General features: G+C 39.0%; 3 protein-coding genes across 3 annotated transcripts; 1 reads left to right on the forward strand and 2 right to left on the reverse strand.

Moving 5' to 3' along the window:
- Positions 1-4,868: 4,868 nt before the first annotated feature.
- On the reverse strand, positions 4,869-25,277 carry LOC139324526 (vomeronasal type-2 receptor 26-like). Its single transcript, XM_070954239.1, has 6 exons — positions 25,189-25,277; positions 24,121-24,412; positions 13,967-14,827; positions 13,027-13,254; positions 11,420-11,546; positions 4,869-5,764 (listed from the first exon to the last, which is right to left on the reverse strand). Exons 1-6 carry the CDS (start codon positions 25,275-25,277, stop codon positions 4,869-4,871), a joined length of 2,493 nt encoding a protein of 830 aa, XP_070810340.1.
- A 6,687-nt stretch (positions 25,278-31,964) lies between these two features.
- LOC139324528 (vomeronasal type-2 receptor 26-like) lies at positions 31,965-44,687 on the forward strand. Its single transcript, XM_070954240.1, has 6 exons — positions 31,965-32,158; positions 33,196-33,487; positions 40,397-41,257; positions 41,772-41,999; positions 42,716-42,842; positions 43,792-44,687. The coding sequence occupies exons 1-6, from the start codon at positions 31,965-31,967 to the stop codon at positions 44,685-44,687; spliced, it is 2,598 nt and encodes an 865-aa protein (XP_070810341.1).
- Positions 44,688-48,618: 3,931 nt separating this feature from the next.
- On the reverse strand, positions 48,619-64,839 carry LOC139324529 (vomeronasal type-2 receptor 26-like). Its single transcript, XM_070954241.1, has 7 exons — positions 64,774-64,839; positions 60,841-61,115; positions 59,711-60,017; positions 56,734-57,591; positions 53,592-53,819; positions 51,962-52,088; positions 48,619-49,514 (listed from the first exon to the last, which is right to left on the reverse strand). Exons 1-7 carry the CDS (start codon positions 64,837-64,839, stop codon positions 48,619-48,621), a joined length of 2,757 nt encoding a protein of 918 aa, XP_070810342.1.
- Between the last annotated feature and the right edge of the window lie 7,250 nt (positions 64,840-72,089).

The raw sequence follows: 72,089 nt of genomic DNA on the forward strand, positions 1-72,089 counted from the left end.
TCCAGGTGTCTTTTCCGGTGCTTCATCTCCCTCAGCTCCTCGGAGAACCAAGGAGCTAATTGAGATCGGCACCGGGTCAGAGGCCACAAAGGCACGACACAGTCCAGCTGCCGCCTTATCACAGGCAGCGACCAGTTCTTCAGTTGAGTCGTGAGCCAGAGCCTCAGGGAATGGCCCAAGCTCCATCAGGAACCTATCTGGATCCATTAGGCACCTGGGATGGAACCACCTGGTCGGTTCCATCTCCCTGCGGCAGAGGGTAGTGGCTCAAAAGTCTAGTCGGAGGAGTGAATGATCTGACCATGACAAGGGCTTGGTGACTATATCCCCTGTTTCTAGATCATTTAACCACTGACCAGAGACAAAAATCAAGTCCAGAGTGTGTCCCCCCCCATGTGAGTAGGGCCTTGAACTAACTGGGTCAGGTCCATGGCCATCATGGAGACTATGAACTCCCGGGCTGTCTCTGACGTTTCACCGATGGATGGAAGGTTGAAATCCCCCATGTCCATAAGTCTGGGGTTATCCACTGCCACCCCAGCTATTATGTTGAGCAGCTCGGGCAGGGCCGCTGCTACGTGGCAGGGAGCCAGGTATGCAATCAGCAGGCCCATCTGCATCCCACAACCCCACTTCACAAGGAGGAACCCACAACTGGCTGTCCCTCAGACAAAGACCTTCTTTAATAATAGCTGCCACCCCTCCGCTCCTACCCTGGGCCCTCGGCTGATGGAATGCACGGAAACCTGGTGGGCACATTTCAACAAGGGGCACCCCCCCTCCAGACCCAACCAGGTCTTCATAATAACCACCAGGTCCACTCCCCCTCCTGGATAATGTTGTAAATGAGGGGGGCTTTATTTACCATGGACCTGGCATTGCACAACATCAGCCGAAGGCCCAGCCCTGAGGATCTGTGCAACCCGGGGAACAAGAAGAGTATTGGGGACCGGAGTGCATAATCACTTGAAGACAGTGAGTGCGCACTCCCGAAACATGATATGGCCCCCTGCTACCACCATATCTGCCCCTCCCACCCAAGTACTGATTAAATTGCCCTCATTAAGTTGGACTCTAGCCCCCTCCCTGATATCCAGCCCCACACCCCCGATGCCGTAGCCCCCCGCTGGACCCGGCCTTGACCCTGGTGGGTTGCCCCCCAGACCCACTCTGGTCGCCCCAGGACCCCTTAAAATTTTGGCTAAAAACATACTTAAAAAATCCCTCAACCCTCTCTTCGCGCCATGCCACCTCTCGGGATTCCACAACCCATCATCAAGTATGGAGGGCCAAATTTGTGAGAGGGGGGAGTCTCGCAATACAAGAAGGTCAGCAGTCGTATACATCAAAATAATATAATTTTTAAAAAGTTTTCTTTTATCAATTACCACCATTCTATCACATTTAAATAGAATGAGATTCAATCTTCATTGGTTCATTAATCCATTTGTCCAAATTCTTATTTTTATAAGGTTCCCCAATGTCACTGTGTTTTTGTATTTGCCAGCTGTGCTCCCATTCTAAGACTTACGGTAGATCCTTATCTCTGATTCTACTGTGCATGTCCACATTCCTTCTTCCATATTCTTTCACTTTCTTCTAACTTTTTTTGTTCGCCTGCCAAGAGGTACGGCAGGAACGCTGCCAAGATGTAATCATTAGCTAGTAAGACTGTTTTTACTTCTTTATAATAAAATGTGTTTATTAGAATATATCTCGGTTTTATTTTCTTAAAGTATACTTCAAAGAAAGGTCACAATCCATTCTCTAATCAAGGTGCAATTACCTAAAAGCAGAATGGGATTAATTGCCACCCTGACACCCAACTTCTCTTTTCTCAGTCAGAATTTTTTTTTTAAAAAAAAGCTTTTTCTTTCGCTTCCCTCACCGCCAAATTACCAAATTATGAATACACAGCCGCTTTCACTCCTCGCTGTCAGCTGATTTTTTCCCCACCCTCTTTGTTTTACAGGAGGATTTGAAGGGAAAATCTTTTTCAAAAAATCCAAGAAATCAAATTCTCTCTCACCTCGATGTCACATGTTGTCTCCTTTCTTCCTCTCCCATTGCAGCCACCCCAGCTTCCTAGCAACTTCTGTGGGCACTTTCTCTACTGTCTGGTTTAAGGAACTTCTTCTAGTCCAGCCAGGGAGTTTGCAATCTCCCTGTGGTGGACAGTCCATGCTCCTCTTGTTTGTCGTTCCTACAAGATGACTTAGGTCACTTAGTACCACTGTGATGCTGGCCACGCTCTCCTCTAATTTCTTCTGGATCTTGACTTTTGCTTGGCCAAATGATGCTATCTTCACCTCTCCGATTCTTAGAGTACCCACCTTCACTTTTGATTCTAGCTCTCATTACCTGTAATTCACTATAATTTCTCTAAATCAAGGAGATTTTGGAATATTCACATCCAACATTTATTATTTAAAAGTAAAATCCATACAGAAATAGAATTTTAGGAAGGAAAATGTATGCCTTGTAATAAACCCTGCATTCACTTCTTGATAGGTTCAGCCACTTTCTGTATGCAATGACAATTGCTATCCAGGATACAGAAAGATGAAAATAGAAGGGAAGCCATTTTGCAGTCATGATTGCCTTCCATGTGCAAAAGGGAAAATTTCAAACCAGATGGGTAAGAGTGGTCCTGCGCAAGACTATTCAGTCTTCTTAAACATGGTTCAAAATGCTAATATTTAAACTACAAATAGCTTCTATTCAATGATATTACTTTATAAATAACAAAAGTGAAAGAATATTTCAGGGAATCCAAAAATCAACTTCCAATCTCATTTGTCCTAGATTGTTCCCAACTATGGCTTCTAATTGATGCTAAATTTTTGTTTTCCAAGATAAAGGAACTTGTGTTAACTGGGATGCAGTTGCTGAATTTAGGAGTTTAATTCCATTAAATAATAATATACCATATAGTATACATTTTCCTCCTCCTAGTGTAACCATTTTTTTTTTGCTTTTCAATTTTTTTTCCAAAAAAGGTCTGAATGATAAAATATTCCAATCATGGAGAATATCTGCAGGTCAGGGTTGAAATAGGAGTCACTGGGAGTTTCTAAACTTGGTTGTTTTCTTGGAGAGATTTCATTACCCAAACTCACTAACATCAGTGTTAGTCTAGGACTAACACTGATGATGTTGCCTATTTTGCAAAATGAAACATCTGGAAGAAAACAACCAAGCTCCACCTCTTGCACGTGTCCCATAGGTTCGCCATCATGGCCCTAGACCATCAATCTAAAGGCCATTTCTAACCTTGGACCTGCCGCTTCATCCTAGCACAGGATTGCAGAGTGCATGACCTGCAGATGTTTTTATGTCAGTGATAGATGTTAAGGTTCAATCTGAATCAGAAGTTGACAAAGTTTGAAAAATAGCCCTTAATATTTTTGTTCATGTCTTATTTCTGTTCAAGCATGTGCTTGAGGAAGAAAATCTAGGTAATCTCACTCACTGAAATTAACTGGGAGCAAGAAATAAGAGATGCGCTCAATTTATGTTACAGCATTTCTGTCACTCCCAGTTACCATTGTTAGAACAATCCTGTGAAGTGACAGCATTCTGTGGTCTTGTGATTTCCATTTGTAACTTCCCACTCACTTTCCCATTGATTTTTCTTCTCAAAGGTTGCAGATGACAACTGGATGATTGTGGGACACTGCAGGGTGTAACTTGGCATAGAGCATGGTTACCTAAGGAACCGTTTTCATCCGATTGCCTCTCCTTGTCAGCATTCAAGAACAACCTAACTCCAATTAAAAACTCCAAAACAGGCATTTTCTCAAAGTTCCTATTTATTAGAGTAGGTATACTGGCACATCTGGGAAAATCCAAATCTGTGAGTTCCGGTTTTTCCCTTCTGTATCAACTCACATGATTAGAATGGACAGCATTGTGTTATGCTGCTTTGCCACTTTTTTCCTGGGGTACATTCCATTCAGTGGTGATTTGGGGAGAGATCCTGCCCTGGGCTCCTGTTATGTGGTGTTCTGCTGTATTCATACTGTTTTGGTTCCTCCTCAATATCTAGATGAGTCTGCTATGGAGGTGCATTTATTGAAGAGGTTAGTTGAAGGAAGAAAGGAAGGAAGGAAGGAAGGAAGGAAGGAAGGAAGGAAGGAAGGAAGGAAGGAAGGAAGGATTTAATATTTATAAATAAGTGAACTCCCTAAAGTTATTTCACAATTAAAGAGGAAGGACTGCTCTGAATGATTTCCTATTTCCCATTTTTGTGATCAAAAAGATTAATATGAGCCATAGTGGCGCAGTGGTTAGAATGCTGTACTGCAAGCTAATTCACTGCTCACTCCAGGAGTTTATAAGGTCAAGAAGTCTGCAACTCTATACTTTGAGGAAACAGAAGATCCCAGTTTAGGAACGATGACAACATTGACAATCTAGACCATATTAAGTCTCCAGGTTAACAAATTACTTGAAAATTATCTGCCAATTCAGAAGAACAAAGGAAAAGAAATTGTGAGTTTTAGCTCTTCAAAATATAATGCTGTAGGTAATCAAAATTCGTAGGATTTCTGTCAGCACAAAGATCTTAAACCAATCATGTTATTTAAGAAAAACTTTATCTGCCCCTCTTAGTAGCAATTGTCTTCAAGGGAATGAGAGTTAGTGTCACTTGATAGAACATGTTAGGCATTTCCTAACATGAGACGGGAATTCTCCTCCTTACTATGTGTCAGATATATTTGATAAAAGATGGTGTACATATGTTTACATTTCTTGTACAGATTCCAAATTCAACAAGCTCCAGCATGTAACAATACCTGAAAGTTGTGCTCTAATAGGGAGAAACTTAAAATGAATAATGAGCAGATTAGACTCCATATTCAGATTTATTTCTTTATTAAACGTCCCTTTGTGTTTAAATCAGGTCTCAAAATAATGATGTAGCATTTGGGGGAAAATATGCAGCCTAGTAATCCAGCTGCAGAAGCCAAAATGGAGAAAATCTCAACAGCCACCATATATTTGCCCTTCGTACTCAAGTATGTTGGAACAAATGATATCCAGACACTACAAAAGACCAACATACTGAAGGTGATAAATTTGGCTTCATTAAAGCTGTCAGGTAACTTCCTGGCAAAAAAGGCCACTGTGAAGCTAATAGAAGCCAAGAACCCCATAAAGCTAAGGACAAGGTAAAACATGGTGGCTGAACCTTCATTGCATTCTAGGACAATTTCTTCAGCCATGGCATGCATGTCAGAATCTGGGAATGGGGGAGAAATGGCCAGCCACACTAAACAGATCAGGAGTTGGGTCAAGGAGCAAGAAAGGACAATAGAAATAGCCATCCTTTTCCCCACCCATTTCCGCATTTTGGAGCCAGGCTTAGTAGCCATGAAAGCAAAAACAACGATGGTTGTTTTACCCAAAATACAAGAAAGGGCTATGGAGAAAATGATGCCAAAAGCAGTTTGTCGCATGAGACATTTCACTTGGTCAGGTTGCCCAATGAAGAGGAAAGCACAAAGGAAGGAGAGGAGAAGGGCAATGAGAAGGGTATAAGTGAGGTTCCTGTTGTTGGCTTTGACAATGGGGGTGTCCTGCTTTTTAATGAAGATTCCCAGCACCGCAATGGTGATGACAGAAAAGAAAAGACTAACAGTGATCAAGGTGAGTCCCAGTGGCTCATTGTAAGACAAGAAGGTTATTTCTTTTAGAATGCAAAGAGTTTGAGCCTTGTTTGGATATCGATCTTCTGGACATTGGAAGCAATCAACTGCATCTGGAAAAAGAAAACATCATGGCCAATTTCAAGAAATACTCAGATAGTGGGACTGAGAGTTAATTAACTGGGTTTATTTATTTATTTAGAAAATGTATATGGCTGCCCATTCATCCTCAGTGACTCTGGGCAGCTTATAGACAATCAAAAGTCTAATATAAATGAATTAAAAACAGTAACCCACATACCTTGGTGACAACACACATCAAATGAGCCTCTTGAAGGGCTCCATCCTAGTCTGGGTTCCCCAGGTCTGTTGGCAGAATCTTGTTTTAAGGGACTTTCAAATGAGTGTCAAAATTGGGGCCAGTCTCACCTCTGTGTGGACGATCTTTCAATGGGAGGGGGCCATCACGGAGAAGGCCCTTTTTCTCATTCCAACCAGATGTACTTTCTTAGTACATGGATTCATTTAATTAAATAATGCCTGTTTATTTTTAATGACTTTTTGTAAATATGCCAGATCTTCTGAGATTTATTTATTGCTTGATTGCATGGACTCTCTTATTGTAAAATCTAATAATGAATTGAATAACAATATTTTTGTCATTAAGGTATTTCCTAAACAAAGTGAAAAAACATGTTTAGTTTTTGGAGGAAGGGAGAAATATATATTTCATGGTATTTTATTTTAGGAATTAAGCTCCTAAAATCAGCAGACGGATCCCAGTTTTATCTTTTTCCACTTTTACACACACATTGTCACAAGTAAATGCCTTATTCTCCATTATGTAAATAGTACATGAACAGGGTATCAGGGGTTAACTTATTCTTCACTTCTTAATGTATTCATACTTCACCACTCCCATATATAGCTCCACCCATTGTATATATAAGGAGCTGTATACATCCCTCCTGTGCTTCTATCTGTGAATATTCAGTGAATATAGAAAGCCTTATGTAAATAAACAGTGATTTATTTGAACTTATAATTCTCAATTTATTTATTGAGTCTGATCCTGAAAATATCGTAACAATCTGGTAGCAGAGGATGGTTGAATTGACTCAATAAAAACTTAAACATGTCTAAAAGAGATAGGCCCAACACCAGGGCATACAGCAAAGAAATGGAAGCGGATCAAGAAATAATCGATGAATGCAATTTCGAGAGAATCTGAAGAATACACCACAGACGACGAAGAAATAATAAATGAAGATGATGACCAAGAAGGAAACGAAATAGAAAACAACGAACTCAGGTCAGAGATACTAAAACTTTTAAAAAGCCAAAAGAACGATGAAAGTGTCGTCACGAACCTCCAAGATATACTAAAAAACAATGGAGCAGCGAGAGAGAAGCACATCGCTACTGAAAAATCAAAAGACTCAAAAATAGTGAGCGATATGCTTACAGATAAAAACGCAGCGAAGAAGAAAACCAACAGTCCCGTGCAAAATTTCGAATGGCAGCCATCTTGGTTTCAACAGACCCCTAAGATGAGCGAAGCAGAGCCAATCAGAAAGCAGGATTCAAAATATCTGGCGCGAAAAGCCTTACTCGATGCAAAAAATGAAAGAGAAAAAATATACACCTCAGAAGAATCAGACACAGAGATCGAAGAAGATTCAATAGACATGCAAGTAAAGTGAGCAATGAAAACGCTTTTTGCAGCATTTGGACCAAAACTGAAGATTACTAAAAAATCAATAAAAAAACAAGCAAGCAAGCCAACGCCTCAAAACCTATCCGCTCCTATCCAGACAGCGAGAGCACCGACACCTGAACCCAGAGAGCCCTGCAGATACCACCCCACGCCGCAGACGAATCCAAGGACCAGCGCCTTCAGCGAAAAAAAACGAGCGCCCTCTATCACCAGGACTCCTAAGATCGAACCGGAGACTGATTCATCGGAAGAAGAACAAAGCGAGGGAGCTGCAGCAGCGAGAACCTCTCACGATGACTCCAGGAACGAAATGAGCAACGCGCATGTGCAAGACTACGCAGACAACTTCGGAAGACATGAGAAACGGAGAGAATCATTCAGACTCGTTGCGAGCATCCCCACGCCATTTTGCAACTTTCAACATTTACAAGACCACGGACTACCCCCGGTTGTAAGTAATGGACCCAACAATGTTGGGAATTTACCCAATGACTTCCCAAAACTGAGAATAGATGGTATTAATTTGCAAGAATGGTATCAACAGCTCCAGGTTGTCTTTATGAAAGAAAACTTGCTATTCTTTATTACTAACCCCCCAAAAAGACCTTGGACTCTAAAATTAGATTGCCTACACCATAGAGCATTTTTCTTATTAATTTCCAGTGTATCTCCTGCCATGTATCACAGTATTAAGCAAAATCTGACTGTCTCAGAAATTATTCAATGCATGTTTAATTTGTTTCACAGTGAAAGTGTAGCCACTACTACAAGAATGTCTAAAGATTTCTTCTCTTCTAGGATAAAGCCAGGGGTTACCATAAGTGAACATTTAATATCTTTAAACAAAATTAGAGCAGAACTGCACCTAAGGGGGGAAGTAATTTCAGATCAAACAATGAAGAGTGTTATCATTAACTCACTTGACCCATCATGGGATAATTATATGTCACATTTAGACACAATCAATCTAGGATATTTATCCATAGAAAATCTATCCAATAAGCTAATAGCTGAAGACAATTCAAGGAGGAGTCGTTGTAACAACCACATGGAACACAAACAATATAAAAAGGTAGCATTTCAAGAAAGACATCATGAATCATTTGAATACCACAATTGTGGGTCCAAAGAACATAATAGGAGGGATTGTCCTAAAATTCTAAGAGAAAGACATAGGTCAGAATATAGAAATAGGTACAACAACAGACAGTCTTCCATTGATAGACATAGGTAAAGAAGTCCACCCATTTTCTGCATTCCAGAACGGAGTGGTAGAGAGAAAGAACTCAACATTACAAACCATGATTAGATGCACATTAGAAGATGCTGGCTTAGGTAAACAATTCTGGTCAGAACCCCTACAATACTCCAATTACACACAAAATAGAACTTGGTCCAGGATTGTAAATAAGACGCCATATGAAGTAATGTATAATAGGAAACCAAAATTAGCACACATGCACATATTTGGAGTCACTGCAGACGTACACATACCTAAACAATTGAGACGCAAAGGTGAGAACGTATCCAGAAGATTTAGGTTCATGGGATACGAGACAGGTACAAAAGGATACAGATTTATCGATAATAATAACAAATTTATAGTTTCCAGAACGGCTGTGTTCCATGAACAGGCCAACTGGTCTAAAATACATCTTAATGAAATATTCACAAACACCAACCCAGACACTAAACTTCAAGAAAAAAGGACTAGAGAAGAACACAGTCACAACACGCATAAAAATAAAATCAAAACATGGACAAACAGTCAACACAAAATAAGGACAGATTCATTAACTAAAAAGGAAGCAAGGTATTTACATGACAATGATAGTAAACCAAAAAGAACAATCAGAAGTAGCAGGAATCAAGTGCCAAACAAATACAAAGATTATGTAATGTATATGGATGGAGAATCATCAACACCTAACACATATGAGGAAGTGCTAAAACTTCCTCCTGAAGAAAAGGAAAAATGGGAATCAGCCATGACTAAAGAGATGGATAGTTTACGAGGGCTAAATGTATTCACACCTACAATTGCACCAAAGGACAAAACCATCATTGGCACTAGGTGGATATATAAAATTAAAAATTTAGAGGGAGGCAACACTCTATACAAAGCTAGATTAGTTGCACAAGGTTATGCACAGAAATATCCCGAGGATTATACAGACACATACTCCCCCACAGTAAGAACAGAGAGTGTCAAGACAGCTCTGGTTATAGCATCAGCACTCAACCTCGATGTGTTCCAATACGACATACAGACTGCATATCTACACGCAAAATTAGATAAAGAAATATATGTAAGAGCACCCCACAGTCAATACACAAACAAAAATGAAACTTGGTTGCTAAACAAAAGTTTATACGGGTTGAAACAATCTGGTAAACAATGGTATGACTGTTTAGTAAAAGTACTCAAAACCATGAATTTCAATGCCACTACTGCTGATAATTGTTTTTTTGTCAAAAAAGAAGATGATTCCCTAGAATTTGTACTGATCTATGTGGATGATATTTTGTACATAGGTAAACATAAAGAAAGGAGAGAGACATTTGTAACAAGACTGAATGAACATTTTTCATTGAAATCTTTGGGTAAGGTAAATAAGTATCTTGGTGTTCAAATCAGTAAAACCAGAAGGGGATTCAAACTTTCTCAAAGAGACAAAATCATAGAACTCTTGAATAAATGTAATTTAAGTAATGCTAAGCCCTGTGACACTCCTATGCAAACTGATTTTTTGAAGAACACAGACGAATCATCCCCTGAATTCAAAGATAATACACTTTACAGGTCAGTCATAGGTTCCCTTCTTTACATTTCCAATTGGACTAGACCTGATATTGCTTTGCCTCTCAACTTATTGTCCAGACACGTCAGCAAACCATCACTATACCATTGGGAAGCTGTCAAAAGAATATTAAGATACTTGAAGAATAGTTTAGACTTCTGTTTGTTATTGGAACCTAATAATGTCAAGGAGCCCATCCTTACATGTTACGCCGATGCGGATTGGGCTGGCGATACCTCATGTAGAAAAAGTACATCTGGTTATATATTCTTCCTTAACGGTTGTCCAGTTTACTGGTATACTGGCAAACAAGATTTAGTAGCCACCTCCACAACAGAGGCAAAATATGTTTGTCTATCTAAGGCAGCAAATAACCTTGTATGGTTTAATGATTTACTTTCTGACATTTGGAAGAAACCCACTTTGCCATTTATCATGCATGAAGATAACAAAGCTGCTATCGAAATATCTAGATCTGATGCTATTGGACAAAGGTCCAGACATATAGATATAAAATTTAAACATGTGAGACAGTTATCTCAGGATGGATTTATCAAAGCAGTTCATTGCGAAACATCAGAGCAAATAGCTGACATATTAACAAAGCCCTTGCCGTCTAAGCAACATAAATACTTGACTTCTAAGTTACATGTCTTATATTGTTCTGAATCTGAATGTAATTGTTGTAATATATCAAATCGGCATTTAGAGGGGGATTTGTCACAAGTAAATGCCTTATTCTCCATTATGTAAATAGTACATGAACAGGGTATCAGGGGTTAACTTATTCTTCACTTCTTAATGTATTCATACTTCACCACTCCCATATATAGCTCCACCCATTGTATATATAAGGAGCTGTATACATCCCTCCTGTGCTTCTATCTGTGAATATTCAGTGAATATAGAAAGCCTTATGTAAATAAACAGTGATTTATTTGAACTTATAATTCTCAACTTATTTATTGAGTCTGATCCTGAAAATATCGTAACACACATATCAACACAAGGCCTGCCATCTTAAAAAATAAGCATTAATCAGAAGTCATAATTTGGGGGAAAAAATTAGAACAAACCAAATTGGATATTTATTTGTGGATGCTCTGAAATATCTTTTCACTTTTAGTATTTATGTAGCAATATCTTTGACTTTATCACCAGATTAGACAATTACAGGAGGTTTTAAATATTAGCATTTTGAATTACTGTAAAGAAGACTGAATAATTTAGTTTTGCACAAGACAACTTACCCATCTGGTTTGAAATTTTCCCTTTTGTACATGGAAGGCAATTGTAACAGCAAAATGGCTTCCCTTCTATTTTCATCTTCCTGTAGCCTGGACAGCAATTGTCATTGCACAAAGAAAGAGGTTGAACCTATCAAGAAATGAAAGCAACATTTACTATAACTTGTTACTACAACATCCATCCATCCACCCAGCCAGCCAGCCACCAACCAACCATCCAACCATGCAACCAGGACATGTATTCAGCCTTTCATTATTCCTTGATTGATTCATTTTGTTTTAAAGCATCATTTCATCATTCTACTCCTGAATGCTATCTACCCATTGTTTCTTCATCTTTGCAGTTTTCAACCAGACAACTTGAAGGACAAGATCGATTCAAATTTATAATGTCAAAAGCAAGAAGGGAAGGGAAACAATGTACAGATAGTCCTCAATTTACAATGGTTCATTCAAAAAAAATTATTTAGGTGTGGAATTTAATAATAAATTTAGGGTATGGGTGTCCCAATATCTCTTTGTTTAAAAGCAATTACAGTCAATGAATGGAGATATTACATGGAAGGTGAGTTAGAATCAAACCCAAAGGCAGAAAAATTAAGAATTGGGCACAGGAAGATAGCATCATTTGACTAGGAGAAACTCAAGATCCAGAAGAGCTATTCTTCATGCATCCATTAGCTGGAAATAGAGATGAATATTTTCCCCCTAAGTTTCAATATCTTTCTCTTCTTTGGACACAGCACTGATCAGGTGTTCTATCTGAACCAGGGTTAATATGATCATTGACATGGAGTTCCCCATTTCTTTTTTCCCATCCATGCCAGTCAATAAGCACTTTCTTTTATCTTCAAAATACTGATGAAAAAATAAAATAAAATAAAACAACAATTTTATAATTCTTCATTCCATTTGGGGCACAAAATGGAACTTCACAGAATCTCCACCCACCCACCACCCACCAACCCATCCAACCATGCAACCAGTACAGTTTTGATTTTTGTATTCAGCATTTCATTATTCCTTGATTGATTCATTTTGTTTTAAAGCATCATTTCATCATTCTACTCCTGAATGCTACCTACCCATTGTTTCTTCATCTTTGCAGTTTTCAATCTGACAACTTGAAGGATAAGATTGATTCAAATTTATAATGTAAAAAGCAAGAAAAGAAAGGAAACAATGTACAGATAGTCCTCAATTTACAACAATTCATTTAATGGCCATTCAAAGTTAGAATGGCACTGAAAAAAGAGACTTATGACCATTTTTCAGTTATAATGTTTGTAGCATCCCATGACCATGTGATAAAAATGTAGATGCTTGGCCACTGGTTTGTACTTATGACCATTGCTGTGTCCCAAGGTCATGTGATCACCTTTTGCAATCTTTTGACAAGCAAAGTCAAAGGGGAAGCCAGATTCGCTTAACAGCCAAGTTACTAACTTATCAATTGCTGTGATACACTTAATGACTCTGGCAAGGAAGGTCATAAAATGGGGCAAAAGTCACTTAACAAATGTCTCACCTAACCACAGAAATTTTGGGCTCAATTGTGGTCATAAATCGAGGACTACTTGTCCACAGCTTGAAATCTGAGCAGGAAATACCTGGTTAAAGATGGCAGGCCAGATGATGTCTTGTGCAGAAATGGTAAACTGCTTATCTGGAGAAGCTGGTGGGTCAATTTTTCCAACTTTGACTTTAGCAAATGTCTCGTTTGGGAATGTGACCCAATTGATAATGTCAAATCCAGTCTCTAGATCCCCATTTTCATTAAAGGAAATTTTCTCTCCTGCAGTGTTATTAAATGAGATGATTCTCAAATAGTGATGGAGCTAAACAGAAGCAAAGAGTGACAATTAGTGGAAAAAGAAAGAAACAGAAAAAAGAAAAGAAAGAAAACAGAAAGAAAGAGAAAAGAGAGAAAGAGAGGGAGGAAAGAAAGAAAGAGAGGGGGAAAGAAAGATAGAAAGAGAGAGAGAGAGAGAGAGAGAGAGAGAGCAAGAGAGAAAGAAAAAAAGAAAAAGAAAGAAAGAGTGAGAGCGAGAGCGAGAGCGAGAGCGAGAGCGCGCGCGCGCGCGAGAAGAGAGAGAGAGAGAGAGAGAGAGAGAGAGAGAAAGAAAGAAAGAAAGAAAGAAAGAAAGAAAGAAAGAAAGAAAGAAAGAAAGAAAGAAAGAAAGAAAGAAAGAAAGAAATTTTGTATTCAGTTCAGGATATTGATTTCATGGGATGTGCTTCATTAATATAATTATTGTTCCTCCAAGCCATCCATATTTCTTCTCTGACACAGACATTTTGAACTTCTGCCAATCATGCCAGTACTGCTGCATCTCAACGTTTCTTTCCTATTGTAGCATCTTCATCTACTCACAATCACAAAAGTTTTTCTAAGTCACTAAATGATAGGGAAAATGTTTTGGCAGGAGACTGAAAATAATCACTAATGCAGTCAAAGAGAAGACTCCACTGTTCTCATTGACTGCATTACCTAACAGCTCATTGCATCAGACAGAAGAGCAGTGGGAGATGTTCATTCATTTTTTTTACCTGCCATGTTTTTTGAGTCAACAAAGTTTCTCTCCCAACTTCTGTCCTTGCTCTGTGTTTGGACTTGGGGGAAAGCATGGCTTGTAAAGCATGTGCCACACCATAGACTGCATTGTAGATGCTGTAACTCTGTCCAGTCAGGATGGTGTCAAACACAGACCTAGGTAGATTCTCCAACTTCTCTTCTCCAGTGCACATCGTTCCAGTGTCTTCATCTAAATTATCTTCAGAAAAAGAGCATTCAAAAGCCTCTTTCCAAAACACTCTCATTAAATGGTCTTCCGCTTCAGAAGTTGGGTTTCTCATCTGAAGGAATTTATCGAATCCAGAAATCTCCTTGGAAGAAACTGCAAAAGTTATAACACCATGGAAAAAGTCCATACCCCTGGTTTTTTGAAAGGGAAGGGATGTAAACTCCATCTGGGCTGGCATTATCCAAACTTTATCTTTTCTTTTGACAGGGATATCTTCAAATTCTGTATAATAGGGCAACATTCTAAAAATGACAGTGACATGGTTTTCACAACAGAGGATAATGACATTGGCAGTGCTCTTCATGATAATAGTGTACATTTTACCAAAGTCTTTAAATGCTCCTTCAATATCATCAGCAAATGTTTCCTTGGCTATCTCTTCCATGAAGTCAAAGCAGATACCTTTCTGGGAATATAAAGGAATAGCATTTTGTATGAATCTCTCTCCACTCCTATCAGGTTGGGAAATCAGTCCAATCCATATCCACCTAAAATACAATAGCAACTGGAGAATACCCATGATCTGTTGGTCAACATTTGGGAAAAAACGATGAAAGAAAACACCTTGTATCTTGCCATCTATCAATGGGGAAGATCCGTATGTGAGCTAGACATAGGAGAAAAAAGGACCATGGTTTCCCAACTTGAAATATTTTTTTTAAAAAAAATATGTGCTTAATTTACAGTCTTTGTTACAAATATTAATATAAGTGTAATCATGTTCAGAAACAATTTCAGAAATTATTGTACTAGAAACACAAATTTGGAGCCCTCAGAAATGCATTAATTCAAGTAATGTTATATGGAAAATTGACTACAAATTTTAAGGATTAAATGTGATTGGTCCTGATTAAGGAAGGAAACCCATCCCCACATTTCCCTAGTCTTTTCCTCATAGGAAATGGAAAGAAAATGGGATCAATGAAGTCATGATGGTATGAAGATAAAATTGGATTAGCAATGTAAGAACATGGTTTTGCTTTGATATGCACCATAACCCTCCTCTAGATTTGCATAGTTCATATCTCATAATTTTTATTCTTTATTGGCCAAGTGTGATTGAACACGGAAGGAATTTGTCTCGGATGCATACGCTCTCAATGTACATACAAACATCAAACAATGTCATAAATCATAAGATACAATCATAAGATATAAACAAGTGATAAATCATAAGATACCAATAGAAGAAGGTAATAGGAAAGATGAGAGGATGAGAAAGATGAGAAAGATCATAGTAATACAGCCCTACTACATGGATAACTATCTTTACATATAAACAATGTTGTGGGCATTAGGTGTTTAGCAGAGAGATGGCAATAAGGAAAAGGCTATGTTTGGTTGTTTTGGCAGGCAGTGTCCTATAGCGGTGTCCTGAGGGGAGAAGTTGAAACAGTTTATGTCCAGAATATGAGGGGTCTGTAGATAGTTTCTCAGCCCATCCTCCTGACCCGTGCAATATACCTCAATCAGAGGTAAAATCCAGCAGGTTCTGACAGGTTCTGGAGAATCGGTAGCAAAAATTTTGAGTAGTTCAGTGAACCAACAAACACCACTTATGGCTGGCCCCAGAGTGGGGTGGGAAATGAGATTTTGCAATATCCTTCCTCCAGAAGTGGGGAGGGAATTAATTAATTAATTAATTAATTAATTAATTAATTAATTTGTTCAATTTATATGCCGCCATCCTCCAAAGACTCAGGGCGGCTTACAATGCACTTATAGCAATAGCCTTCATACTTTTATATATACCTGCTTATTAGGGCTTTTGCCCCCCCCCATAAGCAGTGTTTCTACAAAGTCAGCTTATTGCCCCCACAATCCAGATCCTCAATTAACCTACCTTGTGTCAGGGTGGCAATTAATCCCGTTCCCCTTTGGGGTAATTGCACTTAATTAGAGATGGACCGTGGCTTTTCCTTGAAGTATACTTTAAGAGAAAATAAACCGGGATATATTCTAAGAAACACATTTTATTATAAAGAAATAAAAACAATCTTACTAGCTATTAATTACATCTTGGTAGCGTTTCTGCCTTACCTCTTGGCAGGTGAACAAAGAAGTTAGAAGAGAGAAAAAGAATGTGGACATGCGCAGTAGCTTAGAGATAAGGTGCTCAGCATCTACCGTAAGTCTTAGAATTCAAGCACAGCTGGCAAACACAAAAACGCAGTGACAATCTCTTCTTTGCCAGTTGAGCGGACATCAGTCAAGTCACATCAGGCAAGACACATCTTCTTACACAGATACTCGTGCTGAGCTGCTGGAAGTGGTTTGTTGAGTATATCAGCAATTTGATCATGTGTAGACACATACTGCAATTTAACAAAACCTTGTTTAACTAATTGTTTTATGTTTTGATAACAGATGTCAATGTGTCTGGACCTAGAACCTGTGAAATGTGATTCAGAAATATAAACCACTGATTCATTGTCTTCCATCACGGTGATCGGTCGGATCGGACGTGTCCAGATATCTGTGACCAAAGCATCAAACCATGTTAGAGAATTACATGCATCTGAAACACAAGCATATCCAGCTTCAGTAGATGAACAAGAAACAAAATTCTGTTTACGCACTTGCCAGTTTAAGAACATCATATAACCTGAAGTACTTTTACGAATTTTCTTGTCACTAGCCCAATCAGAATCTGCATAACAACATAATTCTGCATAATCAGTATGTGTCGGTTCTAACAATAACTTCATATGTTTAGTGTGTTTTAGATATTTCAATAATTTCTTAATGCATGTCCAATAAAACTGTTTTGCCTTACCTACGTGTCGAGACAAGAGATTAACACTAAGTGCAATGTCGGGTCTGGTCCAACTACTAATGTACAACAGTGACCCAATAACTGAATGATAAAGTGTTTGATCCTCGAACTCAGGACTTGGTTCATGTGTCAAGTTGTGAAAATCTGTTTGCATGGGTATGGGTGCTGTGTTAGCATCCTTCATGTTGCAATGATGCAAAATTTGTTCAATTTTATCCTCTTGTGAAAGACTTCTGTGTTTTGTCAATCTGAACACCTAAATAAGTGCTAACATGCTTAAAGTTTTCAATGTGAAATATCTTTGCAAAGCTTTAGCAAAAATTTCATTCATTTGCTTATTTGGACCAATATAAACATTTCAGCCTGCATTGCCTCATACCACTTCTCTTGCTCTGAATCAGGAAGATGTTTGATTTGTGTGAACGTATCAGGTGGAAGCGTTACATTGCAAATCAATGGCAAGGGTGTTTTTGTCAGTTGCCACAAATATTGCTGTGGAGGGATCCCCTTTGTGGCCCTCTTGGAACGTCTCAGAACAACAGTCCATTCTTCTTCTGCTTCGTCCTCATCCTCACATTCGTTGCTAGCATCAGCATTAGTGGCTTGCGAAGACGAAACATCAGATTGAGAAGAACCAGTAGCTGGAACCTTTGCCTGTAGATCTTGATTATCAGACTGCGCAGCATCAGCAGTATCATCTCTAGGAAAATAAACTCCAGGATCATTGGAATGAATCCTGGACCAGTCAGCATCTTCCTCAAAATTGGCTGATTGGGAAATCACAATTACATGTCTGAAGTCAATAAATTAGCTCCATTTTGAGTTATCATCAATGCCCATAAATCTCAGTCTCTTTGCTGCTGGACCTCCTTTCCTTCGTTGAGCTAAGGGAATATTCACCATAGTGTATGAACCAAAAATATGGAGGTTTTTGAGATCAGGCTTGTAGCCATACAGCATGAAGAAAGGAGTCTGATTTATTACACTGCTCCAAGTACGGTTGACAATGTAATTTGCATATTTGATAGCTTCACCCCAGTATGGCATACTAAAGTTGGCGTCTTCTAGGAGACAACACATCATGGTTTGCAGTACCCCTTGTCATCTTTCTACGACTCCGTTCTGAGCCGGTGTGTAAGGAGCCGACATCTGATGAAGAATTCCATTCTTACGCATCCAGTCCTGGAAACGCTGAGACATGAATTCAGCACCACGATCATTCTGGATTCTGGTGATGTGAACTTGGTGTTGGAGCAGCAAAGTCTTTAAAGATCTGAAAAGTCTCAGATTTTTCTTTCATAGGATATACATATCCATATCTAGAATAATTATCAACAATTGTTAGAAAATATTTTTTACCATATTTTTTAATATTTTAATAATGTTGGCTTAAAAGGACCAACTATGTCAGTGTGAACCAAATCAAAAATACTTGTTGACAGGCATGTAGCGTGTTTGGGAATGGCTGCTGCTTTGGATTTAGCTTTCTTGCAGACAGCACAATCCAAAAACACCTTACACCCCTTTAGATCCAAACCTTTTGCGAACTCCAGCATCTTCCTAAGAACATGCAAACTGGCATGCCCCAATCTTCTATGCCACTTATGGATACACCTGGAATGCAAAGGTTTACCAGTTAGTGAGTTTTCAACATTAACATTTTTATCAGGAACCCCAGGCTTGCTCTGAGCAACCTGTTTCCCAATTTTCTTTTTGTTGGCTTTAGGAGCCTTTGGAGTAGCAACAGGATCTCTCTCTGGAGCATCTCTCTCTGGGCCTGTGCTCTCCTCTTTTGGAGCTTGCATATTTGCCTGTGATTTAGGTTTTGGCTTTAAGTAATAAACACCACCAATTAACATGGTTTCAGCAACAATATCTCCATTTTTAACTATGTAACTTGCTTTTTCAAGGTGGTGAACCTGGAACTTTAATGCCCTAGACAAGTGACTCTGACTAAGCAAATTACTAGTTGCTGTTGGTATGTAATAAACATCAGGAATGAATGTATCGAGCTCTTCAACATAAACAGTTCCTTTTCCTTTGCCCTGACAAGGATGATTGGAAAAAGACTAAAGTTCACGTAGTTCAGGTTCAGACTCGTGCATCTCTGTGAAAAGTTCCTTTCTGTAGGTAACATGCAATGCTGCACCACTGTCCAAAATCCACAGGAGTCATCTGTCGTACTCTGGATGAGGTTGTGGATCATTGGTTAAAGCCAATGTGGCAAGTGGAGCTTGTGGATCACGCCAAACCACGACGACCTTGTCTTCCGTCTCTGCCTCTCCCTCCTCTGGAATCTGTTCCTCTGGGCTGGTATGTGACGGGAGCTGGAACTCGTTGAGGACAATCCCGGGTGGCATGTCCCACACGATTACAGATGTAGCATCTTGGCATCCTTGGAACGTAGGCTCTTCCTCAGAAGGGACGCCTCGCTGGAGCTCTTGATGCGAATGGTCCTCACAAATGTGGCATGGCTAACATGAGTGCTTCTTCTTCAGTTAAAAGTCTGCATACATGGTCCACTGTGTGTTGAGCAATAGGCACTTGATTAATCTTTGTAATGGCATCTTTCCATTCATAATTCAATGAATTAATAATAATGCTGATCATTTGAATATCATCAATAAGATAGCCTCTTTTGCCCAATTCTCTTCTGATTCCTTTCAGTTTGGTTAAATGTTCTCCAATATGTTCACCATATTTCAATCTTGAACCATGGAACTCGGACATGAGCAAACATGAAGATTCAATTGAAACAGGCCTGTAGCAATTTTCCAATTGGACCCAAATTTGTTGGGCTGTTGCATCAGGTGGAAAAGTAACCTGCAGTTCAGTATCCACAGACATCAATAATGTTGTGCAAGCTTTAGTCTCTAAGTCTCTTATTGCAGGAGTCCATGGCTGGGCAGGAGGATTAAAAATCATACAGTGGGTACCTTCTCTACGAAGTAACAATCCAATCTCACTGACCCAGGCCTTATAATTCTGTCCTGACATCTTTAATTTTGACTCACCAGCTAGTGGAACGACAGAAGAGGCCTGTTGAGGAATATGCATTTGGTATATTGACTGTGCCAGTAAAAATACTTGTTGTGCTTGTTGTGGACCAAAAAATAGCCCTGGTTGTGCTGTTGGAGGTGGACCAGGAGCTGGTCCTGGTTGTACGGCTGGAGGCACTTGTGCATGCACTTGAAAATGTGGCTGCTGTATTGGAATTTGCTGTGCCACTTGTGTTTGAGCTTGGAGCTGCTGCATTTAGGCTGCAATATTAACATGGCCTGCTGGAGATGCAGTAATTTGCCTTTGCTGCATTAAGTATTGTTGTGCTCCATCTAAAAAGACACCAGCACCACCAGGGGGTGCTGAAGTTTTGGGCCTGTGGAGACACTTGTGGCATTGCAGTCTGAATATCTGAGTGAATTAGGGACATGTGTGATAAAATCTGATGTAATACTTGTAATTGTTCTTGCAAACTACGATGCATTTCAGCTTTTTCTAGTAAATTACTTTCGCCAGCAGATGGTGCTGCACCTTTAGTTTTAGGCTGCTCAGTTAACTTTTCTGCCTTCGTGGCATGATGTGTAATTTGAGAAGAGAGAACATCATGTGACAATTGTGACGTGTACACAGCTCTCTGTTCTGATTTGCCTGACACAATACCTTCTAAGGAGTGTGTCTTAGGCTTCGGAGAGGAAGGCAAGATGGAGGTTTTAGTGGTTTGAAAAACACGAGACTCTCTCTTATCTGGCTCAAGCATAGATAAAACCGTTTTTGCCTGGTATAGCTCACGTTCAAAAAATTCTATTTGATCATGATAGCTTTTCATAGCTTGCTCACACTGGGTGAGCTTAAAGCTTCAAGGAGAATAATAGATTACTTCTCTCTGTGTGTGGGAGGAACATTGAGTCATTTGTAGAATTTTTGGCTTTGCACCAAGCCTTTCAAAACTTTGGGCTTCTGCAGGAATTGTTTGAGAGCATGCATAATCAGAAGGGGAAGTCACTAACCTTAGCACTTCGCTTTCCAAGGCAGCTTTTCTATTTTCTTCTTCCTGAAGCCTCTGTAACAGCATTTCATCCGTTTCTTCTACTCCTCCCACGGCTCCTTTTTCTAGCTGGGTGGCTGAAGTGAGCGACTGGAAATTTGAAAAACTTCTTTCTGCCTCTTCTTCATTGGAGAGGTGCAACTCACTTGTAGAGAATGCTCTGAGTTTCATTTTTTCTTCTTTTGTGGCACCTTAGCAGTCAATTAATCAGCGTTTTGCAGTCACTAAATTAATCATCTGTCTAATTAGCCTAGATGCTTGTTATCAAAGTAATAAGCAAGGAAAAAAGACATAAATCAATCCAAGCCATCCTCCGGCTACTACGTGTCAGGGTGTATAAATTCCGTTCCCTCCTGGGGGGTAATTGCACTTAATTAGAGATGGACCGTGGCTTTCCTTTGCAGCATACTTTAAGAGAAAATAAACCAGGATATATTCTAAGAAGCACATTTTATTATAAAGAAATAAAAACAATCTTACTAGCTATTAATTACATCTTGGCAGCATTTCTGCCTTACCTCTTGGCAGGTGAACAAAGAAGTTAGAAGAGAGAAAAAGAATGTGGACATGCGCAGTAGCTTAGAGATAAGATGCTCAGCATCTACCGTAAATCTTAGAATTAAAGCACAGCTGGCAAACACAAATAACGCAGTGACACCTCGGAAGGATGGAAGGTTGAGTCAATCTTGAGCCTGGTGAGATTTGAACTCACACTAATTGCAGGAAGCTGACAGCTAAGTGCTACATAACAGCACTTAGTCCACTGCACCACCAAGGCTCTTCACCAAGGAATAGGAATTTTGCAGTATCCTTCCCCTGGATTGGGGTGAGAATGGAGATTTTGCAGTATCCTTGGCTTTCCACACCCACCAAGCCACACCGGTAGTAAAAAAATTCAAATTTCACTACTGTCCTCAATGAAGGAGAGGCTGGTTGCAACTGGTTTTTTCTGCAGTCCTAACTATCCATTGAAGTCTGTACCTGCCCTGTTTGGTTGTTGTGACAACCAAATGAATGGGCATCCTTATATTGATATATACCAATATGCATGCAAGTATGGACTGGATATACAGTAAATTGCAATCCAACTAATACTGGAAGCGTACAGGGAATTAGTTTCCCCCTTTTCATTTCAGTTATTTCATATTTTGGTAATGTATCTTCTTACTTGCCATTGTGTTTTATTGGAATTCCAGAAACAAGTATGCTACAAGTCAAATACTTTCCCTTCTTACTTTGAAAAAGGAGTAAAAAATATCCAACTCCTGAGCAACTAACATCAGTGGTGGGTTCCTTCCGGTTCGGCCTGGTTCTCCCGTGCCGGTAGCGATGACAATATGACGTCACCGAATCGGTTCTGCCCCCCCACCCCCCCACCCCCTCTGCATTATTCTTATCTTTTATTTGGCCCCACCCCCAATCTATTGCTGCCTCCTGATTCCCAGCTGATGGCTAGAGCGGACAAAACTGTTTAAACTCTTGTCGCGGGGTTTCAAAGGGCCGCCCTACAGCTGATCAGTGTTAAAAGAAAACAAATGAGTAGACCAATGCCTGCAAAAATACATGAGTAGATCAGTGCCTGCAAAAATACATGAGTAGATCAGTGCCTGCAAAAATAAATGGGTAGACCAGTGCCTGCAAAAAATAAATGGGTAGATCGGTACAGCTCTGCAAGCAGTTAAAAGCCTGGTAGATCAGTACCTCTGCTAAATCCTAAATAATTGTCACATGACCATCAAGCCACACCCACAAAATAAGCCACACCCACAGAACCGGTAATAAAAAAATTTAGAACCCACCCCTGACTAACATGGTATGATCTGAAAAGCAACAATTTCTAAATACAGTATTTGAGAAGTGAATTTGAGAGAGACTAAAGTACTGGCTTTTGCTTAAAGAGACATAAGTCAGTAATTTTAGCCATCAAACATCTACAGTCCTACCACATTCAATTTGCCATAGAAAACCATTCTACCACATTCTAGCTGATGGAATTGACCATGCCTACTTAGGGATTATTAATCCATTGATTATTCTGATTTTAGGAGGAGAAGGAGAAATTCTTATAATATCACAGTATTCTGTGTTTACCAGATGTTAGTAGATATCAGCAAGAATGTGTAATAAGCATTATAGGAAGTCAGCTATTTCTCTTTTAGTTCTGGTCTTTTTCTTAAATGCCCTCATGCTTTTGACAGTCCATTAAAACAGGATGTATTTAACTCATGCGTAGAGCATTTTAATTAATTTTATGTGCAGTTTTCATTCATTTGTACTACATCACTTCATTTTTTAATTTTCAAATTACTAAGACGGAAGGAAGGGAGGAAGGGAGGAAGGGAGGAAGGAAGGGAGGAAGGAAGGAAATATAAAAATCATGATAACTATTCCATTACTTAATCAGGTCCATGGCTCCTTAATATTATTACTAAAACATGGTGAGAAAATGTATTGATGAAAATGTGCTGGTGTTTCTATTCATCGCATTTGTAAATAAGTCAAGAAAACCTAGTACATTAATTGGTTTGAATTCAGATTGAGGAACCCACCAAGCAGTGTCTAAAATTATTCATCTTTTCTGCAAACACATGGTTTGTTGTTCCTCGTTCTTTGGATTGTCACTTTTTTTCCAAACCACAGAAAAATAATAAAAAGAAAAGTTAGTTTACAGTATTTGTTTTATTTTTAGAAACATACATTTGTAAAAGAAAGTAGTTTAAGACCTCTTACTGTAACCTTACAATAAAAGAATTATCGGCATGCATGATTTTGGTTTCCTACCCTGGACAATTTGGAAGGGTTAACATTAATCTTGCAAGTCTGAAAACACTTTTCCCTCCGGTGCCTTAACTTTCCAGATAATGGTGTGTGTGTGTCTGTGTGTGTGTGTATGTGTGTGTGTGTGTGTGTGTGTGTGTGTGTGTGTGTGTCAATCCTGAGATGCTTTCTCAAATAATACTTCTGTTTAGGCTCAAATTTCTTATATCAGACTTTTTTTTATAGGACTGCAGTTGTTTCTCCTGCCTTTCATGGTTATTCTTACAGTGTATACTTAGTCCAAGAAAAACAGAAATCTCACCTGGGGCATCTTGTAGACATTCAAGATGTTGGCCATGTAGGGACAGATGTGAGAGTTAGGTCCTGCAATGACAGATAGTGCCCAGTCCTTGGCATCACACTTATAGTTGGGGATGAATCTGCCCCGTGTTGAGAGGAGCTCCATTGAAGCCAAGTAGGTCCATCTCGCCATGAAATAACTGTTAGCGATATCAGTACCCAGACTCATGTTGGGTAATATATGATTATTTTCATTGATCTCCTTGACAGCAAAAACCAAGGCAAGGATATGTTGGTAGTTCTGCAGGAAAAATCTGCAATGAAAGATACATTGAGTGGATCTAGGCAGGTTGTTATGATTCTTTAATTCACTATAAAACAATTTTCACTAAAAAACAGATAGCTTGCTTGAAGGAAAATAATCATATTAAAACCTATATGTAATTCTTATTGCATATTATGTCATTTCTAGTCTTGTAGTTTTATCTTCTTCTGAGTTTGTTTTATGGTGGGTGCAGGCATGAAATATGCATTTGAAGTAAACTGTAAGGACAAATGTTATATATAACTTTTTTTTTTTTGAGGATCATGATAGACTTCAGTGGACTTCCTCATCCCAATAAAAGTTACTGATGTTTCTTTAGGGCTGAGAGGCTCTAAATCTGGGTTCCATGCCTGCTCAACAACTGTTTGGAAAATAATGCCAAGCGCTACACAGCACAACTGTTCCCTAATATTAAGTGCAAGAATTAAACAATTGACATAGATTTCGCTACAAATAGTGATTTTATAGCTCAGCACTAATGAATCATTGAACAGTAAGAAAACAAGAAAATCTCAATATGGAATTTGAATAAAAACACCAGTGTGAGGGTCACCATAAGTGTGTTTGTGTATTTATTTGCCAGGTAAGAAATATCAGTCTGATCAATCTATACTGACTTCAGAATGAAGGAACTAAAAGGCAAGAGATAGAGCAAAGAATCTGTGCCACAAATAATAACAATAATTAATTAAATATGGGCAACCTATTTATTAGAGAAAGATATATGGTTTAAGACATGCTACACTTAAGAAGAGAAATCTTTACATGAGCTCATCAACCAGTTCTTCAGATGGATGTCTTCTGAAGTCAACTGAATCAGATATCATGTAGAACTGAGATAATATCCCAGCCATTATGAAATCTCCTGGCAGAAAATACTTGTGCTGAATAAGAGGAGTTTTTCCCACAGAACATGCTTTAATACGCAGAAAAAGGCATGTAATTCCTGACAGTGACGTTGACAATATTGCCATCACCACCATGAAAAATTCCATCTTCTTCAAGAAAACATTTCTCCCTACATATGAACCAGTTCCATCTGCAAGAATGAAACATAAGGGGGAAAAACACATCCCACTAATTAGAATAGCCTGCATAAATATTCTTTCTAAAGAGAAGATTCTAGCATTCCAGTCCCACAATTAATAGACCCTTTCAAGCTTTTTCATGCTGTGTCTGAGAATTACCAAAAGAGTTGAGAAGAAGCCATATTAATTATAGGGGAAATGAATGTTTAGTGAAGCTCCTGGGAGACTTTGTGGAAAAAGTAGAATAATAATATTTATTTATATTTAGCTCATAACTGAAATCTGTAAAAGAGATAGAGAAAAAGAATGAAAATTCAAATGAACACATCCTAGTTCTGTAGCTGTAAAGTTTTAATTCTCTGGAACAATAGAAATATCTGATTTTGACCTGTTAGGGAGTCCATTAAAACTTGATTTTTCACAAAGAGCCAAAGAGAAATTGGCCCATCATGTTATAGGACCCCACCAGAGATGGTATTCAGCAGGTTCTGTCCAGTTCTGGAGAACCAGTAGCAGACATTTTGAGTAGTTCGGAGAACCAGTAAATACCACCTCTGACTGGACCCGTCCCCATCTATTCTCTGCCTCCGAAGTCGCAGCTGATTGGGAGGAAATAGTGATTTTTCAGTAACTTTCCCCTGCCACGCCCACCAAGCCATGCCCACCAAGCCACACCACACCCTCCAAGCCACGCCCACAAAACTCATGGTAAAAAAATTTGAATCCCATCACTGGATCCCACCCACTTTTATTTATTCTTTTGAGAGGTCTTTAAGCACTTTGGTTATTGTATTTGTAATTAAATGTCATTAAATCATTTTTAACCTTCCTAATGGAAGAAGGTCTGTAAGCTGTGCAGATTCCGTTGGGATGGGAACAGTGTGTATTGCCAAGTGAATATGCAAATAATAAAGGAATATCATTGGAGACAATTTTTTATTTGAGCCACATTTACAAACTGAATTAATTTCAAAACAGGATGTTCTAAGTTCTAGGAAAACCATACATTTCAATAATGTTTTTATTGCAAAGTAAAAATATAGCTTGGTTGTTTTCACTCATTTTAAATGATTTTTATTCCTTATCCTTAAAGTCACATGGTGTGGACCATATATATATGCTGGATACCCATGCTCTGCTATGAAACTATGTGATCGGGCTTGATAAATCGACACTTACAGCTTGAAAATTAATGAGTAGTTATGATCGGCCTCTCTCTCCCCTTCTCTCCCTCAGGCTTGCCCCACAGAAGCCTCTCCTCTCCTTTTTTTAATTTTTTTTTCAAAAAACCTTTATTAAAGTTTAAAATATTAAAATACTAATACAAATACATCTGTAACAAAAATACGTCCATGATGGTTGTACAATTCAATGTCATTCCAACAGTACACAAATCTTAACTCTATTCATATATTCTTAGATATTCCTTCTTGATCAAATATATGTAAACACAATTTATGTCTTATTTTGATCTATATATTTCCTATTTTTATTTTCTATCCATTGATACCAGTTTTCCCAGGTTGAGTATTATTCCGAGTCTCCCTGTTATTTAATTCTATAGTAAGTTTGTCCATTTCTGCACACTCAAAAATTTTCCGGATTATTATACAATCTGTCGGTGTAGTGGACATTTTCCAGGCTTGTGTGAGTACAATTCTCGCTTCTGTTATAATATGAATAATCAAATATTTAATCTTTTTAGGATATATCCTATCCTAAGAAGCCTCTCCTCTCCTATCCCCCTTCTCTCCCTCAGGCTGGCCCCAATGATTCTATCCTATCCCCTTCTCTCCCTCAGGTTTGCCCCACAAAAGCCTCTCCCATCTTATCCACTTCTCTCCCTCAGGCTTGCCCCACAGAAGCTTCTCCTATCTTATCATCTTCTCTCCCTCAGGCTGGCCCCAATGATTATCTTCGATCCCCTTCTCTCCCTTTCAGGTGGGGAGTAGAATGTCTAAACTACCAGCCCACAGGCCAGATGAGTCATACGCTGGCCACACCCATGCCCAAGTGGCAGTTGGAGCAGAGTTCTTTTCAGGTGGGGAAGGGGAGTAAAACGTCTAACTTCTTAGCATCAGAGCTTGTTAATAATAATATAAGAAATACTAATGATCTGATGGTCATTTCAAAAGATCCTTTCTTACCGAGCACCTAGAAGCCAAGAGGAACATACAAGCCAAAAGGAACAAATTTCAAGTTTGTTGGCATTACTCTTCTGGAGATTTTGTGATGATGTGTGAGTGGTATTTTGCATATATGGCTAGAGGAAAAACGCACATAAATCCTACGAAGAAGTAAGAATATATATATATATGGAGATATATATATATATTCTTACTTCTTCGTAGGATTTATGTGCGTTTTTCCTCTAGCCAGGTTTTTCCTACATAAAAAACCTTGGTTACATAGGAAAAACCTGGCTAGAGGAAAAACACACACACACACACGTATGTATGTATGTATGTATGTATGTATGTATGTATGTATGTATATAGATTTCTGGTTGGTTAACTGACACGAGCCTCCATCTGATCAAACCAATCACTTTATTCACCATTGATATAGCCTTGCAACAAATCTTTTTAGCAATCATATGGGAAATGAAAGAAGTTAGTCTATCAGTTACAGGACTCCTTCCTCTTTAATTGTAAAATTTGATTGGTGCAACAAATTTTGCTCCTTTTATCATGTGCGAAAACATGACTTGAATCAGCTTCTTTGTAATAAAGCAATAATGGTCACTTGAAATCATATATTTTTACTTTGTCCTATACCAGTACTTTGACCACATGGGCAAATAAGTTGGAGAATATGATAATATCCAATAACGGATATGATAATATCCAGTAATGACTATCCAATAATGAATTAATTTATTTATAAAATTTAATTCCTCCCTCCCTCCCTCCCTCCCTCCCTCCCTCCCTCCCTCCCTTCCTTCCTTCCTTCCTTCCTTCCTTCCTTCCTTCCTTCCTCTAGAACCCATCAAAAACATCTTTCTAGCAAATAAGACCCATAGTATGCCACTTTTTTGTACTGATGATACCTCACACTGCAGAACACCACACAGTAGGGGCCAAAGGCAGCATCTCTTCCCCAATCACCACTGTCTGGAATGCACCCTAGAGAAAGTAGGCGAACCAGCACAACACAATAATCCTTTGAGTTAATGGTTGGAAGATAAATCTAAAATTAAAACCAAATTAGAATGGAAGCTGGAAAATATATTTTTTATGGAAGGTGGAAAGAAATGGGCTGAAAGCATAAGCAATCTTCTCCTGAAGTTTCATTGGGAAATTTGGAGTAAATATAAAGGGAGGCTGCTTCCGAAGAACTCTCCATTATCACCGGTTGTAATCTTGGAAAAGTTCCCAGGGAATTTGAAGAATAAAGTGAATAAAATTTTAAAAGAGAAAAATAAAATGAAACTAAGAGAGTGGTTAGGAGGAATGAGGACACATGGGGAATTGGAAGAGGTTCTAGGAAGAAAACGGTTGTCTTGGTTAAATTACACCCAAGTGGAACAATGGACTAAAAACTGGATAAGAGAAAATGGAGAGTGTAGAGAGTTAACAAGGTTTGAGGAATTAATTGAAAAAAATGAAACTGTAAAGGAAGAAAATAAAGGGATAAAAGGCTTAATGAGTGGAATTTATAAAATATTGTTGGAGGAAGAGGAGAGGGAAAATTTAGGAAAGGTGGTATGGGAAACCAATTTGAAGATACAAATAGGGCAACAGAGCTGGGAAAGAATTTGGCAACAAAGAGTGTTGAGAAATATGTCAGTAAGAATAAAAGAGAATTATTACAAAACGGTATGGAGGTGGTACTTAACTCCGGTTAGATTAAACAATATGAATCAGCACTATTCAGATAACTGCTGGAGAGGTTGTGGGGGAAAAGGAACATATTTACATATGTGGTGGGATTGTAAATTTGTGCAAAAATTGTGGAAGATGGTGTTTAAAGAGATTGAAGAAATTGTAGGAATAAAGGTAGAAGAGGCACCAAAGGTAGCATTACTCTCACTATTGGAAGATATAAAGTGTAAAAAAGAGACTAAAGAGTTGATAATAAATTTGTTGACCGCAGCAAGGTTAATGATTTCTAGGAACTGGAAGACACAAGGTGATTATTGTTTGGAAGAATAGTATAAGGAAGTATGGGATATTGCCATAAATGATAAACTGACTTGTAATATTAAAGTAAGGAGGGGCATAATGAAAGTAAATGAATTCAATGGAATCTGGAAACAGTTCCTAATATATGTGTTTTCTGGAGGAAGGGGGATACCACCACCAGAAGAAGCTTTAAGATTTTGGAAGCATGAATGATCCCGAGGGGTGAGGGAGCACTTGTTGATTGTTTGTATTGTGTATATTGCTATATATTATATATTATGATTCATGTATGAATAAAATTCTAAAAATAAAATAAATAAAAAAAAAAAATAATCCTTTGAGTTGATATAGAAGAGTAGAATGTTTGTTGGTTTTACAGACATTTGGATCTAAACAGGAGGTGGCTGAGCTCGCCGATCCATTTTCTCAAGCTCAATAGATTCACTATGCACTATTCCCAGATATTGAATCCAGACTCTTCCACAGGCATTAGCCCCCTGGATCTATGAACAAAGTTCAGCAATCTTGTCTGATAGATGCTGACATAATCAAGGGATGTGTGCTGCAACTCAGCAAGTGAGAATTCTGAGCTATAATTCTCTCCATTTATCATTGCAGTTCCACGGTCATTAAAATTCGGATACTTGGTAATCAGAAACACAATCATTGGCTTATTTATCATATTTTAAAACCACTTATATCATTCACAGAGGCCTCTGAGTGATATATCAATAAAATATTAAAATCTTGTAAACAGTATATGAAAATGGAAAGCAGCAAGGGAGCAACATGTTAAGGGCCTTTTTGTGAACTTTATCAACTTCTCATTCAGATTGAATCTTACCATCTATCAGTGACATAAAAAAAGTCATGTACTCTGCAATCCTATGCTATAATAAACCAGCAGACCCAGATTAGATATGGTCACAGTATGTGCTAATTTATAGGAACAGGTAGAAAAAAATTAGAATTCCAATTGTTCAGAATGTGGGCAATTGTCCATAACAGCAAAATGGGTTCCCTTCTATTTTCATCTTTCTGTATCCTGTATAGCAATTGTCATTGCATACAGAAAGTGGCTGAACCTATCAAGAAGTGAATTCAGGGTTTATTACAAGGCATGCATTTTCCTTTCTAAAATTCTATTTCTGTATGGATTTTACTTTTAAATAATAAATGTTGGATGTGGATGTTTCAAAATCTCCTTGATTTAGAGAAATTTTAGTGAATTACAGGTAATGAGAGCTAGAATCAAAAGTGAAGGTGGGTACCCTAAGAATTGGAGAGGTGAAGATAGCATCATTTGGCCAGGCCAAAGTCAAAATGCAGAAGAAATTAGTTAGAAATAGAGATGTATATATTTACTTTGAGTTTCAATTTCATTCTTTCCTTTTGCCCCCAAAAGGACCAGGGGTTCTGTCTCAACTAGGGTTAACATGATCATTGATATGGGATTCCCCATTTCTTTTTGCTTCCCAGCCATGTCAGGAAAGTAAACACCATGTAGGATATGACCACGTTTAATGTGAGAGTGCAGTGAAAAGCATAAAGTATCTGGGGTCCTTTTCCAATGAAAGAGACATAAGTCCAACCTCAAATTAAAACCCATTGACTCTTATCTTGGGCCAAATTGCCCTGACAGCAACAAGATCACATTCTTGTTCATAGATAGCATGAAATATTTTTTTTTAGTACTTTTGAACCCCACCTTTGTTACTGACTTCTTGTCCCTGACACACCAATTGTCTTCGTTTGGATGGCTTATAGACCTGCTTCCATTAGGAAGGCTAAAAAGAAATGTCATGATTTAATTGCATTACAAATACAATACTCAAAGTGCTTAAAGACCTCTCAAAAGAATAAATAAAGGTGAGTGGGATCCTATAACATGATGGGCCAATTTCCCTTTAGCTCTTTGGAAAAATCATGTTTTAATGTCCTCCCTAATAGGTCAAAATCAGATAGTTCTATTGTTCCAGAGTATTAAAACTTTACAGCTATAGAACTAGCATTTGTTCATTTGAATTTTTCTTCTTTTTCTCTTTTACAGTTTTCAGTAATGAGCTCTTATGTTTCCTAGCCCATTAATATCATCATTCTACTTAATCCACAAAGTCTCTGAGGAGTTTCAACAAACATTCCTTTCCCCTATAATTAATGTGGCTTCTTCTCAACTCTTTTAGGAATTCTCAGGCACAGCACAAAAAAGTAGCTCAAGCTTGAAAGGGTCTGTTAATTACAGGACTAGAATATAATATTTATGCAGGCTATTCTAATTAAACTCCCCCCCTTATGTTTCATTCTTGCAGATGGAACTGGTTCATATGTAGGGAGAAATGTTTTCTTGAAGAAGATGGAATTTTTCAGGGTGGTGATGGCAATATTGTCAATGTCACTGTCAGGAATTACATGCATTATTTTGCGTACTAAAGCATGTTCTGTGGGGAAAACTCCTCTCATTCAGCACAAGTATTTTCTGCCAGGAGATTTCATAATAGCTGGGATAATATCTCAGTTCTACCTGCCATCTGATCGAGTGGATTTCAGAAGACATCCATCTGAAGAACTGGTTGATGAGCTCGTGTAAAGATCTCTCTTCTTAAGTGTAGCATATCTTTAGCCGTATATCTTTCTCTAATAAATAGGTTGCCCAGATTTAATTAGTTATTGTTATTCTTTGTGTCACAGATTCTTTGCTCTATCACTTGCCTTTTAGTTCCTTCATTCTGAAATCAGTATAGATTGATCAGACTGATATTTCTTACCTGGCAAATAAATACACAAACATACTTGTGATGACTGTCACACTTCTGTTTTTATTCAAAATCCATATTGAAATTTTCTTGTTTTGTTACTGTTCAATGATTCATTAGTGCTGTGCTATCAAATCACTATTTGTAGCTAAATCTATGTCAATCGTTTTATTTTTTCACTTAATATTAGGGAACAATTGTGCTGTGTAGCGCTTGGCATTATTTGTTGAGCAGGCATGGAACCCAGATAAAGAAACATCAGTAACTTTTATTGGGATGAGGAAGTCCACTGAAGGTCTATCACGATCCTAGAAAAACAAAAGTTATTTATAAGATTTGTCCTCACAGTTTAGTTGAAACACATATTTCATGCCTGCACCCACCATAAAACAAACCCAGAATAAGATAAAACTACAAGACTAGAAATTACATAATATGCAATAAGAATTACATATAGGTTGTCAGCGTCTCACCACTGGCATAGAGAGGAGAGAGATAAGCCCTGAACTTTTGCCTGCTAAATCCCTTTGAAGCCCGGCCGTCGTGGAAATGAGGAGGGGGGAGACATTCCTGTGAAATGACGAGACAAGAAGTCAGTGGAGTGACTTGGAAGATAGCCAATGAGAAGCAGATAATTGGGGATCGGAAAGAGAGGGATTGGGGGGCAAAAGGTCAGCCTTGTCCGTCTGTCAGACTTCGATGCTATCTCATAATAGATGAATTTCCAAACTGCAGTGAGACGCTGACATAGGTTTTAATATGATTATTTTCCTTCAAGCAAGCTGTTTTCTAGTGAAAATTGTTTTATAGTGAATTAAAGAATCATAACAACCTGCCTAAATCCACTCAATGTATTTTTCATTGCAGATTTTTCCTGCAGAACTACCAACATATCCTTGCCTTGGTTTTTGCTGTCAAGGAGATCAATGAAAATAATCATATATTACCCAACATGAGTCTGGGTACTGATATCTCTAATAGTTATTTCATGGCGAGTTGGACCTACTTGGCTTCAATGGAGCTTCTCTCAACACGGGGCAGATTCATCCCCAACTATAAGTGTGATGCCAAGGACTGGGCACTATCTGTCATTGCAGGACCTAACTCTCACATCTGTCCCTACATGGCCAACATCTTGAATGTCTACAAGATGCCCCAGGTGAGATTTCTGTTTTTCTTAGACTAAATATATATTGTAAGAATAACCTTGAAAGGCAGGAGGAACAACTGCAGTCCTATAAAGAAAGTCTGATATAGGAAATTTGAGCCTAAACGAGAAGTATTATTTGAGAAAGCATCTCTGAATTGACCCCCTCCCCATTATCTGGAAAGTTAAAGCACCGGAGGGAAAAGTGTTTTCAGACTTGCAAGATTAATGTCAACCCTTCCAAATTGTCTAGGGTAGAAAACCAAAATCATGCATATTATTTTACTTATTTATTTATTTTATTTGTTTGTCAAACATGTACAAGGTAGCAGGAATAAGTATGAACATGAGCATGAAAAAAAGGAAGTAAATACAGTTAAATGGGGACAGTAAGAGAGGGACGGTAGGCACGCTAATGCACTTATGCATGCCCCCTTTATGGACCTTTTACAGACCTAATAATACTTTTATTGTAAGGTTACAGTAAGAGATCTTAAACTATCTCCTTTTTTTTTCTTTTACAAATTTATGTTTATAAAAATACAACAAATACTGTAAACTAACTTTTCTTTTTATTATTTTTTTGTGGTTTGGAAATAAAGTGACAATCCAAAGAATGAGGAAACAGCAAACCATGTGTTTGCAGAAGAGATGAATAATTTTAGACACTGTGCTTGGTGGATTCCACAATCTGAATTCAAATCAATTAGTGTACTAGGTTTTCTTGACTTATTTACAAACACGATGAATAGAAGCACCAATACACTTTCATCAATACATTTTCCCACCATGTTTTAGTAATAATATTAAGGAGTCATGAACCTGATTAAGTAATGGAATAGTTATCATGATTTTTATATTTTTTCCTTCCTTCCTTCCTTCCTTCCTTCCTTCCTTCCTTCCTTCCTTCCTTCCTTCCTTCCTTCCTTCCTTCCATGAATATTGTTCATGGTAATTTAAATCATTAAAAAAATGAAATGATGTAAAAATGAATGAAAACTACACATAAAATTAATAAAAACACTCTATGCATGAGTTAAAGTGAATTCCCTTATATCACACTCAAACACATCCTGTTTTATATACCCTGAAAAGCATGAGGGTATTTAAGAAAAAGATCATAACTAAAAGAGAAATAGCTGATTTATTACAATGCATATTACATATTCTTGCTGATATTTACTAATATTTGATAAACACAGAATCTTCTAATATTAGACAAATTTCTCCTCCTCCTAAAATCAGAATAATCAATTGATTAATAATTCTTAAGTAGGCATACTCAGTTCCACTAGCTAGAATGTGTTAGGAGGTTTTCTATGGCAAATTGAATATGGTAGGACTGTAGATGTTTGAGACCCAAAATTATTGACTTATGTCTCTTTAAACAAAAGACGGTACTTCTGCTTCCCTCCAATTAACTTTCCAAAGATTTAGCAATACTTGCTTTTCAGATCACACAATATTGGTTGCTCAGGAGCTGGATGTCGAACCCCAGTTTGGGGTTCGCCATACCTTGGGGGTGTAGACGGATGGCTGAGCGAAGTGAGTAGCAAGCAAAGCTTTAGCAGCGGTTGCTACCTCTGGCTGCGCCGACCATCTCTTTGTTGGGTGCCCGGGCTGCTTCTGGTTGCACCGACCACCTGCTCATCAGGTGGCCAGGAGGCCACATCCCACCCGCTCACTAGCTGACCTTGCTGGCGATTGGCGACGACTGCTGCCCTGGCTGACAGAGGATCTGGATGCCACTCCTTGGGCGCTATGTGCAGATGTCACCCAGCGTTTCCAGGGACCTCAGATGTTTGCCGGATGGTGGGCACAAGGCAGGGGCATGTCCAGCCAGCTGGAGATCGTGGACCCTTGCCGATAAAGCACACTGGGAGGTGGACACTCCCAGCACTGACTTTCTGATAGACTCCTTTGATTCCCAGTCACATTTGACTGAGTGGCAGGAGAGACATATGACAGATGATGAGGAAGGGGAGTGGAGCTATATCCAAACATTTTGTGCCATGCCCTGGCTTACCCTCAGCTAAACTGTTTATTCTACATGTCTACCACCTCCATGGGGTTCCACCGTGGATCATCTTGGACTGGGGGGGTGTAGTATACCGCAAAGTTTTGGCAGGAGTTTGTTCACCTGATTGGTTCCTCCCAAGGCCTTAGCTCAGCATTCCACCAAGCACAAATGATGTGGAAGAAAGAGCAAATGCCATGGTGGAACAGTATCTTAGGTGTTACATCACCTATCAGCAAACTGGGCAAAATCCTGTGATTTGTGGAGGTTGCATATAATAATGCATTACACAACAGTACCAGTTTTACCCCCTTCTGGGTAGTTAATAGGGTGGACTTCATGCCCATTCCTGAGTAACCCAAGCACCCTCCTGCCCCTAGTAGTTCAAAGGAGCAGATGGGGATGATAAAAGGATAGGGTTGCCAGGTCTGCTTCCAAAAAATAGCGGACAAGTGGGGGGGGATGTTAAGTAGTAAAAAAATAAAAAAAATTACAATTAAATTATATATTTTCTTACAAACATTTTAACACGTATTAAAATAATCACTTCAAAACTTTACTTAAAATTCAAAACATCAAATATACTATAATAATATGTAAAATATTAAATTACATTTTACTTTGCTGTCGTGTGTATTTTTTATTTGACTGCGCAGCTTTGATCAATTCTTTGTGTTTAAGGAATAAATCTTTAATTTCAGTACAACGTTGAGAAATATTAAAAAATATACAAAGTTCACTTCGAACTGATGGTACAAGCAGTCGGTTACGTTCGTCAGTCCAGAAATTTTCCCATGACGCTGAAAATTTGTTCAACATTTGCATTTGATACCGGAATTGATGCACAATACTGGAACAGTTTCAGTAAACTCGGAGCTGGCTCTTTCATTCTAACTTATGAAAAAAAAAGACAAAACGCGATTCTCCTATCCTTATTCTCTTAGACTGTACAGCTTTAGATTATGTACCATTTCATCATAAAGCTTTTGAATTAAAAAAATGTCCACTGTTTTGTGAAAAAAAATAGTGAACATAATGTGAAAAAAGTGGACTGTCTGCTCAAATAGTGGACACCTGGCAACTCTATAAAAGGAGTATGGAGAACTGTGAAAGTGGTGCTAAAGAAAGTGGCTGAGATCCATTAGGCTCAGGCCAACAAAAAATGGGCTCCCACAAGCCGTTCCAGGTGGGAGGCTGGGTATAATCTCTCAAAGAAATATCTAAGATTAAAAGTACCTTGCAAGAAACTGGGCCCAAAATATCTGGGCCATTTTCCAATTGTTAGGGTGATCAATCCAGTTACCGTAGAACTGAAACTTCCCTGGCTATTAAGCTGGGTTCACCCAATGTTCCACAGCAGCCTGCTAAAGCCAGTGGAAGAGTCCACTGCCAGGTCTTATGGCGGGGCACTGTTACAAAATTGACTGGGCATTGGATTCCTGACTCATAGGAGCAAGCTACAATACCTGGTACAGTGGAAAGGATATCCCTCCACAGACACTTCATGGGTGGTGGACAAAGGGAGCCACACAACTTCTTAGGAGGTTCCACCAATGGTATCCCCACAAACCTGGATGGGGGAAATTGCTGGTCCTGCATGCCAGGTTGCCGTATCTAATGCCTGTGTTTACTATCTTCCAGGTGCATCTCTGGTAGAGTGTAGCCACCTGTCGAACCCAGTCCTCCATACCTGGCAGGTGGGTGGATGGCTGAGTGAAGCGAGCAGCAAGCAAGGCTATGGCAGCAGCAGCTACTTCCAGCTGTGCTGACCATCTGTTCATCATGTGTCCGGGCTGCTTCTGGTTGCACTGACAACTTGCTTGTCGGGCGGCCGGGAGGCCATGTCCCACCCGTTCACCAGATGAGCTTGCTGGTGATCAGTGACGAGTGTTGCTGCAGCCAAAAGAGGATCCAGGTGCCATTCCTCGGGCGCCCTGTGCAGATGTCACCTAGCACTTCCAGGGATCTCTGACATTTGCCAAATAGTGGCTACAGGGCAGGGGCATGTCCAGCCAGCTGGAGGGCATGGACCCTTGCTGATAAAGCAAGCTGGGAGGCAGATGCTCCCAGCACTGACTTTCCAACAGACGCATTCGACTCGCATTCACTGAGTACCGAGGCTCCGGCCTGATTTAAGGGGTTTTTTTTGCTTGATGGTTCCAGAGCATTCTTGCTTCAGTTCTACCCAGGTCTGGCCTTGGACTTTTGAAACTGGATATTTTTTATCCTTTTGGAAAGTAAGGAGCGAAAGTACTTGACTTGTAGCATACTTGCTTCTGGAATTCAGATAAAACATAATGGAAAGGAAGATATGTTACCAAAATATGAAATAACTAAAATGAAAAGGAGAAAACTAATTCCCTATGCCCTTCCAGTACTTGTTGGGTTGAAACCTATATCCATGGTTTGCAGGCATATTGGTATATATCAATATAAGGCATATTGGTATATATCAATACTAGTTTGATTTAGTTAAATAAAAGACCAAAGGTTAAATTTACAATTGTGCAAAATGTGAAAGAATGAGGTAGAGTTGTGACTCCGAACCCCGAGCCTGTCTTATCAGAGGGAGAAGACTTCAAAAGTGAAGGAGAGGAGTTGGCAAGGTCTCCCTCTCTAGGACCCTCCTCTCTGGCAATGCCTCAGGTGTCCTCCAAAGGCCAAGAGATAGGCCAGAAGCCAGGCACTTCCGAGCAGCTGCAGTTAGACAGTGACGAAGATGAGTCTTGGCTGGATCCCCGACAGCGTCAGAAAGATAAGCGCATGCAGCAGAGAAAGAGGCATGCCAGAGATTAAGCTGAGTCACTGGACCACACCCCACAGGTGATAAAAGGGGGTGTGGTGGCTATTCAGGCCTTGTGATGGACAAAACTGAAAAGCTAGCAAGTCATACTGCGTTTCTGGAACTTCGTCAAATGCCCTCCTTGGATTTATTAGGGGCTGGACTTGACAATTCTTTGGCTTTGTGGACTTATTTTGGTGTATCGGGAGAGGAGAAAATCCTCCCTTTGTGAGTAAAGTCTTTGGCAGGCAGCTACTGGGTTACTGCCAATTCTGTTATCTCCAAGGAATTCCTGACTGCTGGTTTTATTAACTCCTGGCTGACTGTTTGTGTGCATGTGTGAGACGGGGACAGAACAGATAGCCTGGCAATATCAAATAATACTATGATATTATTGCCATTCTTTAACTTGGACTACAGATTGGATTATATCAACTACTAGTAGCTGGATACCCATGCTTTGCTATGAAACTATGTGATCGGGCTTGATAAATTGACACTTAAAGCTTGAAAATTTATGTAGAATGTGTAACTCCTTAACATTAGAGTGTGTTAATAAAAGGCAACTGACAGTTGGAACAGAATTCTTTTCAGGTGGGGAGGGGGAGTGGAATGTCTAAACTCCCAGCCTGCAGGCCGGATGAGTCACGAACTGGCCATGCCCACACCCAGTTTAGCAAAGGGGTAACATCAAAGCGTGTTGATATAAAGCAACTTGCAGTTGGAACAGAGTTCTTTTCAGGTGGGGAGGGGGAGTAGAGCATCTAACTCCTTAGCATCAGACCATGTTAATATAAGAAATATATTATAAATATATACTAATGATCTGATGGTCATTTCGAAAAAGCCTTTCTTAGCAAGCACCTAGAAGCCAAGAAGAACTTATGTGCCAAGTTTCAAGTTTGTAGGCTTTACAGTTCTGGAGATTTCATGATGAGTGAGTGGTATTTGGCTTTTATAAATATAGATGAGGATGCCCATTCATTTGGTTGTCACAGAAACCAAACAGGGCAGGTACAGACTTCAATGGATAGTTAGAACTGCAGAAAAAACCAATTGCAACCATCCTGTGTTCCATTGAGGACCTGTATACTGCACAGATCAGGAGGATGGACTGAGAAAATATCTACAGACCCCTCACATTCTGGACGTAAACTATTTCAACTTCTATCCTCAGGACACTGCTACAGGACACTGCCTGCCAAAACAATCAGACACAAAGATAGCCTTTTCCCTATCATCACTCTGCTAAACACCTAATGCCCACAGCACTGTTTATGTGTAAAGATATTTACCCATGTAGTAGGGCTGTATTGCTATTATCTTTCTCATCTTTCTCATCCTCTTATCTTTCCTACTACCTTCTTCTATTGGTATCTTATGATTTATCATTTGTTTATATCTTATGATTGTATCTTATGATCTATGACTTTGTTGTTTGTATGTACACTGAGAGCTTGTGCATCGGACACAAATTCCTTCTGTGTTCAATCACACTTGGCCAATAAAGAATAAAGATTATGAGATAAGACCTCTGCAAAGCTAGAGGAGGGTTATGGTGCATATCGAAGCAAAACCATGTTCTTACATTGCTCATCCTTTCTTATCTTCATACCATCATGACTTCATTGATCCCATTTTCTTTCCATTTCCTATGAGGAAAAGACTAGGGAAATGTGGGGATGGGTTTCCTTCCTTAATCAGGACCAATCATATTTAATCCTTAAAATTTGTGGTCCATTTTCCATATTTCATATCAAATTCTGAATTTATTTCTGAACATGATTACACTTACATTAATATTTGTAACAAAGACAGTAAATTAAGGACAGAAATAACAACAACGACAATGACAATGACAACGATGACAACAACAACAACAACAATAATAATAAATATTTCATGTTGGGAAACGATGGTCATTTTTTCTTCTATATCTAGCTCACCTCATTTCTGAGGGCTCCAAATTTGTGTTTCTAGTACAATAATTTCTGAAATTGTTTCTGAACATGATTACACTTATATTAATATTTGTAACAAAGACTGTAAATTAAGCACATATTTTTTTTAAAAAAAATATTTCAAGTTGGGAAACCAGGGTCCTTTTTTCTCCTATGTCTAGCTCACATACGGATCTTCCCCATTGATAGATGGCAAGATACAAGGTGTTTTCTCTCATCGTTTTTTCCCAAATGTTGACCAACAGATCATGGGTATTCTCCAGTTGCTATTGTATTTTAGGTGGATATGGATTGGACTGATTTCCCAACCTGATAGGAGTGGAGAGAGATTCATACAAAATGCTATTCCTTTCTATTCCAAGAAAGGTATCTGCTTTGACTTCATGGAAGAGATGGCCAAGGAAACATTTGCTGATGATATTGCAGGAGCATTTCAAGACTTTGGTAAAATGTACACTATTATCATGAAGAGCACTGCCAATGTCATTATCCTCTATTGTGAAAACCAGGTCACTGTCATTTTTAGAATGTTGCCCTATTATACAGAATTGGAAGAGATGCCCATCGAGAGAAAAGATAAAGTTTGGATAATGCCAGCCCAGATGGAGTTTACATCCCTTCCCTTTCAAAAAACCAGGGGTATGGAAGTGTTCCATGGTGTTATAACTTTTGCAATTTCTTCCAAGGAGATTTCTGGATTCGATAAATTCCTTCAGATGATAAAGCCAACTTCAGTAGAGGAAGACCATTTAATGAGAGTGTTTTGGGAACAGGCTTTTGAATGTTCTTTTCCTAAAGATAATTTAGATGAAGACACTGGAACGATGTGCACTGGAGAAGAGAAGTTAGAGAATTTACCTAGGTCTGTGTTTGACACCATCCTGACTGGGCAGAGTTACAGCATCTATAATGCAGTCTATGGTGTGGCACATGCTTTACAAGCCATGCTTTCCCCCAAGTCCAAACACAGAGCAAGGACAGAAGTTGGGAGAGAAACATTGTTGACTCAAAAAGTATGGCAGGTAAAAAAAAAAATGAACGAACATCTCCCACTGCTCTTCTGTCTGATGCAATGAACTGTTATGTAACACAGTCAATGAAAACAGTGAAGTGTTCTCATTGACTGCATTGGGGATAATTTTCAGTCTCCTGCCAAAACATTTTCCCTATCATTTAGTGACTTAGAAAAACTTTTGTGATTGTGAGTAGATGAAGATGCTACAATAGGAAAGAAACGTTGAGATGCAGCAGTACTGGCATGATTGGCAGAAGTTCAAAATGCCTGTGGCAGAGAAGAAATATGAATGGGGTGGAGGAACAATAATTATATTAATGAAGCACATCCTATGAAATCAATATCCCAAACTGAATACTATCTATCTATCTATCTATCTATCTATCTATCTATCTATCTATCTATCTATCTATCTATCTACCTACCTACCTACCTACCTACCTACCTACCTACCTACCTTTCTTTTTCTTTTTTCTGTTTATTACTTTTTCCATTAATTGTCATTCTTTGCTTCTGTTTAGCTCCATCACTATTTGAGAACCATCTCATTTAATAACACTGCAGGAGAGAAAATTTCTTTTAATGAAAATGGGGATCTAGAGACTGGATTTGACATTATCAATTGGGTCACATTCCCAAACGAGACATTTGCTAAAGTCAAAGTTGGAAAAATTGACCCACCTGCTTCTCCAGATAAGCAGTTTACCATTTTTGCACAAGACATCATTTGGCCTGCCATGTTTAACCAGGTATTTCCTGCTCAGATTTCAACCTGTGGACAAATAGTCCTCGACTTACAATCACAATTGAGCCCAAAATTTCTGTGGTTAGGTGAGACATTTGTTAAGTGACTTTTGCCCCATTTTATGACCTTCCTTGCCAGAGTCATTAAGTGTATCACAGCAATTGATAAACTAGAAACTTGGTTGTTAAGTGAATCTGGCTTCCCCATTGACTTTGCTTGTCAAAAGATTGCAAAAGGTGATCACATGACCTTGGGACACAGCAATGGTCATAAGTACAAACCAGTTGCCAAGCATCTACATTTTTATCACATGGTCATGGGATGCTACAAACGTTATAACTGAAAAATGGTCATAAGTCTCTTTTTCAGTGCCAATGTAACTTTGAATGGCCATTAAATGAACCGTTGTAAATTGAGGACTATTTGTACATTGTTTCCCTTCCATTCTTGCTTTTGACATTATAAATTTGAATTGATCTTGTCCTTCACGTTGTCTGGTTGAAAACTGCAAAGATGAAGGAACAATGGGGTAGGTAGCATTCAGGAGTAGAATGATGAAATGATGCTTTAAAACAAAATGAATCAATCAAGGAATAATGAAATGCTGAATACAAAAATCAAAACTGTACTGGTTGCATGGTTGGATGTTTGGTTGGGTGGGTGGGAGGATGGATGTTGTAGTAACAAGTTATAGTAAATGTTGCTTTCATTTCTTGATAGGTTCAACCTCTTTCTTTGTGCAATGACAGTTGCTGTCCAGGCTACAGGAAGATGAAAATAGAAGGGAAGCCATTTTGCTGTTACAATTGCCTTCCATGTGCAAAAGGGAAAATTTCAAACCAGATGGGTAAGAGTTGTCTTGTGCAAGACTAAGTTATTCAGTCTTCTTAACTGTGATTCAAAATCCTAATATTTAAAACCTCCTGGAACTGACTAATCTGGTGACGAAGTCAATAATATTGCTACATAAATACTAAAAGTGAAAAGATATTTCACAGCATCTAAAAATAAATATCCAATTTGATTTGTTCTAATTTTTTCTCCAAATTATGACTTCTGATTAATGCTTATTTTGTAAGATGACAGATCTTCCGTTGATGTCTGTGTGTAAAAGTGGAAAAAGATAAAACTGGTATCCATTTGCTGGTTTTAGGAGCTTAATTCCTAAAATAAAATACCATGAAATATATATTTCTCCCCTCCTCCAAAAACTAAACATGTTTTTTCACTTTGTTTAGGAAATACCTTAATGATAAAAATATTGTTTTTCAATTCATTATTAGATTTTACAATAAGAGAGTCCGTACAACCAACCAGAAATAAATTTCAGAAGATCTGGCATATTTACAAAAAGGCACTAAATATAAGCAGCCATTACTTAATAAAATGAATCCATGTACTAAGAAAGTATATCTGGAGTGAAGGAGAAAAAGGGCTTTCTCTATGATGGCCTCCTCCCCTTGAAAGATAATCCACACAGAAATGAGACTGGCCTCCAGTTTGACACTCATTTGAAAGGCCCTAAAAACATGGTTCTGCCAACAGACCTGGGGAACCCAGACTAGGATGGAGCCCTTCAAGAGGCTCATTTGAAGTGTGTTGTTGCCGAGGTATGTGGGTTACTGTTTTTAATTCATTCATATTGGACTTTTTATTGTCTTTAAGTTGCCCAGAGTCACTGAGAATGAATGGGCAGCCATATAAATTTTAAATAAATAAATAAACCCTGTTAATTAATTCTCAATCCCACTATCTGAGTATTTTGGGAAATTGGCCATGATGTTTTCTTTTTCCAGATGCAGTTGATTGCTTCCAATGTCCAGAAGATCGATATCCAAACAAGGCTCAAACTCTTTGCATTCTAAAAGAAATAACATTCTTGTCTTACAATGAGCCACTGGGACTCATCTTGACCACTGTTAGTCTTTTCTTTTCTGTCATCACCATTGCGGTGCTGGGAATCTTCATTAAAAAGCAGGACACTCCCATTGTCAAAGCCAACAACAGGAACCTCACTTATACCCTTCTCATTGCCCTTCTCCTCTCCTTCCTTTGTGTTTTCCTCTTCATTGGGCAACCTGACCAAGCGAAATGTTTCATGCGACAAACTGCTTTTGGTATCATTTTCTCCATAGCCCTTTCTTGTATTTTGGGTAAAACAACCATCGTTGTTTTTGCTTTCATGGCCACAAAGCCAGGCTCAAAAATGCAGAAATGGGTGGGGAGAAGGATGGCTCTTTCTATTGTCCTTTCTTGCTCCTTGAGTCAACTCTTGATCTGTTTAGTGTGGCTGGCAATTTCTCCCCCATTCCCAGATTCTGACATGCACGCCATGGCTGAAGAAATTGTCCTGGAATGTAATGAAGGTTCAGCCACAATGTTTTACCTTGTCCTTAGCTTTATGGGGTTCTTAGCTTCTATTAGCTTCACAGTGGCCTTTTTTGCCAGGAAGTTACCTGACAGCTTTAATGAAGCCAAATTTATCACCTTTAGCATGTTGGTCTTCTGTAGTGTCTGGATATCATTTGTTCCAACCTACTTGAGTACGAAGGGCAAATATATGGTGGCTGTGGAGATTTTCTCCATTTTGGCTTCTGCAGCTGGATTACTGGGCTGCATATTTTCCCCCAAATGTTACATCATTATTTTGAGACCTGATTTAAACACAAAGGGACATTTAATAAAGAAATAAATTTGAATATGGAGTTTAATCTGCTCATTATTCATTTTGAGTTTCTCCCTATTAGAGCACAACTTTCAGGTATTGTTACATGCTCGAGCTTGTTGAATCTCAAATCTGTACAATAAATGTAAACATATGTACACCATCTTTTATCAAATATATCTGACACATAGTAAGGAGGAGAATTCCCGTCTCATGTTAGGAAATGCCTAACATGTTCTATCAAGTGACACTAACTCTCATTCCCTTGAAGACAATTGCTACTAAGAGGGGCAGATAAAGTTTTCCATAAGTAACGTGATTGGTTTAAGATCTTTATGCTGACAGAAATCCTAAAAATCTTGATTACCTACAGCATTACATTTTAAAGAGCCAAAACTCACAATTTCTTTTCCTTTGTTCTTCTGAATTGGCAGATATTTTTCAAGTAATTTGTTGACCTAGAGACTTAATATGGTCTATATCAGTGATGGCTAAGCTTTTTGCCAGGAGGGGTGAACAGGGTGTATGTGTCACATGCACGTGTGCCCACACCCATAATTCTATGTGCCCCGTGCATGCGCGTGTGACCCGCCCCCGCTCCTGCCACGCAATGGCCCAGTAGGCTCATTTTTCCCTGTCATCTGGCTCCAGAGCCTTTCTAGGAATCTGGGGAGGGTGGAAACAGCCTTTCCCACCCCCCGGAGGCCTTCTGGAGATTGAAAATGGTCTGTTTGCCAACTTCCTGTCCACCGGAAGTTTGCAAATGGGCTGTTTCTGGCCTCCAGGGGTGGTGGAAAAGGCCATTTTTGCCCTCCCCAGACTCCTAAAAGGTTCTGGAGGCTGGGGACAGCAAAAAAAATGGGCCTTCCCCACCACCACCATCCAAGGCCCTCCAGAGGTGGGAAACAGCCTGTTTCCCTACTTCTGGTGGGCCCAGAAGGCCGTGCCAGAGTTGAGCTCACATGCCCAGTGATATGGCTACGCATTCTAGGCTTCATAAACAGAGGGTTAGACTCAAGATCACGTGAAGTGTTAATACCACTTTATAATGTCTTGGTAAGGCCACACTTGCAATACTGCATCCAGTTTTGGTCACCACGATGTAAAAAAGGTATTGAGATTCTAGAAAGAATGCAGAGAAGAGCAACAAAGATGATTAGGGGACTGGAGGCTAAAACATATAAAGAACGGTTGCAGGAACTGGGTATGTCTAGTTTTATGAAAAGAGGGACTAGGGGAGACTTGATAGCAGTCTTCCACTATCATAGGGACTGTCACAAAGAAGAAGGGAGTCAAGCTATTGTCCAAAGCACCTGAGGGCAGGACAAGAAGCAACGGGTGGAAGCTAATCAAGGAGAAAAGCAACTTAGAACCAAGAAGAAATTTCCTGATGGAACAATTGATCAGTGGAACAACTTGCCTCCAGAAGTTGTGAATGCTCCAGCACTGGCAAATTTTAAGAAAATGTTGGATAACCATTTGTCTGACATGGTGTAGGGTTTCCTGTCTAAGCAGTGGGTTGGAATAGAAGACCTCCAAGGTCCCTTCCAACTCTGTTATTCTATTCTATTCTATTCTATTCTATTCTATTCTATTCTATTCTATTCTATTCTATTCTATTCTATTCTATTCTATTCTATTCTATTCTATTCTATTCTATTCTATTCTATTCTATTCTATAGAATGCCACTTCTGTATATTGGTTTTACTTCATCACATGGCAACCAAAGAGCCCACCTAGCAGATTCATCTAGCTGTTACAGAGGAACCAACACCATATGAATACTGTAGAACACTACATAACAGGAACCCAGGGCAGGATCTCTCCCCAAATCACCACTGAATGGAATGTACCCCAGGAAAAAGGTGGCAAAGCATTAGAATGCTGCCCATTCTAATCATGTGAGTTGATACAGAAGGGAAGAATGGTTGCTTGTTTTGAAAAGCACATTGATCTAAAAAATGGGGGCCTGACCTCAAAGACCTAAGGATCTATCCATTTCTTCAGGCTCCATGGGTTCAAATGATTCCTAGATACTGGGGCAAGACTCCTCCAAAGGCATCAGCCCCCCACCTGGACCTGTAATAAGGCCGACTGCAACTGCGAACATATTTCAGCAAGTTTTATTTATTTATTTATTATTCAAACTTCTATACTGCCCTTCTCCTTTCGGACTCAGGGTAGTGAACAGCCAAAATAAAAACATTTATACATAACATTACAGTTAAAAATAGATTTAAAATAATTAATAAATTTGGCCTGTAATTTAAAACTTGTCAATTTAAAATCAGTATCAAAATTTTAAAACCAACCCTAAAATCAAGACAGACTGGCTACCTGAAAAAAGTAAGCTTTTAGGGCCCGACGAAAAGTCCGGAGGTCGGAGTCCTCCGGAAAAGTCCGGTTTTGTCTGATAGATGCAAATTTGATTTGAAGTCTCATCTTCTAATTGGCACATTCTCCCTGAAGTGGTGGTAGCGAATTTCATAATAATAAGGGCACGAGCTGACTATGATAAGGGAATCACAAAGATAGCCCTCAATTCCATATCAGAGAGCTACAGGAACACCAGATCCAGTGGGTGGCCATTGCTCTATTCAGGCTCTGGATGATCTGGGATAGACCTATGACTGTCATGATGTCCTTTGACTTCTGACCCTCATTGTACTCCATTCTTAGAGGAGGCCGATTGAAGTCTCCCATGAAATGGATTCAACTAATCAGAGACAGAAGTTGCTCTTAGTAAATAATTAAAAGGAGGGGAAAATATTTTCAGAGCACTAGCCAGTCCCAAAGCTGTTTGCTCCTTTATGCCCACAAGGAAGGCTGCTGAGCCTTCTTTTCATGCCTTTCCAGTGGTGAGGAGTGTCCACCTCACTTATGGGGGGAGAATATTCCACAGGATTGGGTCAACAATAGAGAAGGCTCTCTTACTGGATTCCACCAGTATGAATCTTTTGGCTGACAGAATCCCCAACATACTTTTCCTGCTTGATATGATGGGACAGGCAATGGGATGAAGACCGTTCCTTAGGTAACCATGCTCTATGCCAAGTTACACACTGCAATGTCCCACAATCATACAATTGTCATCTTTGAGAAGGAAAATCAATGGGGAAGTGAGTGGGAAGTTACAAATTGAAATCTCAAGACCACAGAATGCTGCCACTTCACAGGATTGTTCTCACAATGGTAACTGGGAGTGCCAGAAATGCTGTGACGTAGATTGAACACATCTCTTAGTTCTTGGTTCCAATTAATTTCTGTGAGTGAGATTACCTAGATTTTCTTTCTCAAGCTCATGCTTGAACAGAAATAAGACATGAAAAAAATATTAAGGGCCATATTTCAAACTTTATCAAATTCTGATTCAGATTGAACCTTAACATCTATCACTGACATAAAATCTTCTGCAGGTCATGCACTCTGCAACCCTGTGCTAGGATGAAATGGCAGGTCCCAGGTTAGAAATGGCCTTTAGATTGATGGTCTAGGGTATCTTAATCATCCATGTTACTAAATGACTTGCAAAATATCTGCTATTCAGAGAAAGAGGTCAAAGAAGTTTTGAATTTCCACTGTTCAGAATCTACAATTGTGAGCACTCAGGTATTATATGTAACTTTTCATTCCTGTTAGCAAAATGATTCTGTAGAAGATTTTTTTTTTATCCTTAATAGCAATTTTCCTTTAGGGAACCAACGTTATTGTCACTTCATAGAATGCTATAAATTTTTCCTAATTATGAAACTCTGTGCATGATTTTTCCTCTTGAACATGTTTCAGAGATGTTTGATAGAAGATTTGGTTGAAACGATGATGACACAAAGCTATGTTCAGATTTACAGTACTGATTCCAGTTCCAGAAACTCCAGCATGCAATGAACCCTACGTTTTTTGTTGGAGTGGGGGGAAATAGCACAGAATCAGTGAGAAAATTGAACTTCATATTCAGAGTTATTTCTTTATTAATTGCCCCTTTATATTCAAATCAGGCCTCAGAACAATAATATAACATTTGGGGGAAAAGATGCAACCCAATAATCCAGCTGCAGAAGCCAAAATGGAAAAGATCTCCACAGCCACCATGTATTTTCCCTTGGTGCTCAGATAGGTGGGAACAAAGGATATCCAGACACTACAAAAGACCAACATGCTAAAGGTGATAAATTTGGCTTCATTAAAGCTGTCAGGTAACTTCCTAGCTAGAAAGGCTACTGAGAAGCTGACAACAATCAGGAATCCCAGAAAACTAAGAACAATATAAAACATAGTGGTTGAACCTTCATTACATTCTAAGATAATTTCTTCAGCCATGGAATGCATGTCAGAATCTGGGAAGGGGGGAGAAATTGCCAGCCACACTAAACAGATCATGAGTTGGGTCAAGGAGCAAGAAAGGACAATAGAAATAGCCATCCTTCTCCCCACCCATTTCTGCATTTTGGAGCCTGGCTTTGTGGCCATGAAAGCAAGAACAACGATGGTTGTTTTACCCAAAATGCAAGAAAGGGCTATGGAGAAAATGATACCAAAAGCAGTTTGTCTCATGAGACATTTCATGTGATCCGGTTGTCCAATGAAAAGGAAAGTGCAAAGGAAGGAGAGCAGAAGAGCAATGAGAAGGGTGTAAGTGAGGTTCCTGTTGTTGGCTTTGACAATGGGGGTGTCCTGCTTTTTAATGAAGATTCCCAACACCAGAATGGCGATGACAGAAAAGAAAAGACTAACAGTGGTCAAGGTGAGTCCCAGTGGCTCATTGTAAGAGAAGAAGGTTATTTCTTTTAGAATGCAAAGAGTTTGAGCCTTGTTTGGATATCGATCTTCTGGACATTGGAAGCAATCAACTGCATCTGGAAAAAGAAAAGTTGATGGCCAATTTCAAGAAATAGTCATGAAACAAAACTGAATGTTAATTAAGAGGATTGATTTATTCCTAATTGAGCAATGCCTGTTTGCATTTAGTTCCTGACTATAAATGTGCCAGATGTTCAGAAATTTACATATTACTTGGCAGTAATTCCCCTATTATAAAATCTAATAATGATTTGCCTAATAATCTCATATCAGGGTGCTTATATTGGTGCTTTCTGAGCTTGGTTGTTTTCTTCCAGATGTTTCATTATGCAAAATAGGCAACATCATCAGTGTCAGTCCTAGACTAGCACTGATGATGTTACTGAGTTTGGGTAATGAAATGTCTACAAGAAAACAACCAAGTTTAGAAACCACCAATGACTCCTATTTCAACCCTGACTTGCAGATATTCTCCATTATTAGAATATTTTATCATTTAGACCTTTTTTTGGAAATAATGAAAAGCGAAAATATGTTTCCATTAAGAAGAGGAAAATGTAAACTATGTGGTATATTATTATTTAATGGGATTAAACTCCTAAATTCAGCAACTGCAATCCAGTTTTATTCCTTTCCTTTTATACACATATATACTAACACAGGAGGGATGCGGTGGCTCAGTGGCTAAGACACTGAGCCAGTGGTGGGATTCAACTAATTTAACAACCGGTTCTCTGCCCTAATGATTTCTTCCAACAGCCAGTTCACCAAACTGCTCAGAAAGTTAACAACTGGTTCTCTCAAAGTGGTGCGAACCGGCTGAATCCCACCACTGCACTGAGCTTGTCTATTGAAAGTTTGGCAGTTCAGCAGTTTGAATCCCTAGTGCTGCCTTATGGGGTGAGCTCCCGTTACTTGTCCCAGCTTCTGCCAACCTAGCAGTTCGAAAGCATGTAAAAAATGCAAGTAGAAAAAGAGGGACCACCTTTGGTGGGAAGGTAACTATGTTCCATGCACTTTTGGCATTTAGTCATGCTGGCCACATGACCATGGAGACATCTTCGGACAGTGCTCTTTGGCTTTGAAACAGAGATGAGCACCGTCCCCTAGAGTCGGGAATGACTAGCATATATATGCGAGGGGAACATTTACCTTTACCTTATACTAACACAAGCTCTTTTAGCATCAATTAGTAGCCATAGTTGGGAACAATCTAGAACAAATGAGATTGGAAGTTGATTTTTCAATTCTCTGAAATATTCTTTCACTTTTGTTATTTATAAAGCAATATCATTGAATAGAAGCTACTGTATATACTCGAGTATAAGCCGACCCGAATATAAGCCGAGGCACCTAATTTTACCACAAAAAAATGGGAAAACTTATTGACTTGACTATAAGTCTAGGGTAGGAAATGCAGAAGCTACTGGTAAATTTCAAAATAAAAATAGATACCAAGAAAATTACATTAATTGGGGCATCAGTAGGTTAAATGTTTTTGAATATTTATTTCAAAGAAAAACAGTAAACTAGCTCTGTAAGTGCATAATGTAAACTACACTATAACTAAATTACACAAGAGAATGTAGTATATATAACAAAAATAATACAATAACAATTTAATCTGATACATTAGGTTAAGTGATGTAGGGCTTGATCTAATTTCAGGCAAATTCAAGCCTCTGTTAAGAGATATCTGCATTCTTTCTGTTTCTCCCTTCCTTTTTCTTCCTTTTTCTTTCTTTCTTTGTCTCTTTCTTTCTTCTCTCTCTTTCTTTCTTTCTTTCTCCCTCCCTTTCTCCTTTCTCCCTTTCTGTGAAGAACCCCAGAAGGTCTTTGGTAGGAGGAAGAAAAGCCAGACATTTTGAAACATTTTGTAGCTTACCCTGAGCAAGGATAGCTAGTGCAGGCACTTACAATAAGGTCACTGAACTCAAGTTCAGTGAATTTAGGGATCCCCAAACAGTGAGGATGAAGTGTGAGTAAAAGGGTTTACCCTTCCCTCCCTCCCCACCCTCTCTCTTTCTTTCTTTCTCCCTCCCTTTCTCCTTCTCATCTGGCATTCTTAGAGCTCCACTATTGATTAGCTTAGCCTGAGCAAGGATAGTTAGCAGCCAGCCTATTACAATAAGCTCTCAACTCAAGCTCAGTGCACGTGGAAATCTCCCTAAACAGTGAGGATTTCTTTGTTTCTTTCTCCCTTGCACCCCCCACAGCACGTTTTTGCTTTCAGGGGGCTGCAGGGAGTCTTGCTAGGCACCCCCACATGGCCCATTTTGGCCTTAGCAAGCCTCCCTGCAGCCCCTGGAAGCCAAAACGGGTTGCAGGAAAAAAGGCATTTTTTCCTCACTCGAGTATAAGCCGAGGGGGGCTTTTTTCAGCATAAAAAATGTGCTGAAAAACTCGCCTTATACTCAAGTATATATGGTATTTGTAGTTTAAATATTAGCATTTTGAACCATGTTTAAGAGGACTGAATAGTCTTGCGCTGGACCATTCTTACCCTTCTGGTTTGAAATTTTCCCTTTTGCACATGGAAGGCAATCATAACAGCAAAATGGCTTCCCTTCTATTTTCATCTTTCTGTATCCTGGATAGCAATTGTCATTACATACAGAAAGCGGCTGAACCTATCAAGAAGTCAAAGCAGGATTTATTACAAGGCATGCATTTTTCTTCATAAAATTCTATCTCAGTATGGATTTTTCTTTTACATAATAAATGTTGGATGTGGATGTTCCAAAATCTCCTTGATTTAGAGAAATTATAGTGAATTACAGGTAATGAGAGCTAGAGTCAAAGGTGAAGGTGGGTAACCTAAGAATTGGAGAGGTGAAGATAGCATCATTTGGCCAGGACAAAGTCAAGATCCAGAAGAAATTAGTTAGAAATAGAGATGTATATATTTTCTTTGAGTTTCAATTTCTTTCTTTCCTTTTGCCCCCAAAAGGACCAGGGGTTCTGTCTCAACTAGGGTTAACATGATCATTGATATGGGATTCCTGATGTCTTTTTGCTTCCCAACCATATCAGACAAGTAAACACCATGTAGGATACAACCATGTTTAATGTAAGAGTCCAGTCAAAAGCATAAACTATCTGGGGTCCTTTTCCAATGAAAGAGACATAAATTCAACCTCAAACTAAGACCCATTGATGCTTAACTTGGGCCAAATTGTCTTGGCAGTAATAAGATCACATTCTTGTTCATAAATAGACAAAATAATTTTTTAGTACTTTTGAACCTCATCTTTGAACCTGACAGCTAATTACTGTTTTCTGATGGTCATATCTTTCAAGTATTGATGGAAAAAAAGAAAATTAGCAGCAACAATTTTATCCTTCTTTACTGGCTTGATACTTGGTACTCTTTACTTACTGATAGACGGTCTGCAGAAGACATGTAGAGGACATTAACATTAGAAAACAAACCAACAGCAACTTTATAAAGAACATGAAGGATCGGGATATTTCAGTGGTTATTTTGATAAGTCAGTCAGTTCAAATGACTGAATTATTTCCAATCGTTTGGAAATAAGGACTCTGAGGCTGAGCAAGAAAGAAAAAGATAGATCCCAGTAGTTGTAAATGATTTTCAGAGAACTAAAAAAAGAACTCAATAGGTTGAAAGAAGAATGAGTCAATCTCCTGAATCTAATAGGGATAGCTTCCCAGATACAATGATTAGCAAAATGGAAAATGTGAGAATCAGGATTCAAGGAAAGGGAAGACTAGAGAAGAAAAACTATGTTTGACAAGGCTGAAGAAGAATAGGAAGACAACGGATTAGCTGAAAGGAAGAGATCAATTTCTTGAATATCTGTGGAGTGATGAGTTATTATATCAGAATGGTGATCAGAATCCATATAGTGATTCTTGTTTCAGCAATAATAACATTCTATAAATATGACTCCTTTAGTTAAGGATTTTCCAAAAAGTACTTTGTTATATTATGGAACGTCTGCAGCATATGCAATAGTCATTAAACTGTACCCTTTAAATTCAGCCTACCTTGAAATCCTAGCAAAATCAGACAGCAGCAATTGAATTAAGTTATTGTTGAAATCTATATTGATGAAAACAAGATGGGAAGGGAAAGAAAGTGCACAGTTTGAAATCTGAGCAGGAAATACCTGGTTAAACATGGCAGGCCAGATGATGTCCTCTGTAGAAATGACAACTAGCTTATCCGGAGAATTGGTTGGGTCGATCTTTCCAACTCTGACTTTAAGAAAGCTCTTGTTTGGGAAGGTGACCCAGTTGATAATATCAAATCCAGTGTTCAAGTCTCCATTTTCATTAAAGGAGACTTGCTGTCCTGCAGTGTTATTAAATGAGATGGTTTTCAAATAGTGGTGGAGCTAAACAGAAGCAGTGGCAGAAAATTAATGGGAAAAAAGGAAGGAAGGATAGCAGTGTAATTAAGTTGTAGGTCATCCATTTACTATAACTGGACATATCAATAGATGCCTACACCTTCTTATCTTTCTTGGTGACCTCAATCTATCTCTTATTAATTGGACCCTAAACAAATGTAGAACTGAACCCATACATACAATCCTGTACAATACTGTTACTAATCTGGGACTGGATCAACAAGTAACTAACAATACTAGACTCAACAACTGCAACAGTTTTAACTCAATTTATGGTCTACAAATAAAGGGACCTTTTTCCAACAATGACCACAGCATGATTGACTTTTGTCTCAATATACGTCCTTACAAAGATTATCATAATGATGGGATCCCCAATTATAACTTTAAAAAAGCCAATTATGATCTCATAGATACTGACCTCTCATCTCTTGATTGGCAAATTCTGTTCATTGGCTGTAATACTGCCAAAGACTATTTTAACATTTTTTCTCCTCAAAATCAAAAGAGTCATTAAACTATATATACCAATAATAACCCCCAATACCAGAAAAAACAAATTTCCCATAACAATAAGGAAGCTTCAATCCAAAAAATAAAAATAAAAATAAATCTCTGGTGAAAAAAACAAAACTGGCTATATAGCTAATTTTAAAAGCCGCTACAAAACTTTATGCCGCCAGAATCAATTACCACACTAAACAAGAGGAAAACCTTGTACGCATGAAATCTACCCATGCTTTCTATAATTTTGTGAACAACAAACTTAAAGACTCGAGATCCATCCCACCCCAAAAAGGACCTAATGGTAAAGACTGTAATGATGAAGCCATTAATGCCAACCTCTTTAACACTTTCTTTGGTTCAGTCTTTGTAAACAGCAATGGCTCATGCCCCACATTTCCTAGTTGTACCACAACTAATTGCAACAATCAACTACATATCGATTTTACAGAAGATAACATTGGAAAGGCACTATGCAGCCTAAAACCATCTCTATCTATTGGACCTGATGGATTACATACCTACTTCTTAAAAAACCTTTCCACTACCATAGCAGAATCTCTAAGCATAATCTATGAAAAATATTTCAGGACCAGCTCCTTGCCCAACCTATGGTCACTAGTCACAGTCACCCCTATTTTCAAATCGGGTGGGCCCAGCCTAGTTGAATATTATAGACCAATCTTTTTATGTTGCATCAGCTGCAAAGTCATGGAATCAATCATAAATCAATCCATTACCCTCCACTCAGAGACAAACAATCTACTCTCTAACATACAATTTGGTTTCAGGAAAAAATTATCCTGTAATCTGCAATTCCTACACTGCAAAAAACATATGGACTACAGAACTCAATCAGGGCAAAGCAATAGACACAATTTACATTGTAAAGCCTTTGATTCAGTGGTACACAACAAACTACTTCTAAAACTAAAATCTTATAGCATTTCTGGATCCCTGCATAAGTGGATAGCTGCGTTCCTATCAAACAGGCAACAAGTACTCAAAATCGGGAGTGCCCTATCAAACCCTGCATCTGTTAACAGCGGTGGCCCCCAAAGCAGCATTCTAGGACCAACATTCTTCATACTATACATAATGACCTTTGTGATCATATTATAAGCAACTGCATTCTCTTTGCTGATGATGTAAAACTATTCAACACCACCGACAATGCTGCTAAGAGACTTTGACTATGTGTCAGAATGGTCAAACAATTGGCAACTTCAAATCTCAACCAACAAATTGGCAAAAAAAAAAAAAAAAAAAACCAGAACCCAAAATACAAGCTGGGTGAATACAATCTCATAGACAAACGTCATTCTGTCTAGGACCTTGGAGTACTCATCTTTAATAATCTAAGTGCCAGAGCTCACTGTAATAGCATTGTCAAAAAAGCATTAAGAGTTGTTAACCTAATCTTGCGAAACTTCTTCTGGTAATATTATACTGCAAAGTAAGGCATACAAAACCTTTGCTGGACCAATTCTCAAATACAGTTCATCTGTCTGGAACCCGAACTGCATATTGGACATTAATACAATTGAGCAAGTCCAGAGATATTTCACAATTAGAGTCCTCCTCTCCTCTGCACACAACAGAATACTTATGCCACCAGGTTTGAAATTTTGGGCTTAGATAATTTAGAACTACTCTGCCTTCAGTCTGACCTAAACATAGTACACAAAATTATCAGCTACAACGTCCTGTCAATGACTACTTCAGTTTCAACTGCAACAATACACGAGCACACAATAGATACAAACTTAAGGTAAACTGCTCCAAACTTGAATGCAGAAAATATGACTTCAGCAACAGAATGGTCAATGCCTGGAGCATTCCAGGCAATGGAATGCACTACCTGACTCTTTGGTTTCATCCCCTAACCCCTATAACTTTAACCTTAGACTGTCTACTGTTGACCTCACCCCATTCCTAAGAGGTCTGTAAGGGGCGTGCATAAGTGCACCAATGTTCCTACCATCCCTGTCCTATTGTCCCCATTTATTCCTATCCATTTCCTGTATTCATAATCACGTTTATACTTATATCCGTTATCTTATACATGCTTGACAAAATAAATAAAATAGAATAAAGTAAAAATAAATTTTATTCCTCCAACACTCATCCTGGTTTCTTCTCTGCCACAGAGGTTTGAAGATCTGACAACCACACAGATTCTGCAGCATCTAAAACCTTTCCTCCACATTGTTATAGGTTTGTTATCTATTCACCATTGCAAAATTTTTTAAATCTTGGAAAGATGAGGAAAATGGAGAGATAGGAGACTTAAAATCTTTATTCCAGTGTTTTCATTGGCCATATCCTTTGTTCTGCAGCTCATGGAATTACAGAGAGAACTGCAATGGGAAATGTTCATTCATTCTCTAATTACCTGCCATGCTTTTGGAGTCAGAAATGTTTCTCTCCCAACTTCTCTTATTCTGTGTTTCAACGTGGGGGAAAGCATGGCTTGTAAAGCATGTGCCACAGCATAGACTGTATTATAGATGCTGTAACTCTGCCCAGTCAGGGTGGTGTCAAACACAGACTTAGGTACATTCTCAAACTTCTCTTCTCCAGTGCACAGCTTCCCAGCGTCTTCATCTAAATTATCTTTAGGAAAAGAACATTCAAAAACCTGTTCCCAAAACACTCTAAATAAATGGTCTTCCTCTACTGAAGTTGGCTTTATCATCTGAAGGAATTTATTGAATCCAGGGATCTCATTGGAAGAAACTTCAAAAGTTATAGCACCATGGAAAGCATCCATATTCAACATTTTGAGAAGGGAAACTGATGTAAACTCCATCTGAGCTGGCATTATCCAAACTTTATCTTTTCTCTTGACTGGTACCTCTATCAAGTCTCCAAAATAGGGCACCATTGTAATAGTGAAAGTGTAATGGTTTTCATAATATATGAAAATCACTTTGGCAGTGCTCTTCATGACAGTCATGAATAATTTACTGAAATCATTCATTATACTTTCAACATGATTGGTAAATGTTGGCTGGACTGTTTGTTGAATGAAGTCAAAGCAGATGCCTTTCTCAGAAAACAAAGTAACAGCATTTTGTATTAATTGTTCACCACTCTTTTCAGGTTGGAAACTCAGTCCAATCCATGTCCACTGTAAATACATCAGAAGCTGGAGAAGACCTACAATCTCTTGGTCACCATTTGGGAAAAATCGATGATAGAAAACATCTTGTATCTTGCCATCTGTCACTGGAGAAGATCCAAAAATGAGCTAAACATGGGAGAAAAAGGGAACATGGTTTTCCAAAATGAAATATTCATTCTTATTTTTGAAAATTCTATTCTTAATTTATTTATTTTTGTTGCAAATATTGAAAGTTATCTATTCACGTTCAGAAAGAATTTGCAGAATTTTTATGCAACAGCTCTTAATGTAGTGTATGTTCAAAGGGAAAGTCATCAGAAATGCATTAATTCAGGACATTTTTACCACAGGCTTTCAGGTCTAAAGCTTCTAGATCCTAACTAAGAAAGGAAACCCATATCTACATTTCACTGGTTTTCTCCTCATAGGAAATAGAAGAAGTTTGAAGAAATAAAAATTATGATGTCTTAATCTTAACCTATGAAGATAAGATAGGACGAGCAATTGAAGAATATAGTTTGGGATATATTCCCAAACTATATGTATGGATATAATTTGCAATCCAACAAGTACTTAACAGGCATAATCATTTAACCCCTTCCTATTTAATTGTTTCATATATATTTTTTTGTAATCTGCCTCCTACTATCCATTGTATTCTATCTGAATTTCAGAAAAGTACACTACAGATCAGAAGTAGAAAATATACAGCTCCCTAGCAATCAACATTGGCAACCAACATATTTCAGAGGTCTGAAATACAACTAATGCTAAATCTTTGGATGCATTCCTCATTTTCAGAATTTGGCAGAGGCAAAAATAGTATCTTATGCTTTAAAGTGATTTAATGCTATCACATTCAAGTTGATACAGAAACCCTGATAAAACATTCTAGCGGATGAAATTGCCCATGTCTACCTGGGATTTAATAATCCATTGATTACTCTAATTTCAGGAGGAGGAGGAGAGGAAGAAATATATAATAATTATAACAACATTCTTAAAATACCACAACACTCTGTATTTAACAAATATTAGCAAGTATATGTAATATGTATTATAGTAAATCAGTCAGCTATCTTTTACTTCAAGTAGTTTTCCTAAATACTTCATGAATTTTACAGTATAGTGAAACAGCTATCTTTGGATAAGTTATAAGATAAAATAAATAGAGCCTTTTATTTGAATTTCTGTGCAATTTTGATTCACTTGTAGCAAATCACTACATTATTACTTAAGTAATCATGAAAAATTCATGGAGAGGAAGGAAGGAAGGAAGGAGGGAAGGAAGGAAGGAAGGATATTCTGTACTATATAGATCAAGATAACTATTCCTATTACTTCATCAAGTCCATGAATCTTTTACTTCATTATTTAATTATGGTAATAAAATGGATACAATAAATGAATAGATAGATATTCCTATAGAATTTAATAAAAAATAAGTCAAGAAATCAAATATATTAATTGATTCAGATTCAGATTCTTATTGAGGAATACATCTAGCAGAGTACCAAAAATATCAATTTCATCTACAAACTCATAGTTCGTTCATTCCTTTTTGGGTTGCCACTATATTTCCAAATCAAAAAATGTAACGTAAAAGGGGGGGAAAGATTATTTGTTGCTGTTTGTTAAAAATAAATTTAATAAAAGTAAAAAAAGGGGGAGTACTTTTAGACTTGCAAGATTCTTCTTTGTAATCTTGTAATGCAATGTAATTCAGGATTTTGTTTCCTAGTCTGGAGAAACTTAAGAGCCAACATCAACCTTGGAAACTGGAGAGCATTTGGTCTCCTCTGCCTTTATGTTCCAAAGAATGAAATTTGTGTGGTGGATTTAATCTGTTGATGTTTTCTCAGATTACACTTCTGATTTAGGCCCAGATTACTTTTATCAGAATGTTGAATAGATAGAATAGAATAACAGAGTTGGAAGGGACCTTGGAGGTCTTCTAGTCCAACCCCCTGCTTAGGCAGGAAACACTACACCACTTCAGACAAATGGTTGTGCAACATCTTCTTAAAAACTTCCAGTGTATAAGCATTCACAACTTCTGGAGTCAAGTTGTTCCATTGATTAATTATTCTAACTGTCAGGAAATTTCTCCTTTGTTCTAGATTGATTCTCTCCTTGGTTAGTTTCCACCCATTGCTTCTTGTCCTACCCTCAGCTGCTCTGATTGCAGCTCTTCCTCCTGCCTTTATCCTTACAATCTTTTACACTTTGTTCAAACAAACCTTACCTGAGGCATCTTATAGATATTCAAGATATTTGCCATGAAGGGAAAGATGGAAGATGTAGGTCCTGCAATCACAGAAACTATCCAGTCCTTGACATCACACTTATAGTTGGGTATGAATCTGTCCCGTGTTGAGAGAAGCTCCATTGAAGCCAAGTAGGTCCATTTTGCCATGAAATAACTATTAGAGATTTGAATACCCAGACTGATGTTGGATAATATATTACTGTCTTCATTTATCTCCTTTAAAGCAAAAACCAAGGCCAGGATATGTTGATAGTTCTGAAGGAAATATCTGTGATGACAGATATATTACAAATCATATTTCTTTTCCTGAAGAATGTGAGATTACACAACTACCAAATATAGCAATGGAAGAATATGAAAACTGATCACATCATTGTATAGTAGTGGAAATATTTTGCAAAGATTTTTTCAGTGTCTAAAAACATTTTTTATGAAATGGAAAATGCTCTTGGGATTTTCACTAGGAAATAGATGAATTTCTTGAAAGAACATTAATAATCTTTTAAAACGTATCTGTAACTCTTAGACATACTTCTAGTCTTTTAGCTTTAACTCCTCCAACTTCTTCTTGCATGTTTTTTTTTTTTTTTTGGTGGGGATAGGCATGAAGGATGTGCTTTGAAATACAATTGAGGGCAAATGTTATATATAATTCTCTGTGGGGGGAATCATGATAGACCTTCAGAGGACTATTATCATAAGAAAAGATGAAGAGGTTTCATTAGGAAAGACTGACATTTGTACTCCATGCATGCTCAACAACTGTTTTGAAAGTCATTCAAAGTGCTGTACAGCACAACTGTTCCCCAATATTAAGTGAAACAATTAAACGATTAACACGCAGTTAGTTACAAAGGATGATTTGATAGTAGAGCACAGATGATTCATTTAAACAGTAAGAAAATGGAAAAAAATGACTGAGATGAGAGCTATCGTAAGTGTGTTTGTGTAAAATATTTGTTTGCCCAGTAAGAAATGTCAGTGTAGTGAATCTATATTGGTTTTAGAATGAAGGAACTAACAGTGAGAAACAGAATAAATAATGCCCTATTCGAGAGAGAGATTTGGTTTAAGATATACTACTGTTAAGAAATGAAAGTCCTTACACAATCTCATCAACGAGTTCTTCAGATGGGTGCCTTGTGAAAGCAACTGGATCAGATACCATGTAGAATTGAGATAGTATCCCAGCCATTATGAAATCCCCTGGCAAAAAATACTTGTGCTTAATAAGGGGAGGTTTCCCCACATCGCATGCTTTAGTACAAAGAATAAGGTATGTAATTCCTGACAGCAACACTAACAATATTGCCATCACGTCCATGGAAAATACCATCTTCTTCAAGAGAACATTTTGAACATTAATATGAACCAGATCCACCTGCAACCATGAAACATAAGAGAAAAAAAAATCTCAGTAATTAGACTAGCCTGTATAAATATCCTTTCCTAAAGAGCAAATTGCTGCAGATCACACATTTAATAGCACCTTTCAATCCTGAGCTGTTCTTTGATGTTTGCTCTCAGAATTCCTCAAGGATTTGGGAAGAAGCTATTCTACTTTGATTCTTTGGGTAATTACAGGGAAGTCAAGGGCCAGTCAGTGAAGCTCCTCAGAGATTTTCAGTAGAAATGAGAATGAAGATATTTATGGTCTGGGAAAAGATGCTCAAAACTGAAAATTTTATAGGAGCTAGAGAGGAAAAAAAAGAAAATGCAAATCAACAAATGCTAGTTCTGTAGCTGTAAAGATTTAATTCTTTGGAACAATAGAACTACCCAATTTTCCCCTGTTAGGAAGCACATTAAAGTGTGACTTTTCCAAACCCCCCCAAACAAATGGACCCATCCAAAAGACCCAAAAAGAAATAGGATCCCAATCACATTTTTTATTATTTTGAGAGGTCTTTAAGCACTTTCCTTATTGCATTTGTAATTTATTTTTATCATGACATTCCTTTTTAATATTCCCAATGGGAGTACATGGGAACACTCCGTAATGCCAAGTAATAAATAAGCAAATAAAAAGAAATATAATTGTAGACAAGTCTTTAATTAATCCTTTACAGAGTGAATCAATTTCAGAAGAGAAATTCTTAATATTAAGACGGCCCTATTTTTCAACACTGTATTGCAAAATAGTAAAAATATCACTTGGTTCTTTTCACTGATTTCAAATGATTTTTATTCCATATCCTTAAAATCACATGATTTGAACCATTTCTTTTCACGTTTGATGACTGACATGAGTTTCCACCTGCTCAAACAAATCAATTATCCACTATTGATATTTTGTAGCCCTGCAAAAATACCTTTTTGATCACAAAAGAGGGGAAATGGGAAATCATCCTTCCTCTTTAATTGTGAAATCTAAGTGATTTTGTGATTTTGTGAAGGCAATTGAGCCAGTCAGTGGCTTTTGCTATCCAAGCCAGCACTTCTTCTCCTGCTCCCCTTTCCTCCCCTTGAGTGGTGTGTAACTTGAGATCTAACACCTTGGATTCTCTCTTTTAAACTCTTCCAAGCCATCCTTTTGTTCTCCGCTTTAGCTCCAGGAGCTGCTACCAGCTCCCATCACATCCTATCCCTGGCTGAAGGGGGGCTCAGGAGAACTTCAGCAAGGGTGGCCGGGTGACCCTCGGGGCGGAGACCACCTTCTTGGCTCCCTTAGCCTCTTTGAGAGCAGCTGTGCAAGCCCAACCCAGCCCAGTCTAGCCAGCCTCCTTGGTTGGCAGCCGGGGAAGTGGGATGGGGGGAGAGAATGTCCAAGAAGACCCCCAGGCTGCCCCGCTGTGCTTCTCCTGCCTCCTTGCCCTCCTTTCACATGTTGCCTCGGTCTGCAGACAAGACCCCTCCCTGAGATGCTATCCCCCTGATCTCCCACAATCGAGTCTGGGAAGACACAAGTTGTTGGCCTTTGCCCCCCATACCATGTGAGCCCTGCTTATTTCCCTTTTGACCTGCTCTGCACCGGGCATCGCCTCGGCTCAGAAGTCGGACTCTGGAACCTCTTCTGGGGCATCCTTCCACCCAACTGAGCCCTAACAACTTTATGGGGTGGGGGGGAGAAAATAAAAGTTTCTGGGCATTGGGGAGCTGCCACATGTCAGGTTCTGCAGAAAAAATACCAGCCAAACGATGTTTAGGTTTAAAGGTTTTATCTTCTCTGACACTCACTGACCATCCAAGCAATAAACAATGCAAATAAAGAAGGGGTGAAATGCTCCCGGTTCAGACTGGATCGCTCGATCCGGTAGTGATAGCGGCGGGTGGTTCGGAGAACTGATAGCAAAAATCCCTGTCCCCCCTCCCCCATGCCCAGCTGAGCTGCATGATCATCAGAGGCTTTTTTTTTAACTTTCAAAAGCATTTTTTCTACAACCTCTTCCGACGAAAAAATGCTTTTAAAAGTAAAAAAAAAAAGCCTCTGATGATCGCGCGGCTCAACTGGGATCATCAGAGGCTTTTCAAAGCATTTTTTTCTGTAACCTCTTGGCTGAAGAGATGGTAAAAAGAATGCTTTGAAAAGTCTATGACAATCCCAGCTGAGTTGCCTGATCGTCAGAGAGGTATTTTTTAAAAAGCCTCTCTGACGATCCCAGCTGAGTTGCCTGATCAGCAGAGGCTTTTCATAGCATTAGAAAAAATGCTTTGAAAAGTTAAAAAAAAAAGTTGGCCATGCCCACCCAGTCACATTACCCCCCCCCCCATCAAGCCACTCCCACAGAACTGGTAGTAACAAATTTTACATTTCACCCCTGAAATAAAGGATTGACAGAGCTAAAATCCAGTACTTCCCACCATCTTTAAACAGTTCCTGCCACCACACCCCCTCTACTATACACATGCCCTGTCACTCAGTGCTCCTGGATGTGCTGAGTCACTCTGAGTCATTTTGCAGTTGTAAGTTGTAAGTTGCCTGCTGCTGGAGATGTTCTGAGGCAGTTCTGGAGGCCCTGCAAGGGGTATGACAAATGTCCAGCTGTTTGCAGCATGGCTGCCTCCCCTGGGATAGGCCCACGTTGATCTTCCTGCCCCCCAAATGACGGCTCCGAGGTGAGCATTCCGGAGCTGACATGCGGCCCCTCTACCACAGAGACCATATCTGGAAGAGAGAGAATATGGTCAGGTGGTTTGGGCCCCCTGGTTTATCTGCGTACTTGTGGTGGAATTGGACTACCAGTTGAGGTGCCATAACATCTGTATTGGGAACCTATGAAGCCTCTGCCAAGGGGTAGCCTTTCCATAGGACAAGGTATTGCAGTCATCTCCTATGCCACCTGGCATCTAGAAGGTCTTCCACTTCGTAGTACTGTTCCCAATCTACTTTTATGGGTGGAGGTGGCTGTACGGGACCTCTCCTTATGTGTGACGGCTGAACTGGCCGGATCAAGATGCAGTGGAAGACTGAATGCATTTTCCCCAATAATTGAGGCAATTTTAACTGCACCGTGATGGGGTTAATCACCTTCACAATAGTCCAATTAATTTAGGGCCAAGTTTCCTACAGGGCACAGATAACTTTAGGTATTTGGTAAAAAGGAAAACCATCTGCCCTGATTGACATTCAAACGTCCATACCACCGGACAACCAGGGCATGGAGTTTTTTTGAGATGTTTTGTTTTCAAGAGATCAGTCAGTGGGAGAGCTACTTGGGCAAAAGATGGGATGAACTGGTGATAGAAATTAGAGAACCCAAAAAAACTCTGTGGCTGTTTGTGAGTTTTTGGGACTTGCCAGTCCAACACCACCTTTACCTTTGCAGGATCCCTTTCAACACCCTTAGGTGAGATACAGAACCCAAAATAATCCAGCCGTGATCAGTGGAACTCACATTTCGGTAATTTTATTTATAATTGCACTGCTAGTAGCTTTTTTAGGACCTGACGCACTAGGGAGAGATGTTCCTCCATTGTCCTGGTATATTTCAAAATATCGACTAGGTAGACAAGCACTCCTTTGTATAAATGTTCATGCAACACCTCATTGATGGGCTACATGAACACAGCTGGAGCTCCCTGGAGGCCAAAGGGCATACCTCTGAACTGGTAGCTGCCCAGGGAACAATTAAAGGCTGTTTTCCATTCGTCCCCTTATTCCCCATTGCCCATATTCTTATCCGGTAATACACCACCCTGATATCTAATTTAGTGAAAACATGGCCCTCTGCCAACTGGGCCAATATATCCTTCATCAACAGGAGAGGATATAAGTCATGGGTCCTCAAACTATGGCCCATGGGCCACATGTGGCCCACTGAACCAATTAATCCGGCCACATCAGCCAACTTTCTTTAGCTGTTTCATCTCCCGGGTTTTCTTGGAGTTTTCTTTCTGCTTCTCCTAAGTGGTTTAAATAGTCTTCCAGGATCTTTCTTTTTTCCTTACTTTTGTATGCACTGTATGATATCACAACCCCTCTTAAGTAGGCCTTCATTGCATCCCATACTATTGCACGAGGTGTTCCTTGATTTTCATTTTCCTTGAAAAAGGACTTTACTTCTTCTTTAAGTGTTTTTACACATTCTTTGTCACTCAATAGTTTGGCATTAAACCTCCATCTCTGTTGTTTCTTTCTCTTTATACTCTTCCACCTTATTTCTAAGGGGTTATGATCTGCCCAGGTGCTCGGGTTGATTTCTGCCATTCCTATTTCTAATCCAAGCTTCCTGCTGACCCATGCCATGTCTATTCTGGACCACGACTTTTGTGGGTTTGAATAAAATGTATATTATCTGTCGTTTGGGTGTAGAGTTCACCATATATCAATTAAATTCAGTTCATCCGCTAAATCAAAGAAAGCTCTCGGTAAATTTGCCCTTTTATTTTTCTTAGTTTTATTGCTTTTATAATCTTTATCCAAGTCTACAATACCTTTAAAATCATCTATTATACAAATTTCATTATATTCCATTTTTCCTAATTGCTCATGAAGTTTCTTAAAATATTCTCCCTGTTTTTTATTTGGTACATATATACCTACTAACAGTATTTTGGAGTTCCCTCTCCTAATCTCAATCATAAGAGTTCTTCCCTTTGTATCATTAAACATTAGCTTTGCTTCAATTCCTTTCTTTACGTAGATTACCACCCCCCTCTTCTTTTTTTCTGATAGTGAAGTGAATGTTTTAACAGGGAGCCTGTTCCTCCTTGTGTAATTTGTCTGTACTCTGTATACGTCATCTAATTCTCTAATTATCTCTTGCTTATTTTGTTGGAGTACGTCTGCAATCAACTCTGCCATCTTCTCTCCCAGGTCCTCCTCTTTGTCTTTGGCGATATTTTGGAAACGCAGGTAAAAGGATGCCCGGTCCATCTCCAATTGTATTATCGAATCCTCTAGCTCTCTATTTTGCATTGTGAGTGTTTGGTCCACAGTGTCTAATTTCTTCTTGGTTTGTTCTATTCTTGTTTTACTTTCTGAATTCTTTGTTCGTTGTTAAATATTGAGACTTGAATCTCATTCATCTTCTGGTCCAGTGCATGGATATCTATTTTTAATTCGGCATGGTTGTTTGACATTTTTTCCTGCATGGCCATCATACTTTCTTGGATTAAAGTCAATGATGATTGAATAGTTTGTATTGTTGGTGTTGCTATGTGTTTTTCCATTTTTGCCAGTCCTCCCATTGATTTCAGTCCTACTAACATACAATGATTTTCTAACCTCTCTTAATAGATGCTTAGATGCTATTAATAATATATGATACCACACTACTATCAAAATAATGCAATACTTATAATCTAAAACTTAATTTTCTATATCCAACTTAATTCCTGATAATCTATATATAAATTAATATGAATAAATACTATAAATACTATAGATAGGAGTACATACAATTTTAAATAGATGAATGAGTCTAAAAGCTAAATATGATATTGAATTTAAAGATATATACTATATATGCCAAATCTAGAAATTAATTGATGAAGGAGTTAATAATTCTTATTAATAATTATATTTCAACAATCAGGATATTGATATTGAAGAAAAGGTTGTCAAAGAGTATTAAAGTTGTTGTTTTTTCCTCTCTCTCCTTTTGGAATGTAAACTATTCTTTATTACTCAACCTCCGATCTTCTCCAGGCTTCTTTTTTCACCAAGTCCATTAATCAAAGTCAGCACTCTATAGTATTTCTTGCTGCTAGACTGTCCATGAGTCAGCCGTTTCAATTGTTCCTCAGTCAAGTCTCTATAATGGCTGTGCTTCCTGCTCCCTGGAGAAGTCAAGCATGATCCACCCAGCTTCAGCCTCCAATAGATCTACTGCTATAGTCAACAAAAGGAAAGAAATATCTTCTGAGTTCTTATTTCTTCTCACCGATCTTCTCTTTGCGCATGTGATTTCGACACATCAGCTCTTTTATTTTCTTTGCCGGCTTGTCGGGCACTATATCTTTTCGGTCTGCTCTCTGCTTACAGTCGCCGCTCTTTTCCTCTTCGAGCCTTTCACACCCGACTCCACCGATCCCTCTTTCTGATGTCAAATTTCACATAGGCAGGGAAGGTGTGTTAGTCCGATTTCAACACTGCAGCCTCTGATCTTCCTTGCTTCCTATCTGGTTGCTGGTTACCACAGCTTCGGGTCCGCCATTAATTGGCTGATTCACATGTATTGGATTGACAGAGCTGCCCAGTCTTGCGATCAGTGTTTGTGCTCCACGTTCATGCTCACCCAGCTCACTCTCTTGTCCGTGGGGCTCTCCAGGCTCCGCGCCCCCAAAGGGTTCCCCAAAACATGGTGACTAGTGGTGTTGAGGAGCAGCAGTCACTCACTCAATGCCATGTCGCCACGGATCGTCAACCGGAAGTCCAAGTAAATCAGTTTCATTTCTTTGTCAGCTGTTCCTTTCTGTTCAAATCAGGCCTCAGAATAATAATGTAACATTTGGGGGAAAAGATGCAACCCAGTAATCCAGCTGCAGAAGCCAAAATGGAAAAGATCTCAACAGCTACCATATATTTTCCCTTGGTGCTCAGATAGGTGGGAAGAAAGGATATCCAGACACTACAAAAGACCAACATGCTGAAGGTGATAAATTTGGCTTCATTAAAGCTGTCAGGTAACTTCCTAGCTAGGAAGGATACTGAGAAGCTGACAACAGTCAAGAATCCCAAGAAACCAAGAACAATATAAAACATAGTGGTTGAACCTTCTTTACATTCTAGGACAAGTTCTTCAGCCATGGAGTGCATGTCAGAATCTGGGAATGGGGGGGAAATTGCCAACCACACTGCACAAATGGAGAATTGTGTCAAAGAGCATGAAAGAACTATAGCGTTGGCCAGCCTTTTCCCCACCCATTTCCTCATTTTGGATCCAGGCTTGGTGGCCCTGAAAGCAAGGACCACTATGATTGTTTTCCCCAATATACAAGAAAGAGCTACAGAGAAGATGATGCCAAAAGAAGTTTGTTGCATGAGACATTTCACCTGATCTGGTTGCCCAATGAAGAGCAAAGTGCAAAGGAAGGAGAGGAGGAGAGCAATGAGAAGAATATAGGTGAGGTTCCGGTTGTTGGCTTTGACAATGGGGGTGTCCCGATGCTTAATGAAGATTCCCAGGACCATAACTGAGATGAAAGAAAAGAAGGAAGCAATAGCTGTCAAGCTAATTCCCAGAGCCTCTTCATGAGACAAAAATGTGATGTGTTTTGGAATACAAAGGTTGTGAGCTTGGTTTGGGTACCGATCTTCTGAACATGGGAAACAGTCATCTGCATCTGGAAAAGATATTATTGCAGTCACGTGTTTAATGTTATAGACAACAACCCATTACCTGATTGGTCATCATTTCAGAGATATTTCCTTTCCTGACAGTGAGCATTTGAAAATTAACTTACTTCCTTCCTTCCTTCCTTCCTTCCTTCCTTCCTTCCTTCCTTCCTTCCTTCCTTCCTTCCTTCCTTTCTTCCTCCCTCCCTCCCTCCCTCCCTCCCTCTCTCCCTTCCCTTCCCTTCCCTCCCTCCCTCCCTCCTCCATCCATCCATCCATCCATCCATCCATCCATCCATCCATCCCTGATACATGTGGCCCTGGTGTCCTTGAGATTTTTCTATGCTAACCCCTTTTGCAAGACGTATTCAATTGGTCCAGCTCCAGTGAGGTTGGGGAGTTGTTTCATAGGATCTGCTTTATGGGCCTGCCAAATCCCTCACTATCCAACTAGAGCTTGGATAGAATTGAATAGGGTCAGGCCCATGTAACTTTTTTCATCCCATTGAACCAGCCATTCTCTGTACTTCATGGAGGATTTGAGAGAGTTGAAAAGAGTCAAGAGACATTTAGAGCATTGCTGGAGAAAGATGAGGGATGAATCAGAACAATAACAAGATAGAGTCACTATTAAGTGTGTATCATTTTTCAAAAAGGTATTGCTGAACACAAACAATTCATAACTTTGGTTCTGTCTCCCACCTACCCTTTTTAGGGAAGGTGGTTGAGGTGCAGTTCCAGAAGATCCTTGATTAAATGAATTATTTGGATCTGTTTCTGTCAGATTTCAGGGCTGGATATGGGGTGGAAATGGCTTTGGTCATTATTTTGGATGATCTCTGGAGGGAATGGATAGGGATAGTACATCCATCCTGGCTCTTCTTGATCATGGTAGGATTTGAGCTGGCTTTGGGAATTGTGAGAGGGAAAAAACTTCTGATCTGGTTCACCTCCTCCCTCTTTGACCAGTTCCAAAGGGAGCAAGAGGTCCAGCCTGGGGTGCTATATGACTAGGTGCTTTCTCTGTATCTTTTTAGTATCTACATGAAGGTGCTCAGTGACTTCATTTGTCATCACAAATAAAGTGTATAATCAGCATGCTGAGGATACTCAAGTGAATATCTTGGTTATTGGTTAATACCCTGGTTATTTTGAGTGGCTATGAGATTGAAGGCTCCTCTATATCCAGGGGTTGGCCATTTTTGTTCTGGATAGTATTGCACTGCCCCGGCAGACCTATTGTGTAATCTGGGGGTTCTCCTGGACTCATGATTCCTGCTTGAGGAGCAGGTGTCAGTCATGTTTAGAAAAGCCTTCACTGAACTTCATCTTATAAGCAATAGCATTTAGAATTATATACCACTTCATAGTGCTTTGCAGCTCTCTGTAAGCAGTTTACAGGGTCATCATATTGCATATCCTTATTTTACCAACCTCAGAAGGATGGAAGTCTGAGTCAACCTTGAGCTGGTGAGAATCAGCAGTCAACAGAATTAGCCTGAAATCCTGCATTCTAACCACTGTGCCACCACAGCTCTTATGCACCAGTTGTGGCCTTTTCATCCCTACTCTCTATAACTTGTATCTTGGTCATCTCCCATAGGCAGTGGTGGGATTCAGCCTGTTCAGGATGGTTCGGGTGAACTGATTGTTAAATTGCTGGCTGGCCCAGCCCCTTCCTGCTCTGCTCCTTCCAGGAGTTCCCATGTGCCCCATTTTGGCTCCAAGGTAAGTATAGGGAAGGTTCAAAATGGGGCATGGGTGTGCAGCCCATTTTTGCTCCCAGGAGGCTGCAGGTCGGCCTACTAGGCCCAAAATGGGCCGTGGGGGCATCCCCAGCCTGTTTTTGTTCCCAAGGGGATGCAGGAGGCCACGTGCTGCCTGTCACACCTCCCGACCATGACCACCATGGCCATTCTAACCCAGCCAGTCATTAGGATAGGGAACCGGTTGTTAAATTATTTGAATCCCACCATTGCGCATGTGGATTGTTGCAATGCAATCTATATGGGGCTGTAGCAGAATGCAGCATCACAAACAATATTGTGTACCCTTAGGGTTCCACAAATAACACCTCTGCTATACAAACTCCAATTTTTCTCAGTTGCTTTTGTGTCCAATTCAAGGTATTTGCTATTACCTTGAAAATCCTTTTGCTGATTACTTGAGAATCCATCATCCCCACTATATGATCCCATCCCAGCTAATCGGGCAGGGAGGGTATATTGCAGATTCTGTCATTTAAGGAATTTTAGCTGGCAGGTCGCAGGTAGAAAGCCTTTTCTGCTGTTGCTCCTGCTCTGTGGAACACCTTACTCTGAGCTGTGAGGTCGGTCCTTGGACTTCATCAGCATTGGAGTTGAAGACTGATATGCAACCCTGGGTGTCATGAGGGCATTCTTTTCACCTTCATATTTTAACATTTAATGCTGCAACTCTACTTTTAAATTTTGTTTTTAACTTTATTCTTTCTTCAACCAAGAGCCCTGGTGGTGCAGCAGACTAAAGCACTGTTATTAACATCAGCTGCCTGCAATTATAGCAAGTTCCAATCTTACCAGGCTCAAGGTTGACTCAGCCTTCCATCCTTTCTAAGGTAGGTAAAATGAGGACCCAGATTGTGGGGGCAATAAGCTGATTTTGTATAAATATACAAAAGTATAAAGGCTATTGCTTAATGCATTGTAAGCCGTCCTGAGTCTCCGGAGAAGGGCGGCATATAAATCAAATAAAAAAAAAAAATTCTTACTTATATCTTTATATGAAGATATGCTTTTATGCATATAGTCTTGTGAAAAGAAATCAGGGGTGTCATGATAACAGTGTTCCAATATTTGAGGGGATGACGCAAGGAAGAGGTGCTCAATCTATTCTCCAAAGCACCTGAAGGCAGGACAAGAAGCAATGGATGCAAACTAATCAAGGAGAGAAACAACCTAGAACTAAGGAGAAATTTCCTGACAGGGATAACAATTAATCCAGTAGGTGCTTCAATATTGGAGGTTTTAAAGAAGATATTAGATAACCACTTGTCTGAAAAAGTATAGGGTTTCCTGTTTGAGCAGGGATTCGGACTAGAAGACCTCCAAGGTCCCTTCAAACTTTGTTATTCTGTTATACTAACAAATTTTTTCATTTATTTAGGAATTTTTTATTGCCGCCTATTCACACATGATAACTCAAGGCAGCTTACAAGAATATAAAAACCTTATATAAAAACAATAAAATTAATAAAAGAGACAATTTTATAATACATTAATAAAATAATAAAATAAAGTAACCCCCACCCCCCAACTCGGTAACAATATATCATACAAACGGGCTGCATCCCACTCTGGGGTATTAGAGTGTTAGAGTGGAGGCCATTCTGATCTCTGGGGGAATGATGTTCCAGAGAGAAGGAGCCACTATGGAGAAGGCCCTTCTTCTGGGTTCCACCAGATGTATCTCCCTAGGGGATGGGACCCACAACATTCCTTTCCTCCTTGCTCTGGTGGGTCAGGTAGATGTGATTGGCAAGAGACGGTCCCTTTGATAACCTGGTCCCAAGCCATTAAAGGTTTTAAAGGTGACAACCAGTACCTTGAATTGCACACAAAAGCAGATTGGCAACCAATGCAACTCCTGCAGGAGAAG

This window comes from Pituophis catenifer, unplaced genomic scaffold (assembly GCF_029215685.1).
Source record: "Pituophis catenifer annectens isolate HBS135680 unplaced genomic scaffold, rPitCat1.0.hap2 SCAF_15, whole genome shotgun sequence".
In the NCBI taxonomy this organism is placed as follows: domain Eukaryota; kingdom Metazoa; phylum Chordata; class Lepidosauria; order Squamata; family Colubridae; genus Pituophis; species Pituophis catenifer.

What these genes read in the sequence shown, in the direction of transcription:
- LOC139324526 (XM_070954239.1), bottom strand. Translation starts at nt 25,277, where the DNA reads ATGGCTGGGATATTATCTCAGTTCTACATGATATCTGATTCAGTTGAC. An exon ending in TGACTCAAAAAACATGGCAG is followed by an intron (nt 13,255 to 13,966) that starts GTAAAAAAAATG and finishes GCTTCTGTTTAG; the next exon opens with CTCCATCACTATTTGAGAAT. An exon ending in GAAAATTTCAAACCAGATGG is followed by an intron (nt 5,765 to 11,419) that starts GTAAGTTGTCTT and finishes TTCTTTTTCCAG; the next exon opens with ATGCAGTTGATTGCTTCCAA.
- LOC139324528 (XM_070954240.1), top strand. Translation starts at nt 31,965, where the DNA reads ATGTCACTGTCAGGAATTACATGCATTATTTTGCGTACTAAAGCATGT. An exon ending in ATGTCTACAAGATGCCCCAG is followed by an intron (nt 33,488 to 40,396) that starts GTGAGATTTCTG and finishes TCCTATGTCTAG; the next exon opens with CTCACATACGGATCTTCCCC. An exon ending in GGCCTGCCATGTTTAACCAG is followed by an intron (nt 42,000 to 42,715) that starts GTATTTCCTGCT and finishes ATTTCTTGATAG; the next exon opens with GTTCAACCTCTTTCTTTGTG.
- LOC139324529 (XM_070954241.1), bottom strand. Translation starts at nt 64,839, where the DNA reads ATGGGGAATAAGGGGACGAATGGAAAACAGCCTTTAATTGTTCCCTGG. An exon ending in GAACTCGTTGATGAGATTGT is followed by an intron (nt 60,018 to 60,840) that starts GTAAGGACTTTC and finishes TGATTTGTAATA; the next exon opens with TATCTGTCATCACAGATATT. An exon ending in TGACTCCAAAAGCATGGCAG is followed by an intron (nt 53,820 to 56,733) that starts GTAATTAGAGAA and finishes GCTTCTGTTTAG; the next exon opens with CTCCACCACTATTTGAAAAC.